The sequence below is a fragment of the Canis lupus genome, chromosome 1 (assembly GCF_011100685.1).
Source record: "Canis lupus familiaris isolate Mischka breed German Shepherd chromosome 1, alternate assembly UU_Cfam_GSD_1.0, whole genome shotgun sequence".
In the NCBI taxonomy this organism is placed as follows: Eukaryota; Metazoa; Chordata; class Mammalia; order Carnivora; family Canidae; genus Canis; species Canis lupus.
In genome coordinates this window covers 102660708-102732796 of record NC_049222.1, presented here as the reverse complement: position 1 = coordinate 102732796, position 72089 = coordinate 102660708, and the positions used below count along the sequence as shown (strand labels likewise).

The window sequence follows — 72089 nt, the reverse complement described above, 5'->3', positions numbered from 1 at the left end:
AAAAAAACTGATACCAAATTCATTTCAGTTGGCAACTATTGAAGATGGAAAGGGCATGCAATTGAGGCTGGGTAGGCAGAAAATACAAAGGTCCTTATAATGTCTATTTCTTTTTTAAAAAAAGATTTTGTTTATTAATTTATGAGAGATAGAGAGTGAGTGGGAGAGAGAGGGAGAGAGAATCTAAAGCAGGCTCCAAGCTGAGCTCAGAGCCAGACATGGGGCTCGATCATTATGACCTGAACTGAAAACAAGAATCTGATGCTTAACAGACTGAGCCACTCAGGTACCCCATGGTGTCTATTTCTTAATCAAGGTTTTGGACCAGAGATATTCATGTTCTAAATATGGCTATTCCTCAAGTTTTCCATGAGCTGTCTACACCTCTTTATATGTATATTTCATGCCCCCACCCTCAAATAACAGTACTTAAGTAATAGATTCTTTTTTTTAAGATTTTATTTATTCATTCATGAGAGACATGAGAGAGAAAGAGAGAGAGAGACAGAGAGGCAGAGACACAGGCAAAGGGAGAAGCAGGCTCCATGCAAGGAGCCTGACACTGGACTCGATCCCGGGACTCCAGGATCATGCCCTGGGCCGAAGGCAGGCGCCAAACCACTGAGCCACCCAGGGATCCCCAAGTCATAGGATTCTTGAAGGGAGAAGCCCAAATTGTGATTTGGAAAAGGGTAGTTTTTGGCCTGTTAAAGTTTCCAATGAACTTCAAACATGATTGTGATGAGTACAAGGAACCCCAGGGCAGAGTGAAAACCATGTTCAATGATAAAATATCAGCCTTACACCTGAAAAAGGTAACACCTGTTCCATATACACATAACCACATCAGCTACTAGTCATTAGGTTCCTCTTGTGTATGAGACATAGTGGTGACAAGGAAGATAATCAAGTTACATTAACATTCCCCAAGGAGCTTAGGATGCAGGAAAAATGACTGTTTAATTTCATGATCATTTACATTACAGAATTATCCCCACTGCCTAAATTAGCCAGTTTGGAAAGACTGGAGGAGCATTCTCACAGTCAGAAGCTCCGGGAATCGAAAATCAGAACCACTCCGTAGGACACCAGGGACAAAGAGCTAGACAAGCACCCAAGGTGGGAATTTTTTTAAAAAAGAAATTTGTTTTATCTATTTTCTAGATAAAGGCTCTATTTTTCCATTTCTTTTTTTATAATTATTTTTTTAAAGATTTATTTTTATTCATTTATGATAGACACACACACACACACACACACACACACACACACACACAGAGGCAGAGACACAGGCAGAGGGAGAAGCAGGCTCCATGCCGGGAGCCCAATGCGGGACTCGATGTGGGACTCTATGCGGGATTCGATCCCGGGACTCCAGGATCGCGCCCTCGGCCAAAGGCAGGCGTGAAACCGCCGAGCCATCCAGGGATCCCCTCTATTTTTCCATTTCTTTGTGTCTTCCTCAATTCCTTTCATAAGTGTTCTATAGTTTTTGGAGTACAGATCCTTTACCTCTTTGGTTAGGATGAACACAGGGGAAGGAGGGAAAAAGAAAATAAGATGAAATCAGAGAGGGAGACAAACCATAAAAGACCATGAACTCTAGGAAAAAAATAGGGTTGCTGGAGGGGAGGTCGGGGAGGGGTAACTGGGTGATGTAATGAGCACTGGGTGTTATTGGCAACTGATGAATCACTAAACTCTACCTCTGAAACTACTATTACGCTGTATGTTAATTAATGTTAAATTTTTCAAAATGCCCTCTCCAGCCAATGGGAAGGGAGCAATTCATTGGCCAATCAAATGGTTCCAAAGCCTTTTAATTCCTAGTTTCAGGTGCTCTTCATTAGGACCAACCCAGAAAGCCTGGAGCAGTGAGTCAGCACACTTTGCTGTGTCTTTTTAAAAAATGTTGATTTCTTGTGTTACTTTGTCTTCATTTTCTCCTTTGTCCTGCTTTTCTTCTTGACCAACCAAAAGGAATTCCTTGTGTCCTTACTCCATGGTCCTGGATTTTGAATATTTGATACCTTAAACGTCATTAAAAGACTATTGATACATTAAAAGACTATTGTAAGGATGATGACGTTAAATGTCCCTCTTTTTAAGCATGCTTTATTCAAGTGCCAAGTGTCCAACGCTTGCTCTCTCTTGATGTAGAGCCAGGTTATAGATGGCAGTCTCCCTGTGGCTTTCCATCATCTTCTCTCTACTCACGTCTGTGTCCAAATTTCTCTTTAGTAAGGACACTAGACCTACTGGATTAATGGCTCACTCTACACCAGTGTGACTTCATTTTAACCAATTGCATCTGCAATGGACTGATTTCCTAATAAATTCACATTCTGAGGTGTGGGAGTTAGGACTTCAACATATGACCTGTGAGGGGTACACAATTCAACCCCTAAAACATCTAACATTATTGCATTGGTGACAGAAAGGTTATCTCTGCTGACTTGCTGGTGGTGGTAGAGAAGTGTGTGTACATGCATGTATTTGGGCAGACACTTAAAACCTGATTTGTACCAAATCTGAATGTAATTGATCCCCTCACTTTCAGGAAGTCTCTGCCCACGTTAAGATTTCAGCCTTTAGGGGCACCTCGGTGGTTCAGTTGGCATGTGCCTTGGGCTCAGGTCATGATTCCGGAGTCCCAGAATTGAGCCCCACATGGTGCTCTCTGCTCATCAGGGAGTCTGCTTCTCTTTCTGCATCTCACCCCCCTCGCGCTCTGTCTCTCTCAAATAAAATCTTTAAAAAAAAAGAGAGAGACAGATTTCAGCCTTTGGCAAGAGGCTGATCTTTGATTTTCCTAACACTGTCTTTCAGTCAAGAAAAGTCCAACTAGTTGCTTGCTTCTTGTGGAAGGGCTCAGAGGCACATGACAGCAAGGTTCTTGCCCAGTGAAAGCCATTTTTTCAGGTCAATGGTTCTCAAACTTGGGTGCATCAGAATCAACCGGAGGCTTTAACAGATAGCTGTGCTTCACTCAGAATTTATTAGCTGTAGGGAGGACATCAGGGATTTGCATTTCTACAAATTGCCTGGTGGTGGTGACCTATCCATTGGATAATATGCTAATTTTTATATATCTATATCAACAATAACTATTTGTGTGCTTTATCTAAGTCTTTTTATTTTATTTATTTATTTATTTTTTTCCTTTTAATACCTAAGATTAAAAATATTTAAAAAATCCCAAACCCGACAACCCAAACAATCCATTTGAATGTTGGTGACCTGCCTGGTCTGGGGTCCTCTTTCCAGTGCTGTTCTGAAGAAGCTGCACCTGCTGGGCAGCTCTTGGGCCCTCAGTCCTGGGGAGGCCTGGTGGCAGTCAGAAGCCATCCTGGTCTGTAGCCCACACTGGCGACAACCAGGATCCAGCATTTCAGAAAGGCCACTAGGACTGTTTTTTAAAAAATATGGTTGCAACTCAGAGGATGCTTTTCCTTTAGGCTGAGCTAAAGGTTATTTCTTTTTTTTTAATAATAAATTTATTTTTTATTGGTGTTCAATTTACCAACATACAGAATAACACCCAGTACTCATCCCGTCAAGTGCCCCCCTCAGTGCCCGTCACCCATTCACCCCCACCCCCCGCCCTCTTCCCCTTCCACCACCCCTAGTTCGTTTCCCAGAGTTAGGAGTCTTTATGTTCTGTCTCCCCTTCTGATATTTCCTACCCATTTCTTCTCCCTTCCCTTCTATTCCCGCTGAAGGTTATTTCTTGTGGAGAAACTTCATCTTATTGCCGAGTCCCTTCAGGAACTTATTGACACCACTGTGTTCTCCACTGGGGAGTGTTTCCAGGTACTCTTGGGCTCGGACCTCAAACAGACCTTTGGCATCCTGCCGGCGTAGCTCCTAGCTCCCGCTCCTGGATGAAGCCCCGAAAGGTCTGGGTCTCCATGAAAACCTCCAGGAAGCAGCGGAAGCTCTTGGAGGAGACGGCTTTGCCGAAGGCCTCTCTCTGCAGGGTCCTCTCCTCGCCCTCGCCTGCTGTCAGGAACAAGGAATAGTGGCCCACGATCTCCACAAAGAAGCGGACAAAGGCCTCGGACACCACCTCATTCAAGGTACTAGACTCAGGGTCACGCTTGCAGTCCAGGGGTCCTTCATCCTGGTCACTAGCCAGGTCATTCCTCTGCTCCAGAATGTGTTCCAGGGCTACCTGAAGCTTCCTGGGGAGAATGGAATCCTCCTCATCCATCTGAGGAAGCGATTATTGACGAGGTCGACCACAAGGACCTCTTACAGTGGAAGCTCCCTGAGCAGCGGCAGTGAGCTGGTGAGCAGCCCGATGAGAAAGGGGGTTGATGAGCAGACGATGTCTTTTTAATTTTATAATAGTTTCAGACTTACAGGAAAATTGTAAGTACAGTACAGAGTTTCTGTGCATTGTGCGCCCTGGTTTCCCCCTCGTTAACCTGTTCCATTAATATAATACATTTCTCACAACTAGCAACCCAATATTGATGGATTATTATTAACTAAACACCATAGTTACTTTGGATCTCATTTATTTTACCTAATTTCTTCTTCTGTGCCAGGATCTCATCTAGGATACATAATGCTTAGCTGTTATGTCTTTATAGGTGCCTTTAAACTATGACACTTCCTTAAAATTTCCTTGTGTTTAATAATCTTGATGATTTTGAGAAGGTCAGGTATGGAGAGTGTCCTTCCCATTGGGTTTGCATGGTGTGTATCTCATGGTTAAATTGGCATTTAAAGAAGGCTACAGAGGTAGTGCCATGCTCATACCATATGCTATTAGCATAGCTTACAGTGATATTAACTTTGAACAACTAGCTTAGGTGTATGTCAGATTTATCCACTATAAAATTACTCTCCTTCTTTTATATTGAATTATTTTTTAAGTCTTTATTTAAATTTGTTAGTTTTAACTAAAATATTTCAGGTGTGCAATACAGTGATTCAACACTTCCATACATCACCCGGTGCTCATCATGACAAGTACACTCATTTGTATGTATGTATGTATGTATTTATTTATTTATTTATTTATTTATTTGACAGAGAGAGCAAGAGAGCGCAAGCAGGGGGAGCAGCAGAGGGAGGGGAAGAAGCAGGCTCCCTGCTGAGCGGGAAGCCTGATGTGGGACTTGATCCCAGGACCATGAGATCATGACCTAAGCCAAGGCAGATGCTTAATCTGGCTGAGCCACCCAGGTGCCCCATGCACTCCTTATTTTTTTAAAAAAGATTTATTTATTTATTTATGATAGACATGTTGGGGGGCAGAGACACAGGAGGAGGGAGAAGCAGGCTCCATGTTGGGAGCCCGATGTGGGACTCTATTCCGGAACTCCAGGATTGCACCCTGGGCCAAAGGCAAGCACCAAACCGCTGAGCCACCTAGGGATCCCCATGCACTCCTTATTTTAAAAGAAAGTCATTAGGTACATCTTGCACTTAAAAAAGTGGGGCTTGCCTTCCATTTCCTGAAAGAAGGATTCATACAAGTTATTTGGAATTCTATATGGGATATTTGTCTTTCCTCCCCATTTCTTCAATTATTGGTATGGACTCGTGAACACTTATGTGTTGGTTACAATCTAGTAACATTATTTACTTTTTTTGCCAAAATTGTTCTGGCTTTAGATATTAAGAGCTCTTTCAGTTGCCTTCTATGTCCTTTGACCTACATTATCCTTTTTTCTTCTTTTTTTGGCATTCCTTATGTTTAGATGCTACAACCACTCCAAGCTCATCTTGTATATTCCTCACCCCAGCATTGATTATGTTCCCAAAGAGCCCTGATTCCTTTTATTAAAGAATGATCCTAGAAACCAAGCTCTGGGTTCTAGGTGTTCTCACTGCTGTGAGGGTGTCTGCCATTGCTTCTGTAGCTGTCACACAACACACCACAGACTGAGCAGCTTAAACAGAAATTTATTTTCTCACAGTCTGGAGAGTAGAAGGTCCAGATTGATGTCCAGCAGGGGTGGTTTCTAGTGGGTGCTCTGTTCTTGGCTTGTGGATGATGGTCTTCTTTCTGTGTCCTCTCATAGTGAGAGGAGGGAGGCTCTCTGGTGTCTCTTCTTATAAGGACACCAATTGTATTGCCTGATCTCCACCCTTATGATCTCATTTAACCATAATTACCTCCATAAAGATTCTATGTCCAAATACAGTCATGGAGGAGTTCGGGCTTCAACATAAGAATTTTGGGAGATACAAAATGTTCAGTCCATAACAGCCCTCTCAGTAGACAGAGCAAGCACATGTGTGTGTATACTAATGCGTGTATATATAGAATTTTCTATAAATATTGATCTGCATTATATAAGCTCAATATAAGTCCACACTGATGTCTCCTGCTTGGATCCAGTATCTTATGGATCATTATAAGATCTCCTTGGCATATCTGTAACTTTCCACAACTCCAGCTGGGAGGAACCCAGCTCCCACCACCTGCCCTCCATTTGCTTATCTGTGCAGTCCCAGCATCCATGTGGCTGTTGCAGGTTGTTGAGCTGTGCCCTTCTGGCAAACAACCTGACCAACTCAAGGGCAGTATTTTTTTTTTTTTTGTAAATGTGTTTTTTATTGGTGTTCAGTTTGCTAACATATAGAATAACACCCAGTGCTCATCCCATCAAGTGAAGGGCGGTATTTATGTACAATTATTTTGTCGGTTTTATCTTGTTTCTTAAGTTATTTAGATCGACTCTCTGCTCCCATCCTTTTCAGTGAGGTTATATCATAGATTTTTAATACTACTAGATATTTGTCACAGTGGCTTTCCCTCCTTGGTCTGCGGATATCCTAATATTTTTGTTTGAACACATGAAGTTTCACTCTATGCTGTTAAGGTCTGTAGGTTTTTACAGATGCAAGGTGCCATGTACCCACAACTATAGTGTTATATAGAATAGTTTCACTGACGTAAAAAAATTCTTTGTGCTGCATTTATTCAACCCTACTCCCCCACCCCTGAATCTGTGGCCACCATTGCTCTGTTTACCACCTCTATATTTTGCCTTTTCCAGAATGTCCTGTAAATCATACATATATAGCCTTCTCAGACTATTTTATTTCACTTGGCAACATGCATCTAAGACTTATCTATGTCCTTGCATAGATTTATAGTTTACTTATTTTTATTGCTGTATAATATTTTGTTGTATGGTGTACCACAGTTTGTTTATCCCTTCATCTTATTGAAGGACATTTTGGTTCCTTCCAGTTTTTAGTGATTATGAATAAAGCTATATAAATATTCATGTATAGTTTCAGTATGGAAAAACTTTTTCAAATCACTTGGGTAAACACCAAGGAACGTGTTTGCTGGACTACATGGGAAGAGTATTAGCCAAGCTATCTTCTAAAGTGTCCATAATATTTTGAATTCCCACCAGAAATAAAAGAGAGATCCTGTTACTTCATATTCTCAGTGTCAATTGGTATGGTCAGTCTTTTTTAATTTTAGCTATTTTAATAATGTGTAACGGCAACTCATTAGTGTTTTAATTTCATTTTCCTAATGACAAATGATGTTAAGCATTTCTTCATATTCTTTTTAAGTTGAAATATAGTTGACACACAATGTTACATTAGTTTTTCATATGTGCAACATATGATTCAATAAGTGTATATGCTATACTGTGCTCACCATAAGTGTAGCTACCACCTGTCACCACACAACCTTATTACAGTACCATTGACTATATTTCCTATGCTATTCCCTTTCATTCCCATGACTTATTCATTCTGTAACTGGAAGCTTGCACCTCCCACTTCGTTTCACCCATTTTAACAACCCCCCACACTCCTCTTTGGCAACTGTCTGTTCTCTGTATTTATTGGTCTGTTTTTCTTCTTTTTCGCTTATTTGTTCATATGTTTTGTTTTTTGGATTCTGCATATGAATGAAATCCTATGATGTTTTTAAGATTTAAATTCAATTAGCCAACATAAAGTACATACTTTCAGATGTAGTGTTCAATGATTTATCAGTTGTGTATGACACCCAATGCTCATCACATTATGTGCCCTCCTTAATGCCTATGGTATTTAGCTTTCCCCGTCAGATTTACTTCACTTAGCATAATACCCTTTAGGTCCATTCATGTCATTACAAATGGTGAGATTTCATTCTTTTTAATGGATGAATTATATTCCATTACACTCCCCCCCACATACATCTTTATCCATTTATCTATCAATTGGCACTTGGATTGCTTCCAAATGTTGACTATCATAAATGATACTGCAATAAACATAAGGGTGCATATATCTTTTCAAATTAGTGTTTTCATTTTCTTCAGGTAAGCACCCAGTAGTGGAATTGCTGGATCATATGCTAGCTCTACGTTTTTATATTTAAAACGTCCAGATATTCAGTTTTTGAGATATAACTTACAATATGGTATTAGATTTAGATATAAAATATACCTTTATATATGTATACATTATGAAATGATTACTACAGTTAGCTTGTTTAATATCTATTGCCTAATATAGTTATGTTTTTCTTGCAACAAGAACTTTTATTATTTCTTTTCTTAGCACCTTTAGAATACACAATCCAGTTTTGTTAACAATCATCACTATGGTGTATGTTACAAGTGAAATAAATCAGAAAGAGAAAGACAAATATTCTATGATATTATTTATGTAGAATCTTTTAAAAACACTTATATATGGCAGTTCTATTTTTAATTTTTTTAAGGAACCTCCATACTTTTTCCCACAGTGGCTATACCAATTTGCATTCCCACCAAGAATACACAAGGGTTCCTTTTTCTCCACATTCTCGCCAACACTTGCTATTTCTTATCTTTTTTATTCTAGCCATTCTGATTGTAAGTAAGTAAGTAAGTAAGGTGATACTGTAGTTTTGATTTGCATTTCCCTGATGATCAGTGACGTTGAGCATCTTTTCATGTGTTTATTGACCAACTGTATGTCGTCTTTGGGAAAATGTCTATCCAATTCCTCTGCCCATTAAAAAAAAAGATTTTATTTATTTATTCATGAGAGATACAGAGAGAGAGGCAGAGACATAGGCAGAGGGAGAAGCAGGCTCCCTGCAGGGAACCTGATGTTGGACTCAATCCCAGGACCCCGGGATCACGCCCTGAGCTGAAGGCAGACGCTCAACCACTGAACCACCCAGGGTCCTTCCTCTGCCCATTTTTAAATTGTATTGTATTTTTGGTGTTGAGCTAAGTTCTTCATGTATTTTGGATTTCAATCCCTTATTAGATTTTCTACTTTTTCCTGATTCAGTTTTGGAGGATTGTATGTTTCTAAACATTTATTCATTTCTTCTACATTGTCCAATTTGTTGGCATATAATTTTTGTAGTATTCTCTTATAATTCTTTGTACTTCTGTGATGTCAATTGTTACTTTTCCTCTTTCATTTCTATTTTATTTATTGGATCCTTTCTTGTTTTTTTTTCCTTGATGAGTCTGGCTAATAGTTTGTGAATTTTCTTTTTTCAAAGAACCAGCTTCGGGTTTCATTGATTTTCTATGCCATATACATATCCTCCTAGTGGGGTGTCTATTTAGATTTTTTACCTGTTTTTTATTGGGTTTAATTTCTTGTTGAATTTTAAGAGCTCTTTGTATATTCTGGATACAAATATTTTATCAGAAACATAGTTTTGCATAACTTCCCCCACTCTGTAGCTTGTTTTTCATGGTCTTAATAAGGCTTTCTCAGAGCAAATGTCTTTCATTTTAATAAAATCCAGCTTATCATTTTACTTTTGTGGACCAGGCTTTTTATATTGAACTGGGAAAATCTTCTTCCCCAAGGTCATATAGATTTTCTTCTCTTTTCTTCCAGAAGTTTTATAGTTTTGAATTCCCCATTTAGGTCTGTAATCTATTTGGACTTGATTTCTGTATGACATGTGAAATCTATGTCTATATTCTTTTTTTTTCCATATAGACTTCTAGTTATCCCAGTACCAATTATTGAAAGAAGAAAAATCCTTTCTGCATTGTGTCTTTGTAAAAAATCACTTGACTGTATTTGTATTATCTACTGAGAGAAATGTAATTCCTTACCACTTGTAAGTCTTTATTTGCTTTGAAATTGAGGATATGTCAGGCGAATATAGGTTAAGATTTTTGTATCTTCTAGATGACTTCTATTTAGTAATAGGTAAAGATCTCACCACCTGTCATCTTGATTTTTGCCTAAACATTGAACTCCCCAGATACTATAACTATATAATCCTTCATTTGGACAGATTTGGCTTATCTAACTTTTTTCAGTTGGTTTATACTTATACTTTATACTGGGTACTTATCTGTGTATCTTTATCAGGAGTGCTTTCCTAGATATGAACATTGGATACTTTTTACTATGTGTCTCCACCAGGTATCATCAGAGTTAGGGTTAGAAGGAATTCTTTGAGGGGTTATTTCTTACTCATGCTCAATTTTATTATCATCCTTCTCATGATCATTTCAATAAAAATATGAGAAAAGTTGAGTTTGGTCTAAAGAACTTCTTCCCCTCATCCCCAACCTTTCCAAAACTAGCAGGAAAGGAAAGCCCAGTCCCTGAGAAGCAGGAACTTTAAAAATCCTCACCGGATTATTCCCAGACTGAAAGGCGTTTAGCAGGGCAGAACCACAGGAGGGACAGTGGAGCCTCTAGGTTCCCGGGGTCACTAACGGAGGAAGTGTGCCCAGGGCAGAGCGCACCACAGACTGTGTTACCCTTGTAGATAGAAAACGTCTTAATTAAGACCTCATGGTTAGATGTGGTAAAATGTGGGTGGATATCCTATCCTAACCTGTACTGTGCCTCTGTCTGGAATACCAGTAATTTTGTCCTAAGCAGAGGACTTATATCGAAGCAGAAATGCCAAGGTGAAGTTGTACCATAAGAACTATGAGTTTGGCCCATTAGCATTGACAGCACCTGCTGTGGGTGGTGCCCTGAGCTGAGGCCAACCAGTGTGATTGTGTGCCTGTTCAAGACAGCACAGAATACCAGTGTTCAGGAAAATTTCTAAATCATTGCCATGCAGGTGTGTGTTTTAATATCTAGCAAGCAATAGTTCATGTCAGAGAAGTTATGACCTGTAAGCAGTATAGTCTTAAAGTCCCATATTTTTTTTTTTTGAGGTAAGGGTGTCTTTTTTTAAGATTTTATTTATTTATGCATGAGAGACATAGAGAGAGAGGCAGAGACACAGGCAGAGGGAGAAGCAGGCTCCACACAGGGAGCCTGACATGGACTTGATCCGGGGTCTCCAGGATCCCACCCTGGGCTGAAGGTGGCACTAAACCACCGAGCCACCAGGGCTGCTTGAAGGGTGTATTTTTTTTAAAGATTTATTTATCTATTTATGATAGGCATAGAAAGAAAGAGAGGCAGAGATTCAGGAGGAGGGAGAAGCAGGCTCCATGCTGGGAGCACGACGCGGGACTCGATCCCGGGACTCCGGGATCGGGCCCTGGGCCAAAGGCAGGCGCCAAACCGCTGAGCTACCCAGGGATCCCCTCGAAGGGTGTATTTTGTTCAGAACTTCATTGAGTTGTTGGCCATGTTATGTCCTGATCTCCCCTAATAGCACTTTTCATGATCTCTGAGTTGCCATTACCACCGTCTGTGTTTGTGCATATCACATTCACATATAATGCAGGTTCTTGGCAGCTTTATTACATCTTTATAGTAGCCTTGTTGGAGCATTTAAATATTGGAATACATTCCATTTTACTATAAATTTTACTTCATTTTAATAATACAGTTAGGATATCATGTTGACTTTTTAATTACATCTGTGGGAAAGTTATATGAGGCACAAATGTTCTTTCAGATTAGTAAAGGAGATATGACACAAGATTTATGACTAAAAAGGTATGTGTGTGGGCATTGAGTCTAATAAGATGGAGAACCACTTACTTAATCTCTAGAGGAACACTGATGGTACAGGCTTGGGCTTGGCTCCAGGTGGCAATCTCATACCCATTCTCAAACCATATCAGAGTTGGGGAGCTATAGCAGGGTCTATGGACTAACAGAGGTTCACACCTAAGACCTTCTGCTTCTCACTCCCATGCATTCCCAAAACCTGGACCAGAGAGGAAAAAGATAAAACAAAAATATTTTTGGAGAGTTGCTGTGGACTCCTGTTTTAATGGCCTCCTCTTTACTCTGCTGGTGAGAGAAGGATTCCACCTTCAGGTTATGAAATTGGCCAAACCCATAATCCCCAACATTGGACAGATGAAATCAACAGCGGTGTTTCAGCCATGTATATTCACAGCCTGAGGAGGTAGGACACCACATGCCACAGAGGGCTACATGATGGATGCACTTGGGAACAGAGTGACCATGAGTGCAGGAGGCATTTTGTGATATTGAGAGTGGGTGTCCCCTGGATCCCTGGAGGACGTGAATAATTCTATGGCTAGTAGGGAACTAAAACCCACTACCCAGCGATAATCAAGAACTCTGCCTGGTCTGTCAATAAGGAGATTATTTAGCTAAAGGACCTTATCTGTGGGAGCTGAGAGGAGACTTAAGGTTAGGACAGGCTCCCTCTCCCTGACTTTACTGCATGTCGAGGCAACACATAATACCGAGTCTTAATTCGGGGTCTGGCACCTCAGCTTCTTGTATAAAATTGCCAGGTGATAGTGGACCATGTTGGAGGTACAAATGCCAGGCAAGTCTTCCCTCCAAGGGTTAAACAGGCAGGTGACCCTATAGCCAGGGCACCAGAGGCTGTGGTCATAGTGGCTTGTGTGAGGTCAGCCTCCTCTGGATCTTTCACTTGGGAATATGTGCCTTCCCATGCACAGCTTTGCAGTACTACATGAATCCATGCTGGCCTTTCTCTTTAGGGTGTCTGGAGGTTTGAGCCTCATGTACTATCTGGGTATCTCCAGGCCTTCATTGCAACAGAAGACAGCCAGGCTGAGTGTCATTCCTGTCACCACACTCCTGTTCCACCACTCCTGTTGGCACATGAGAGCCTGAGAGTTGCTTTCAGGAATAAGCAATCTGTTGGGGCAATGTTGAGCTGTCCTGGAAACACAATCTGTCACGTTAGTCAGCTTCTGGTCTGTCTGCTTCCAATCAATCCCATGTATTTTGTAGCCAAAGCCACATACTTTGTTCTGTGGATATTAATGTATTCCTGCTGCTCTACCCTTGTGAGGTGCTTTGGATCTGAGCACTCCTATCTTTCTCCAATTCAGGAAATGTCTGCCTTATTACATCTGAGTTTCTTCTGACTTGTCTCTCCTTGTGTAAGGCCAGTTGTGAGTGTATGTCACACCTTCAGAGTCGCTTGTATATTTATCCTAGTGTAAGGTATCACTGTTGTTGTTTTGGACACTTAAGATATCAGTGGCAGGAAATAGCCCTTCTGACTTATAGTTGTATTTTTGTCTTTGTCTTCAACATTCAGCCCCTCACTATATATGTGTAGATATGGCTTTGTGTTCATCCTCTGTTTGAGATGTCGGCACTTGTGGCTTGGGGATATTCTTCATCCCCTGGTCTCAGTCATGGTATGCATAAATATCATTTCTGTCCCATTCTTTCCTTCCTTCTTCTGGGAATCCACTGACACATATCAGACCTTTATTTACACTGTGTCTCCTCCATCTTTCTCTCTTCTCCACTCATGTCTCTGTGCTTTAGTCTGGGTATTTACTTCCAATTAATTTTCTTAGTCTCTAATCCCCTTTTTAGCTACTTCTCATCTGCTAACAAACTCATCTGTTGATAAACTCAGTTAACCTATTTTATTTATATTGAACATTGTAAGTTCTGTCCATTTTCAGATGGATATTAAAATAAGCATTTTTCTCCTGTCCCCCCCCCCATTTTTGTTTTGGTCCTGTGATTTTTGTCTGCTGGCATACCTGGAAATCAAGTGCCAGACTTTGGATACAACACATTGCAGAGGTTACTGAGCAAGATACATTCTTCCAGATAAACTGAAATTGCTTCTGGTAATAGTGAGATGAATATGTCCTTAACACTGAAAACTGAAATAATTTAAAGCCAGGCTGTGTTTTTGTGAAGAATAGTCTGTTTTTCATTTCCCCTTCTTCCCAGGTGGTGCATCCAGCATCTCCTCATGCCTGACATGTGCAGGACCCATCATTTGTACCTTGATCCCTTGAACCTGGAAAGAGTTTGACTTGGCTTATTAGCCTGTTATTTTTTTTTAATTTATTTTTTATTGGTGTTCAATTTACCAACATACAGAATAACCCCCAGTGCCCGTCACCCATTCACTCCCACCCCACGCCCTCCTCCCCTTCTACCACCCCTAGTTCATTTCCCAGAGTTAGCAGTCTTTACGTTCTGTCTCCCTTTCTGATATTTCCCACAGGTTTCTTCTCCCTTCCCTTATATTCCCTTTCACTATTATTTATATTCCCCAAATGAATGAGAACATACACTGTTTGTCCTTCTCCGATTGACTTACTTCACTCAGCATAATACCCTCCAGTTCCATCCACGTTGAAGCAAATGGTGGGTATTTATCATTTCTAATAGCTGAGTAATATTCCATTGTATACATAAACCACATCTTCTTTATCCACTTATCTTTTGATGGACACTGAGGCTCCTTCCACAGTTTGGCTATTGTGGCCATTGCTGCTATAAACATCGGGGTGCAGGTGTCTCAGATTTTCACTGCATCTGTATCTTTGGGGTAAATCCCCAACAGTGCAATTGCTGGGTCATAGGGCAGGTCAATTTTTAACTCTTTGAGGAACCTCCACACAGTTTTCCAGAGTGGCTGCACAGTTCACATTCCCACCAACAGTGTAAGAGGGTTCCCTTTTCTCCACATCCTCTCCAACATTTGTTGTTTCCTGCCTTGTTAATTTTCCCCATTCTCACGGGTGTGAGGTGGTATCTCATTGTGGTTTTGATTTGTATTTCCCTGATGGCAAGTGATGCAGAGCATTTTCTCATATGCATGTTGGCCATGTCTATGTCTTCCTCTGTGAGATTTCTGTTCATGTCTTTTGCCCATTTCATGATTGGATTGTTTGTTTCTTTGGTGTTGAGTTTAATAAGTTCTTTATAGATCTTGGAAACTAGCCCTTTATCTGATATGTCATTTGCAAATATCTTCTCCCATTCTGTAGGTTGTCTTTTGGTTTTGTTGACTGTATCCTTTGCTGTGCAAAAGCTTCTTATCTTGATGAAGTCCCAATAGTTCATTTTTGCATTTGTTTCTTTTGCCTTCGTGGATGTATCTTGCAAGAAGTTACTGTGGCCGAGTTCAAAAAGGGTGTTGCCTGTGTTCTTCTCTAGGATTTTGATGGAATCTTGTCTCACATTTAGATCTTTCATCCATTTGGAGTTTATCTTTGTGTATGGTGCAAGAGAGTGGTCTAGTTTCATTCTTCTGCATGTGGATGTCCAATTTTCTCAGCACCATTTATTGAAGAGACTGTCTTTCTTCCAATGGATAGTCTTTCCTGCTTTGTCAAATATTAGTTGACCATAAAGTTGAGGGTCCACTTCTGGATTCTCTTTTTTTTTTTTTTTTTTTTTATTTTTTTTTTATTGGTGTTCAATTTACTAACATACAGAATAACACCCAGTGCCCGTCACCCATTCACTCCCACCCCCCGCCCTCCTCCCCTTCTACCACCCCTAGTTCGTTTCCCAGAGTTAGCAGTCTTTACGTTCTGTCTCCCTTTCTGATATTTCCCACACATTTCTTCTCCCTTCCCTTATTTTCCCTTTCACTATTATTTATATTTCCCAAATGAACGAGAACATATAATGTTTGTCCTTCTCCGACTGACTTACTTCACTCAGCATAATACCCTCCAGTTCCATCCACGTTGAAGCAAATGGTGGGTATTTGTCATTTCTAATAGCTGAGTAATATTCCATTGTATACATAAACCACATCTTCTTTATCCATTCATCTTTCGTTGGACACCGAGGCTCCTTCCACAGTTTGGCTATCGTGGCCATTGCTGCTAGAAACATCGGGGTGCAGGTGTCCCGGCGTTTCATTGCATTTGTATCTTTGGGGTAAATCCCCAACAGTGCAATTGCTGGGTCGTAGGGCAGGTATATTTTTAACTGTTTGAGGAACCTCCACACAGTTTTCCAGAGTGGCTGCACCAGTTCACATTCCCACCAACAGTGTAAGAGGGTTCCCTTTTCTCCGCATCCTCTCCAACATTTGTTGTTTCCTGCCTTGTTAATTTTCCCCATTCTCACTGGTGTGAGGTGGTATCTCATTGTAGTTTTGATTTGTATTTCCCTGATGGCAAGTGATGCAGAGCATTTTCTCATATGCATGTTGGCCATGTCTATGTCTTCCTCTGTGAGATTTCTGTTCATGTCTTTTGCCCATTTCATGATTGGATTGTTTGTTTCTTTGGTGTTGAGTTTAATAAGTTCTTTATAGATCTTGGAAACTAGCCCTTTATCTGATATGTCATTTGCAAATATCTTCTCCCATTCTGTAGGTTGTCTTTGAGTTTTGTTGACTGTATCCTTTGCTGTGCAAAAGCTTCTTATCTTGATGAAGTCCCAATAGTTCATTTTTGCTTTTGTTTCTTTTGCCTTCGTGGATGTATCTTGCAAGAAGTTACTATGGCCGAGTTCAAAAAGGGTGTTGCCTGTGTTCTTCTCTAGGATTTTGATGGAATCTTGTCTCACATTTAGATCTTTCATCCATTTTGAGTTTATCTTTGTGTATGGTGAAAGAGAGTGGTCTAGTTTCATTCTTCTGCATGTGGATGTCCAATTTTCCCAGCACCATTTATTGAAGAGACTGTCTTTCTTCCAATGGATAGTCTTTCCTCCTTTATCGAATATTAGTTGCCCATAAAGTTCAGGGTCCACTTCTGGATTCTCTATTCTGTTCCACTGATCTATGTGTCTGTTTTTGTGCCAGTACCACACTGTCTTGATGACCACAGCTTTGTAGTACAACCTGAAATCTGGCATTGTGATGCCTCCAGATATGGTTTTCTTTTTTAAAATTCCCCTGGCTATTCGGGGTCTTTTCTGATTCCACACAAATCTTAAAATAATTTGTTCTAACTCTCTGAAGAAAGTCCATGGTATTTTGATAGGGATTGCATTAAACGTGTATATTGCCCTGGGTAACATTGACATTTTCACAATATTAATTCTGCCAATCCATGAGCATGGAATATTTTTCCATCTCTTTGTGTCTTCCTCAATTTCTTTCAGAAGTGTTCTATAGTTTTGAGGGTATAGATCCTTTACATCTTTGGTGAGGTTTATTCCTAGGTATCTTATGCTTTTGGGTGCAATTGTAAATGGGATTGACTCCTTAATTTCTCTTTCTTCAGTCTCATTGTTTGTGTATAGAAATGCCACTGACTTCTGGGCATTGATTTTGTATCCTGCCACGCTACCGAATTGCTGTATGAGTTCTAGCAATCTTGGGGTGGAGACTTTTGGGTTTTCTATGTAGAGTATCATGTCATCGGCGAAGAGGGAGAGTTTGACTTCTTCTTTGCCAATTTGAATGCCTTTAATGTCTTTTTGTTGTCTGATTGCTGAGGCTAGGACTTCCAGTACTATGTTGAATAGCAGTGGTGAGAGTGGACATCCCTGTCTTGTTCCTGATCTTAGGGGAAAGGCTCCCAGTGCTTCCCCATTGAGAATGATATTTGCTGTGGGCTTTTCATAGATGGCTTTTAAGATGTCGAGGAATGTTCCCTCTATCCCTACACTCTGAAGAGTTTTGATCAGGAATGGATGCTGTATTTTGTCAAATGCTTTCTCTGCATCCAATGAGAGGATCATATGGTTCTTGGTTTTTCTCTTGCTGATATGATGAATCACATTGATTGTTTTACGGGTGTTGAACCAGCCTTGTGTCCCAGGGATAAATCCTACTTGGTCATGGTGAATAATTTTCTTAATGTACTGTTGGATCCTATTGGCCAGTATCTTGTTGAGAATTTTTGCATCCATGTTCATCAAGGATATTGGTCTGTAATTCTCCTTTTTGGCGGGGTCTTTGTCTGGCTTTGGAATTAAGGTGATGCTGGCTTCATAGAACGAATTTGGAAGTACTCCATCTCTTTCTATCTTTCCAAACAGCTTTAGGAGAATAGGTATGATTTCTTCTTTAAACGTTTGATAAAATTCTCCTGGGAAGCCATCTGGCCCTGGACTCTTGTGTCTTGGGAGGTTTTTGATGACTGCTTCAATTTCCTCCCTGGTTATTGGCCTGTTCAGGTTTTCTATTTCTTCCTGTTCCAGTTTTGGTAGTTTGTGGCTTTCCAGGAATGCGTCCATTTCTTCTAGATTGCCTAATTTATTGGCGTATAGCTGTTCATAATATGTTTTTAAAATCGTTTGTATTTCCTTGGTGTTGGTAGTGATCTCTCCTTTCTCATTCATGATTTTATTAATTTGAGTCTTCTCTCTCTTCTTTTTAATAAGGCTGGCTAATGGTTTATCTATCTTATTAATTCTTTCAAAGAACCAACTCCTGGTTCTGTTGATCTGTTCCACAGTTCTTCTGGTCTCGATTTCGTTGAGTTCTGCTCGAATCTTTATTAGCTCCCTTCTTCTCTTGGGTGTAGGATCTATTTGCTGTTTTTTCTCTAGCTCCTTTATGTGTAAGGTTAGCTTTTGTATTTGAGTTCTTTCCAGTTTTTGAATGGATGCTTGTATTGCGATGTATTTCCCCCTTAGGACTGCTTTTGCTGCATCCCAAAGATTTTGAACGGTTGTATCTTCATTCTCATTAGTTTCCATGAATCTTTTTAATTCTTCCTTAATTTCCTGGTTGACCCTTTTATCTTTTAGCAGGATGGTCCTTAACCTCCATGTGTTTGAGGTCCTTCCAAACTTCTTGTTGTGATTTAGTTCTAATTTCAAGGCATTATGGTCCGAGAATATGCAGGGGACAATCCCAATCTTTTGGTATCGGTTCAGACCCGATTTGTGACCCAATATGTGGTCTATTCTGGAGAAAGTTCCATGTGCGCTTGAGAAGAATGTGTATTCAGTTGAGTTTGGATGTAAAGTTCTGTAGATATCTGTGAGATCCATCTGGTCCAGTGTATCATTTAAAGCTCTCGTTTCTTTGGAGATGTTTTGCTTAGAAGACCTATCGAGTATAGAAAGAGCTAGATTGAAGTCACCAAGTATAAGTGTATTATTATCTAAGTATTTCTTCACTTTGGTTAATAATTGATTTATATATTTGGCAGCTCCCACATTCGGAGCATATATATTGAGGATTGTTAAGTCCTCTTGTTGAATAGATCCTTTAAGTATGATATAGTGTCCCTCTTCATCTCTCACTACAGTCTTTGGGGTAAATTTTAGTTTATCTGATATAAGGATGGCTACCCCTGCTTTCTTTTGAGGACCATCCGAATGGTAAATGGTTCTCCAACCTTTTATTTTCAGGCTGTAGGTGTCCTTCTGTCTAAAATGAGTCTCTTGTAGACAGCAAATAGATGGGTCCTGCTTTTTTATCCAGTCTGAAACCCTGCACCTTTTGATGGGGTCATTAAGCCCGTTCACATTCAGAGTTACTATTGAGAGATATGAGTTTAGTGTCATCATGATATCTATTCAGTCTTTGTTTTTGTGGACTGTTCCACTGAACTTCTTCTTAAAGGGGAATTTTAAGAGGCCCCCTTAAAATTTCTTGCAGAGCTGGTTTGGAGGTCACATATTCTTTTAGTTGCTGCCTGTCTTGGAAGCTCTTTATCTCTCCTTCCATTTTGAATGAGAGCCTTGCTGGATAAAGTATTCTTGGTTGCATGTTCTTCTCATTTAGGACCCTGAATGTATCCTGCCAGCCCTTTCTGGCCTGCCAGGTCTCTGTGGAGAGGTCTGCTGTTACCCTAATACTCCTCCCCATAAAAGTCAGGGATTTCTTGTCTCTTGCTGCTTTAAGGATCTTCTCCTTATCTTTGGAATTTGCAAGCTTCACAATTAAATGTCGAGGTGTTGAACGGTTTTTATTGATTTTAGGGGGGGATCTCTCTATTTCCTGGATCTGAATGCCTGTTTCCCTTCCCAGATTAGGAAAGTTTTCAGCTAGAATTTGTTCAAATACATATTCTGGCCCTCTGTCCCTTTCGGCGCCCTCGGGAACCCCAATTAAACGTAGGTTTTTCTTCCTCAGGCTGTCGTTTATTTCCCTTAATCTATCTTCATGGTCTTTTAATTGTTTGTCTCTTTTTTCCTCAGTTTCCCTCTTTGCTATCAACTTGTCTTCTAGGTCACTCACTCGTTCTTCCACCTCGTTAACCCTCGTCGTTAGGACTTCTAGTTTGGATTGCATCTCATTCAATTGATTTTTAATTTCTGCCTGATTAGCTCTAAATTCTGCAGTCATGAAGTCTCTTGAGTCCTTTATACTTTTTTCTAGAGCCACCAGTAGCTGTATAATAGTGCTTCTGAATTGGCTTTCTGACATTGAATTGTAATCCAGATTTTGTAACTCTGTGGGAGAGAGGACTGTTTCTGATTCTTTCTTTTGAGGTGAGGTTTTCCTTCTAGTCTTTTTGCTCAGTGCAGAGTGGCCAAAAGCAAGTTGTATTGGGAAAAAGAGAAAAAGAGAGGAGAGAAAGAAGGAAAGAAAAGAGAAAGAGAAAAAAAAGGGAAGAAAAAGAAAAAAAAAACGAAAAGAAAAAAAAAAAAAGAAGAAAAAGAGAAAGAAAAAGAAAGGAGAAAAAAAGGGGGTGGGGGAAGGAAACAAATCAAAAAGCAAAACAAAAACAAAAACAAAAACAAAAACAAACAAACAAAAGAACCACCGGGGAGTATCTTCTGATTCTGTGTACTTTAAGTCCCTTGGCTTCTCCTGGAAGTTGTCCGTCTAGCTGGTGTTCTGGGGGAGGGGCCTGTTGTGCTGATTTTCAGGTGTTAGCAGTTGGGGGAGCTGCTGTGCCCCTGCCTGGTGCAGGGCTCAGCGGGGGTTGTTTACCCCGTGAGGCCGCAGGAGGAACAGCCCCAGTGGCGGGGCAGCTCTGGAAACCTGGATTCAGCTCCGGCAGGAACTCCGTCTGCAGGGCCTGGAGGCTCCCGGGCGGGGCCGCTGATCTGCTCAGCTGGGGCAGGAGCGTCCTTGCTGTCCTGGGCCCTCCCGGCCTCTGCCTGTCCCGGGGGGAGGCGGGATCCTGGGCTGTGTCCCGGCGCCCTGTGCTCCGGAGCCTGCGCTGGTGGATTCGCGCTCCCGCCCCGCAGCCCCCTCCGCGGAGCCGCCGCCCAAGTCCCTCCGAGCTGCTCCTGGAACCGCGCAGCCCCCTCCGCACGGAGCCTCTTCCTCTGCCCGAGCCCCTCCGAGCTGCTCCCGGGGCCGCGCAGCCCCCTCCGCGGAGCCGCCGCCCGAGCCCCTTCAGCTGCTCCGGGTCCCGCCGTGCGCGCTGCAGCCCTTAGGGAGCTCGGCGCACTCTCCTGGGCGCGCAGTTGCTGTTACTGTCCCAGGGAACCCGAGGGCATCCTCGCCCTCCTGGGTCCTGCTCCCACTCCCCGCGAGCCCCTTTCCCCCGGGAAGGTCGGTGCAGCTCCTGCTCCTCCGGGACGGGGCTCTCCTGTCCTGGGGACACTCGCCCCGGCCTCAGCCCGGCTCCTCGCGGGGCCCCTCCCCCTCGGAGGCCTTTGTTCCTTTACTTCTTTTTCCCCGTCTTCCTACCTTGATGGAAGCGCGAACTCTTCTCACTGTTGCATTCCAGCTGTTCTCTAATTCTCAGGCCGAATTCATAGATTTTCAGGATGATTGGAAGGTTTTCTAGATAATTTGGTGGAGACAGGTGATTTGGAGACCCTACTCTTCCGCCATCTTGCTCCTCCCCCCACTTCTGGATTCTCTATTCTGTTCCATTGATCTATGTGTCTGTTTTTGTGCCAGTACCACAGTGTCTTGATGACCACAGCTTTGTAGTACAACCTGAAATCTGGCATTGTGATGCCCCCAGCTATGGTTTTCTTTTTTAATATTCCCTTGGCTATTCGGGGTCTTTTCTGATTCCACACAAATCTTAAGATGATTTATTCCAACTTTCTGAAGAAAGTCCGTGGTATTTTGATAGGGATTGCATTAAATGTGTAAATTGCCTTGGGTAACATTGACATTTTCACAATATTAATTCTTCCAATCCATGAGCATGGAATATTTTTCCAGTCTCTTCAATAAATGGTGCTGGGAAAATTGGACAGCCACATGCAGAAGAATGAAATTAGACCATTCTCTTACACCATACATAAAGATAAACTCAAAATGGATGAAAGATCTAAATGTGAGACGAGATTACATCAAAATCCTAGAGAACAAGCAACACCCTTTTTGAACTTGGCCACAGCAACTTCTTGCAGGATACATCCATGAAGGCAAGAGAAACAAAAGCAAAAATGAACTATTGGGACTTCATCCAGATAAGAAGCTTCTGCACAGCAAAAGAAACAGTCAACAAAACTAAAAGACAACCTACAGAATGGGAGAAGATATTTGCAAATGACCTATCAGATAAAGAGCTAGTATCCAAGATCTATAAAGAACTTATTAAACTCAACACCAAAGAAACAAACAATCCAATCATGAAATGGGCCAAAGACAAGAACAGAAATTTCACAAATTTCACATGTCTATGTCATGGCCAACACGCACATGAGAAGATGCTCTGCATCACTTGCCATCAGGGAAATACAAATCAAAACCACAATGAGAGAATGGGGAAAATTAACAAGGCAAGAAACAACAAATGTTGGAGAGGATGTGGAGAAAGGGGAACCCTCTTGCACTGTTGGGGGAATGTGAACTGGTACAGCCACTCTGGAAAACTGTGTGGCAGTTCCTCAAAGAGTTAAAAATAGATATGCCTTAGGACCCAGCAATTGCACTGCTGGGGATTTCCCCAAAGATACTGATGCTGTGAAACGCTGGGACACTTGCACCCCAATGTTTATAGCAGCAATGTCCACAATAGCCAAACTGTGGAAGGAGCCTCGGTGTCCATTGAAAGATGAATGGATAAAGAAGATGTGGTCTATATATACAATGGACTATTACTCAGCCATCAGAAAGGATGAATACCCACCATTTGCTTCGATGTGGATGGAACTGGAGGGTATTATGCTAAGTGAAGTAAGTCAATCGGAGAAGGACAAACATTATATGGTCTCATTCATTTGGGGAATATAAAAAACAGTGAAAGGGAATAAGGGAAAAGGAGAGAAAATGAGTGAAAATATCAGTGAGGGTGACAAAACTGAGAGACACCTAACTCTGGGAAATGAACAAGGGGTAGTGGAAGGGGAAGTGGGCACTGCCCACTGGGTGACTGGGTGACTGGGTGATTAGCAATGAGGGGGCACTGGTGGGATGAGCACTGGGTGTTATGCTATATGTTGGCAAATTGAACTCCAATTAAAAAAATTTTTTTTAAAGAAATATGGGGAGGAAAGGGACACCTGGGTGGCTTGGTGGTTGGGTGCCCGCCTTCGGCTCAGAGCGTGATCCTGGAAGCCCAGGATCGAGTCCCACATCAGGCTCCCTGCGTGGAGCCTGTTTCTCCCTCTGCCTGTGTCTCTGCCTCTCTCTCTGTGTGTGTCTCTCATGAATAAATAAATAAAATCTTTTTAAAAATAAATATTACTCAACCATTAGAAAGGATGAATACCCACCATTTGTTTTGACATGGATGGAACTGGAGGTTATTACGCTGAGTGAAGTAGGTCAATCGGAGAGGACAAACATTATATAGTTTCATTTGTTTGGGGAATATAAAAAATAGTGAAAGGGAATAAAGGGGAAAGGAGAGAAAATGAGTGGGAAATAGTAGTGAGGGTGACAGAACATGAGAGCCACCTAACTCTGGGAAATGAACAAGGGGTAGTGGAAGGGGAATTGGGCAGGGGGATGGGATGACTGGGTGATGGGCACTGAGGAGGGCACTTGATAAGATGAGCACTGGGTGTTATATTATATGTTGGCAAATCAAGCTCCAATAAAAATATACAAAAAAAATTTTTAAATAAAAATGGAAAATAACTAGGGCACCTGGGGGGCTCTGATGGTTAAGCATCTTCTTTCAGCTCAGGTCATGATCTCTGGGTCCTGGGATTGAGCCCCACGTCAGGCTCCTCGCTCAGCAGGGAGTCTGCTTCTCTCTCTCCCTCTGCAACTGCCCCCACATTCGTGCTCTCTTTCGCTCTCTCTAATGAATAAATAAATGTTTAAAAAATGGAAACTAAGTATTGGCAAGGATATGGAGAAATTAGAACCCTCATACTGGTAGGAATGTAAAATGGTTCAGCCATTGTGGAAAATACTTTGGTGGTTCCTCCAAAAAGTAAACAAAATTATTTATGACCCAATTTCAGGGACATCTGGGTGGCTCAGTTGATTAAACATCTGATTCTTGATTTTAGCTCAAGTCATGATCTTAGGGTCCTGGAATTGAGCCTTGTATCAGACTCTGTGCTCAGTGGGAAGTCTGTTTAAGGATTCTCTCTCCCTCTCCCCTTCTGCCCCTTTCCCTGCTTGCACTCCCTCTCTCTAAAAAAAAATAACTCTTTATGACTCAATTCCACTTCTAATTACATACCAAAACATCTATTTCATAGGTGTTTAAACACTAATGTTCATAGCAGCACTATTCACAATAGCCCAAAGGTGTAAACAACCCAAACACATATCAGTAGATGGATAAACAAAACATAGTATAGCCATACAATGGAGTATTACTCAGCCATTAAAAGGAGTAAAATACTGATATTGGACACAATTTGGATGAACCCTGAAAACGTTTTACAAGTAAAAGAAGCCACTCACAAAACACTGCATATTGCATGATTCAATTTATTTGTTTTTTTAAAGATTTTATTTATTTAAGAGAGAGAGGAAGAGAACATGAGCAGGGGGAGCAGAAAAGGGGGAGAGGGAGAAGCAGGCTCCCCACTAAACAGGGAGACTGATGTGGGGCTTGAGCCCAGGACCCCGAGATCATGACTTGAGCCGAAGGCAGACACTTAACCAACTGAGCCACCCAGGCACCCCTGTATGATTCAATTTAAATGAGATGTCCAGAGTAGGCAAATTCATCAAGACCAAAAGTGTGTTAGTAGTTGCCAGGACAACAAGGGAATGAGGAGTGAGTGCTCATAGGTATGCAGGAATTTGTTTTTGACGTTCTAAAATCAGATAATTGTGATGGTTGCACACCCTTGTGAGTATAGGCTAAGACCACTTAGTATATTGTATATTTTGAAGGGGTGAGTTTTATGGTATATGGATTATATCTTGATAAAGCTGTTATTAACAAATGGGTTTGGATTTTTGTGTATGTGGTTTATGGGCAACTAAAGAATGACAGATCAAGAGTTGAATGGAGATGAATTTGAATATGTGGATACTGAAGAAGGTCAACGGAGATTAAGTATTGAAATCCTTATTTGACTGAAGAAAATTCAAGTGTAACATATATACAGGAAAGCACATAAGTATTAACTGTTGGCCAATGAATTATCATGAACTGAACATATTGTGTTATTAGTATCCAGGTATAGAAACACCATATGCATCACCTCCTGTCACCATTCTAACCTCTAATACCATGTCTTGCCCATCTTTGAACTGTATATAAATAAAGTTGTATGATATACTCTCAAATTTGACTTGTTTCCATCAACCAAGTCTTTGAGATTCATCCAAATTGTTGCTTATAGTTGTAGATTCAGTCTCAGGGAATGAGAATAGCCAAAGTTCTCTCTTTCTCTCTCTTTAAAAAAAAAACGATTTTATTTATTTACTTGACAGAGAGAGGGGAGAGAGCACACAAGCAGGTAGAGTGGCAGGCAGGGGGAAAGGGAGAAGCAGGCTCCCTGCTGAACAGAGAACCCAACATGGGGCTCAATCCCAGGACCCCAGGATCATGACCCGAGCTGAAGGCAGATGCTTAACCAACTGAGCCACCCAGGCATCCCCAAAGTTCTCTTATTTAAATTACCATTAATAGGCATTTCCACTTTTCAGGTATTATGAATACTTGCCATGTATGTTTTTTAGTACCTATCTTTCAGCAAACTTATACATCAATTCTGTTGAACTGTACACCTAGCAGTGGAATTATAGGTTATGTAGAATGTCAGAATTTATGAAAGCTGAATACAGGTAAATTGTTTTGCAAAGTGGTTGTACTATTTTAGAAATTAACCTCATAATCAATTCTCAAGGATTCAGGAGGTTATGTTTCCATATGAGTAATAGAAAAGGGGGTGAAAGTAGGTTAAAAAAAAAGTATATGGTCCCCTCAGGAATCAAAGCAGTGATCCCAAGGAGCATAGAGACTCACACTAGCTCTTTTATATTACACATTGGATTGTTCAGGGCATTACAGAGCAACTTCACATCATGATGGAATAGTGTTGTGCCACTGAGGCTCAGGTATTTCAAATCCTGACTATGAGTGAGCACTTCAAAGAAAAGCCAGCTCTCACCATAGAGGTAAACATTGTGTATCAAACATTGTGTGCAAAAGTATAAAAAAATAGTGTAGGTTTCATCCAATAAAACCTGAGAACACACCCTAAGCGCCTGTCTTTGATCTATGACCTATAATTAGCTCCCACAACCTCTAATTTCACAATTCAAACATGTAGCCCAGTGTTTCTCAATCTGCCAACCAGCCCCTGTAAAGGTAAAATGGCCCAATGTCTGGAGATATTTTTGATTATCATACTGAGTGGTATGGGTGTATGTTGCTGGCATCTAGTGAGTAGATGTCAGGGATGCTACTAGACATCCTACAATGCACAGGACAATGCCCCACCCCCAAAATTATACAGCCCATAGTGTCAAGATTGAGACACTCTGATAGAATACTATCCATGTTTTTAAAAATCCCAAAATAAGTGGACTAACACAATGTTTATTTTTTTCCTCATGTAATGGTTCAATGCACATGTTACTGATGATAGAAGGGAAGGGATTTCTTTTCAAGACAATAGTTTTCTACCTTAGCTGTACACTGAAACCCCATGGGAGATATTCTGATAAATTTGTTTGGGGGCTTAACTTGGGCATGAAGAACTTTAAAAAATATCCTTGGATAATTTTAACATGTGGGGCAGCCCGGGTGGCTCAGTGGTTTGGCACCGCCTTGGGCCCAGGGCATGATCCTGGAGACCCGGGATTGAGTCCCATGTCAGCCCCCCTGCATGGAGCCTGTTTCTCCCTCTGCCTCTCTCTCTATGTCTCTCATGAATAAATAAATAAAATCTTTAAAAAAATTTTTAACATGTGGACAATATTAAGAAGTCACTGCTCTACATCCTACTACTCAAATCTTGGTTCCTGGACAAACCACATCAGCATCATCTGGGAACTTATTAGAAATGCAGTCTTATGAGGATGCCTGGGTGGCTCAGTGGTTGAGCATCTACCTTTGGCTCAGGGCATGATCCTGGTGTCCCAGGATCAAGTTCCCCATCTCGCTCCCCACAGGGAGCCTGCTTCTCCCTCTGCCTAGGTCTCTGCCTCTCTCTCTCTCTCTCTCTCTCTCTCTCTCTCTCTCTCTGTGTGTGTGTGTCTCGTGAATAAATAAATAAAATCTTTTTTATTTTTTATTTTTTAAAGAGAGAGAGGCAGAGACACAAGGCAGAAGGAGAAGCAGGCTCCATGCAGGGAGCCCAATGTGGGACTTGATTCCAGGTCTCCAGGATCACGCCCTAGGCTGAAGGTGGCGCTATACCGCTGAGTCACCCAGGCTGCCCTAAAATCTTTTTTTAAAAAAGAAACGCAGGGGGTCCCTGGGTGGCTCAATGGTTTAGCACCTGCCTTTGGCCCAGGGTGCGATCCTGGAGTCCCGGGATCAAGTCCCATGTGGGCTCCTGGAGGGAGAACCTCCTCTTTCTCTCTCTCATAAATAAATAAATCTTTTTTTAAGAAATGCAGTCTTCTGCCCAACTCCAGACCTACTGAAGCAGTGTTTCCATTTTGATGCAGTTCCATTTTAATGACCTGACACTCCATGGTATAAATACAGACTTGGTTTCCTGCTGTCTTGTGACTTCAATGTTCCGCTAGCAGATGGGGAGTACACATGTAGAAACTCCAGTCTCTTAAAGGCTTTCATATAAAAGTGACACTTCTGCTTATATTTTTTTGCCAAGAAAGAGTCACATAATTCATATTCAAATGCCAGGGAGCTTTAACATGAACCCTTTAGCTGGAAGACAATACCTCACTGTTGGTGTGGTGGCAGGGCAGCACACTGTAGTGGGGACACTGAGACATCTCTGCCACACCAATTCTCAGGTTAATACCACTCTTACATATTCTTCCTGGTCTCTGGAAGCCTTAAGCTACACATCATGTCAGAGGATAATCTAAAATCCTAGACTAGAAGGACTTTCCAGATGACGAGAATTTCATATTGTTTCTCATTCTTTCACATGCACCTCCCACTGAGAAATTTCTATACTGATTCACGGTGGGGAAACTAACGAAGCCACACTTGGCCATATATTCCTTGTGGTGAGGACCATAATTCTAACCTGCATTTTATTCTTGGGATTTAGTAAAAGTCTGACTCCCAGCTGGCCCTCAAATATTGGTTGACATAATGCTCCTTAAACATTTTAGGAAACAGCAAGTGCAGCAGTTGACCAGCTCTGAGTTTACCCAGCTTTGCCCTTTCATAGCTTTGTGACCTTGAGGAACTCACTTTAATGTGATGAGTGCAGGAAAGGATGACACAGCAAGAGAAATAGGCACATGGAACTCTGTTCTAGATTGTAATTCTTTGTAGTTGGCCTCACCCAAAAGTGAGGTGGAACAAATTTGGTGTCTCCATGATAGACTCAAGTCCAGGTAGATCCCCAACTTACTGAAGCTTTTGAAGGTGACAGCTGGGATGCCTCAGCTGATTACATAGAATTATATAGGCTGATTCATTGAAGATACTGTGAGTCACTTGGAGTTGAGTTGCTCGTTTGTAGTGAGCACAGAGCAGACATGATGCCAACAAAGAATATTGTAACTTGACCTGTAAGGAAGGAGAAAGGAAAGGTTTTCCATGAAATAGTCAACCCAAACAATAAATAACAAGAACAAACTATCTTCTGGCCACAAGATCTCTGTCTTAGCCCCACCTTTAACTAGAGAAAATAAAGTCCACCAAGTAAGTTCATCTTATATTCCTGATTCTCCACCAAGAGCAATATTGTCCCCTTTGCCCCAGGAACATTAGGCAATGTCCAGAGAAATTTATGGTTGCTACAACTTATGGGAAAGTAACTTCTGGCATCTAATGGGTCAAACCCAGGGATGTTTCCAAATGTTATAGTGAACTGGAAAGCCTCTCCTTCCCAGATAACAAGGAATTATCCATCCCAATATATCAATAGTGTTGAGGGACCTAACTGTAATGTGGGCAGTTTTACAGTGAAAGGTAGGGCAGTATAGCCCAGTTGTTAAGTCAGTCTTGAGAAACATAGCCTAGGTTCAAACCTAGCCTTCACCACCTCCTAACTTGGGCAGCATACATGATCTTTTTGCCCCAGTTTTCCCACCTGTAACATGGTAATAATACACTCTACCTCATGATTTTCATGAGTGTTGAGTTAAAATTTGTAAGATTTTTAGAATAAATTTTAAAAGACAATATTTAGTTGGGGACTCAAGAAAGGATCTGAGTGTGGTCCTTTGAGAGTGATGCGAATTATACATATATACCAACTCATATTTGAGAAGTATAGGAAACACACAGATTCTCATATAATCTTCACAATACATCATAATGTAGTAGTTAACATTGTCCTATATACAGTGAGGCAACTTCAATGAAGAAGGAAATCCCATGGACAAGGTCATGTAGTCCCTAAAGAGTCATGTCAGGACTTGAAGGAGGTCTATTTGGCAGAAAAGATGGGATCCTAACCACAATCCTATATTAAAAATGCCATTAAAAAACCCACTTGGAAATATGGACAGATACCAAAGACAACAGAAAGAAAACAGTTAGATGGACTCACATGGAGCTGTCTGCATTTCCTTCTTGAAAGAGATTTTCGGTGGAAAACCAAAGCTTCCTCAAGTTGGAACCGTACTTTAAGCAGTAGGCCAAAACCCTCAAGTCTGCATTGTCAGCAAAAGAAAAATTGACATCTTGGAAAAAGGCCATTGCCCACTGCACAAAGTCTTCATTTTGCATCTCAGACAGACAGTAACATAATGCCAAGAAATCTATCTCATCCTGAAAATGTTTTCTCTCACCTATTATCTGTAAGGACTGGTGAAATTTCTGCTGTATCTCCTGGGACAGATGGAAGCTAAACACTGCATCTAGCTTTTGTTGTTCCTTTTCATTTAAAAGGCCAAACATGAAACACCCCCAAAGAACTCCAATGTACCTTTTCTTTTTTAAAATAGGTAAGTACTGGGGATCCCTGGGTGGCTCAGTGGTTTAGTGCCTGCCTTCAGCCCACATCGGGCTCTCTGCGTGGAGCCTGCTTCTTCTCCCTCTGCCTGTATCTCTGCCTCTCTCTCTCTCTGTGTGTCTCTCATGAATAAATAAAGTCTTTTAAAAAATAAATAAATAGGTAAATAGCACTGCCTTTTTCAATTTTTCTTCTCAGAATGCATCTTCTTGGGATCACAAACTATGGTCCATAGGTTGAAGCTGGACAACAATCTGTTTTATAAATAAGATTTCACTGTAACACTAGCCTGCTATTTGTTTACATGTTGTTTACAGCTGCTTTCCTGCTACAATGACAGAGATGAGTAGCTGTGGCAGAGACACATAAAAAAAAAAGAGAGAGAGACAAAATTGCATATTGGAACATTTGAGAAGTTGTTGTAGAAAAAAATCCTAAACTTGGAAGTTCAGTGGCCTCTGGAGGCCTGGCACCTCTTGCTCATAGCTATGTGATCTGGGGAAGAAAAGAAATGTCCCCAAGCTCCAGGTTTCTAAATTGTAAATGAAGGTAAGGCTGAGCAACCTTGTATAAGGATATAATGAGGATCACAAGCAGTAAGAGACCATGCATGTGAGAGCATAACTTGCAGTGTGAAGGGATTTAGAATATGAGGATTGGTCAAATTTGCACTTCAATTTGGAAAGGGATGATGATCTCTCCTGTGGTTGGGAATGAGGGTAGCACCAAATCATTGCTACCAACATACAAGCAACATCACGTCTTAAGAGCCTAACTCTCGATCAGGTTCTGAGCATGATGATATTTGTATAGCATCCGTGATGTCCACAACAATGCACTAAGGGTAGGGAATTTGCCTTTTTTACAAACAGGGTTGTGAGAAGCTCACTTATTTCACTGAAGCCACATGAATAAGTGTCATTGAGATTCCAACCATTATCTGCCTTCAAAACCTATCTACCACAACTGCTATGCCCAGGCAGGTCCAATCTGAAGGCCAATTCTGCAAAATGTAATGAAATTACTTTCTCAACATGTTCTATATCCAACAGTACATTCAGTGACCTGGATTAGGAAAGATGATGTTAAAAAAAAAAAAAAAAGGAGAGATCAGGTGCCTGGGTGGCTCAGTTGGTCAAGCGTCAGACTCTTGGTTTGGGCTCAGGTCATGGTCTCATGGGTCATAATTTAATGGGTTGTGAGATGGAGCCCTGCATGGGGCTCCATGCTTGGTGGGGAGTCTGCTTGAAGATTCTCTCCCTCTGGCCCTCCCCGCACACACAGACTTTCATGCTCCCTGTCTCACTTTCAAATAAATAATTTTTTTAAAGGAAAGTTTGGGATACCTGGGTGGCCCGAGTGTCTGTCTTTGGCTCAGGACATGATCCCGGCATCTGGGAACAAGTCCTGCATTGGACCCCCTGTGAGGAGCCTGCTTCTCCCTCTATGTCTCTGCCTCTCTCTCTGTCTCTCATGAATAAATAAAATCTTTTTTAAAAATAATAAATGTATTTGTATTGGTGTTCAATTTGCCAACATACAGAATAACACCCAGTGCTCATCCCGTCAAGTGCCCACCTCAGTGCCCACCACCCAGTCACCACCCCCACCGCCCTCCTCCCCTTCCACCACCCCTAGGTCGTTTCCCGGAGTTAGGAGTCTTTATGTTCTGTCTCCCTTTCTGATATTTCCTACCCATTTCTTCTCCCTTCCCTTCTATTCCCTTTCACTATTATTTATATTCCCCAAATAAATGAGAACATATAATGTTTGTCCTTCTCCGATTAACTTATTTCACTCAGCATAATACCCTCCAGTTCCATCCACGTCGAAGCAAATGGTGGGTATTTGTCATTTCTAAAATAAATAAAATAAAAGGAAAGCTCACATTTCTGGTGAAGTCTGCTCAACCCTTACTCTGGAAAAAAAATTGCAAGGAAGGAAAGCAAAGAGAAACACACAAAAGAGAAATTCAGAAACTCTTAAAATGCTTTCAAGCTGACAAGAAAGAAGAAAGCTTGGAGATTGTTAAAACATAGAAACTATGATAATTTTGTTAACCAACAACAACAAAAAGCAGCACCAAAAATTTTATTTTAATGCCTATGATTCAGGCCAAAAAACACTTGTTTAGATGTATTTTTTTAGATCAAAAACTGAATCCTACTGAATGTATATTTCTAGTACCTTTTGTTCTCTACTGGAAAATGTAGGTCTTATTTCTGTGAGAAGGGAAGGTTAAGGTCTGTACTTTCCACTGTGAGAGCCACTAGCTACGTGTACACATTCAGCAACTCCGATGCTGTTAGTGCAACTAGGGAGCTAAATTTTTTATGTAATTTAAAATAATTCAAATGTTGACAGCCAACAACATGTGGCTGGTGGCTACCATATTGGATAGCATTATCTATGTGCTTCTAGTACAAAGTTGTTCAACTTCAGCACTGCTGCCATTTAGGGATGGATAAATCTTTGTGGTGAAGGCCTGTCTTGAGGATCCAGGATATTTAATATTTAGTAGCATCCCTGGTCTCTAATCACTAGATGTTAGTCCTTATCCCCAGTGAAGACAACAAAAACAAATATTTACAGATGTGGACACGTATTCCCTGAAGGGCAAAATCACTCCTGATTGAGAATCACTGCCAAGATTAACCTAACATACAATTTTTTAAAAATACGTATTTATTTGAGGGAGGAGGAGGGACAGAGGGAGAGAATCTCAAGCAGACTCCATGCTGAGCACAGAGCCTGATGTGGGGCTTGATCCTACAACCCTGAGATCATGACTTGAGCCAAAACCAGAGTTGGCTGCTCAACTGACTGAGTTACCCAGGCACACTTGTGCAAAATAATTATTTGAAGTCACTAAAAAGCTATGAAAACAGAAAGGTCTTGAGAAGCCAAGATTCAGGAGACAGAGGAAAGGCCAAGAAGAGGAACTTCAACACTTGGCTAACTAGAGGGGCATTTTGCTCTGAAGAGGCTAATAACCCGAATAGACATTAAGGTCCAACAGGCTAATAAGAGGGGGAGGGGCAAGATGGTGGAAGAGTAGGGTCCCCAAATCACCTGTCCCCACCAAATTACCTAGAAAACCTTCAAATTTTCCTGAAAATCTATGAATTCGGCCTGAGAATTAAAGAGAGAACTGGAATGCTACAGTGAGAAGAGTTCGCGCTTCTATCAAGGTAGGAAGACGGGGAAAAAAGAAATAAAGAAACAAAAGGCATCCAAGGGGGAGGGGCCCCGCAAGGAGCCGGGCTAAGGACGGGGCGAGTGTCCCCAGAACAGGAGAGCCCCGTCCCAGAGAAGCAGGAGCTGCACCAACCTTCCCCGGCGGAAAGGGGCTCGCAGGGAGTTGGAGCAGGACCCCAGGAGGGCGGGGATGCCCTCGGGCTCCCTGGGACAGTAACAGAGCAACTGCGCACCCAGGAGAGTGCACCATACCCCGCGGCCGAGCTCCCTAAGGGGCTGCAGCGCGCACGGCTGGACCCGGAGCAGCTCGGAGGGGCTCGGGCGGCGGCTCCGCGGAGGGGGCTGCGCGGCCGGGAGCGCGAATCCAACAGCGCAGGCCCCGAGCACAGGGCGCTGGGACACAGCCCAGGATCAGGCCTCCTCCGGGACAGGCAGAGGCCGGGAGGGCCCAGAACCACAAGGACGCTCCTGCTCCGAGCTGAGCAGATCAGCGGCCCCGCCCCGGAGCCTCCAGGCCCTGCAGACCGAGAGCTCCGTAGTTACTGCGGGGGCTGAATCCAGGTTTCCAGAGCTGGCCCCGCCACTGGGGCTGTTCCTCCTGCGGCCTCACGGGGTAAACAACCCCCACTGAGCCCTGCACCAGGCAGGGGGCAGAGCAGCTCCCCCAAGTGCTAACGCCTGAAAATCAGCACAACAGGCCCCTCCCCCAGAAGACCAGCTAGACGGACAAGTTCCAGGGGAAGTCAAGGGACTTAAAGTATACAGGATCAGAAGATACTCCCCCGTGGTTTTTTTTTTTATTATTATTTTTATTTTTTTTTTAAATTTTTTTGTTGTTGTTGTTCTGTTTTGTTTCGGTTTGTTTTGCTTTTTGATTTGTTTCCTTCCCCCACCTTTTTTTTTCCTTTCTTTCTTTTTCTTTCTCTTTTTCATCTTTTTTTTCTTCCTTGTTTCTTTTTTCTCTTTCTCTTTTCTTTCCTTCTTTCTCGCCTCTCTTTTTCTCCTTTTCCCAATACAACTTGTTTTTGGCCACTCTGCATTGAGCAAAATGACTAGAAGGAAAACCTCACCTCAAAAGAAAGAATCAGAAACAGTCCTCTCTCCCACAGAGTTACAAAATCTGGATTACAATTCAATGTCAGAAAGCCAATTCAGAAGCACTATTATACAGCTACTGGTGGCTCTAGAAAAAAGCATAAAGGACTCAAGAGACTTCATGACTGCAGAATTTAGATCCAATCAGGCAGAAATTAAAAATAAATTGAATGAGATGCAATCCAAACTAGAAGTCTTAACGACGAGGATTAATGAGGTGGAAGAACAAGTGAGTGACATAGAAGACAAGTTGATGGCAAAGAGGGAAACTGAGGAAAAAAGAGACAAACAATTAAAAGACCATGAAGATAGATTAAGGGAAATAAACGACAGCCTGAGGAAGAAAAACCTACGTTTAATTGGGGTTCCTGAGGGCGCCAAAAGGGACAGAGGTCCAGAATATGTATTTGAACAAATCATAGCTGAAAACTTTCCTAATCTGGGAAGGGAAACAGGCATTCAGATCCAGGGAATAGAGAGATTCCCCCCCCTAAAATCAATAAAAACCGTTCAACACCTCGACATTTAATAGTTAAGCTTGCAAATTCCAAAGATAAAGAGAAGGTCCTTAAAGCAGCAAGAGACAAGAAATCCCTGACTTTTATGGGGAGGAGTATTAGGGTAACAGCAGACCTCTCCACAGAGACCTGGCAGGCCAGAAAGGGATGGCAGGATATATTCAGGGTCCTAAATGAGAAGAACATGCAACCAAGAATACTTTATCCAGCAAGGCTCTCATTCAAAATGCAAGGACAGATAAAGAGCTTCCAAGACAGGCAGGAACTGAAAGAATATGTGACCTCCAAACCAGCTCTGCAAGAAATTTTATGGGGGACTCTTAAAATTCCCCTTTAAGAAGAAGTTCAGTGGAACAATCCACAAAAACAAGGACTGAATAGATATCATGGTGACACTAAACTCATATATCTCAATAGTAACTCTGAACGTGAACGGGCTTAATGACCCCATCAAAAGGCGCAGGGTTTCAGATTGGATAAAAAAGCAGGACCCATCTATTTACTGTCTACAAGAGACTCATTTTAGACAGAAGGACACCTACAGCCTGAAAATAAAAAGTTGGAGAACCATTTACCATTCGAATGGTCTTCAAAAGAAAGCAAGGGTAGCCATCCTTATATCAGATGAACTAAAATTTACCCCGAAGACTGTAGTGAGAGATGAAGAGGGACACTATATCATAATTAAAGGATCTATCCAAGACGAGGACTTAACAATCATCAATATATATGCCCCGAATGTGGGAGTTGCCAAATATATTGATCAATTAATAACCAAAGTAAAGAAATATTTAGATAATAATACACTTATACTCGGTGACTTCAATCTAGTGCTTTCTACCCTCGATAGGTCTTCTAAGCACAACATCTCCAAAGAAACGAGAGCTTTAAATGATACACTGGACCAGATGGATTTCACAGATATCTACAGAACTTTACATCCAAACTCAACTGAATACACATTCTTCTCAAGTGCACATGGAACTTTCTCCAGAATAGACCACATACTGGGTCACAAATCGGGTCTGAACCGATACCAAAAGATTGGGATCGTCCCCTGCATATTCTCAGACCATAATGCCTTGAAATTAGAACTAAATCACAAGAAGTTTGGAAGGACCTCAAACACGTGGAGGTTAAGGACCAACCTGCTAAAAGATGAAAGGGTCAACCAGGAAATTAAGAATTAAAAAGATTCAGGAAACTAATGAGAATGAAGATACAACCGTTCAAAATCTTTGGGATGCAGCAAAAGCAGTCCTAAGAGGGAAATACATCGCAATACAAGCATCCATTTGAAAACTGGAAAGAACTCAAATACAAAAGCTAACCTTACACATAAAGGAGCTAGAGAAAAAACAGCAGATGGACCCTACGCCCAGCAGAAGAAGAGAGTGAATTAAGATTCGAGCAGAACTCAACGAAATCAAGACCAGAAGAACTGTGGAACAGATCAACAGAACAGGGTTGGTTCTTTGAAAGAATTAATAAGATAGATAAACCATTAGCCAGCCTTATTAAAAAGAAGAGAGAGAAGACTCAAATTAATAAAATCATGAATGAGAAAGGAGAGATCACTACCAACACCAAGGAAATACAAACGATTTTAAAAACATATTATGAAAAAAAAAACATATTATAAACAGCTATACGCCAATAAATTAAGCAATCTAGAAGAAATGGACGCATTCCTGGAAAGCCACAAACTACCAAAACTGGAACAGGAAGAAATAGAAAACCTGAACAGGCCAATAACCAGGGAGGAAATTGAAGCAGTCATCAAAAACCTCCCAAGACACAAGAGTCCAGGGCCAGATGGCTTCCCAGGGGAATTCTATCAAACGTTTAAAGAAGAAATCATACCTATTCTACTAAAGCTGTTTGGAAAGATAGAAAGAGATGGAGTACTTCCAAATTCGTTCTATGAGGCCAGCATCACCTTAATTCCAAAACCAGACAAAGACCCCACCAAAAAGGAGAATTACAGACCAATATCCCTGATGAACATGGATGCAAAAATTCTCAACAAGATACTGGCCAATAGGATCCAACAGTACATTAAGAAAATTATTCACCATGACCAAGTAGGATTTATCCCCGGGACACAAGGCTGGTTCAACACCCGTAAAACAATCAATGTGATTCAACATATGTGATTCAACATATCAGCAAGAGAAAAACCAAGAACCATATGATCCTCTCATTAGATGCAGAGAAAGCATTTGACAAAATACAGCATCAATTTCTGATCAAAACTCTTCAGAGTGTAGGGATAAAGGGAATATTCCTCAACATCTTAAAAGCCATCTACGAAAAGCCCACAGCAAATATCATTCTCAATGGGGAAGCACTGGGAGCCTTTCCCCTAAGATCAGGAACAAGACAGGGATGTCCACTCTCACCACTGCTATTCAACATAGTACTGGAAGTCCTAGCCTCAGCAATCAGACAACAAAAAGACATTAAAGGCATTCAAATTGGCAAAGAAGAAGTCAAACGCTCCCTCTTTGCCGATGACATGATACTCTACATAGAAAACCCAATAGCCTCCACCCCAAGATTGCTAGAACTCATACAGCAATTTGGTACCGTGGCAGGATACAAAATCAATGCCCAGAAATCAGTGGCATTTATATACACTAACAATGAGACTGAAGAAAGAGAAATTAAGGAGTCAATCCCATTTACAATTGCACCCAAAAGCATAAGATACCTAGGAATAAACCTAACTAAAGAGGCAAAGGATCTATACCCTCAAAACTATAGAACACTTCTGAAAGAAATTGAGGAAGACACAAAGAGATGGAAAAATATTCCATGCTCATGGATTGGCAGAATTATTTTTATTTATTTATTTTTTGGATTGGCAGAATTAATATTGTGAAAACATCAATGTTACCCAGGGCAATTTACACATTTAATGCAATCCCTAGTAAATACCATGGACTTTCTTTAGAGACTTAGAACAAATTATTTTAAGATTTGTGTGGAATCAGAAAAGACCCCGAATAGCCAGGGGAATTTTTAAAAGGAAAACCATATCTGGGGGCATCACAATGCCAGATTTCAGGTTGTACTACAAAGCTGTGGTCATCAAGACAGTGTGGTCCTGGCACAAAAACAGACACATAGGGATTCCTGGGTGGCTCAGCGGTTTGGCGCCTGCCTTTGGCCCAGGGCGCGATCCTGGAGACCCGGGATCGAATCCCACATCAGGCTCCCGGTACATGGAGCCTGCTTATCCCTCTGCCTGTGTCTCTGCCTCTCTCTCTCTCTCTGTGACTATCATAAATAAGTAAAACTTAAAAAAAAATTAAAAAGACACATAGATCAATGGAACAGAATAGAGAACCCAGCAGTGGACCCTCAACTTTATGGTCAACTAATATTCGATAAAGGAGGAAAGACTATCCATTGGAAGAAAGACAGTCTCTTCAATAAATGGTGCTGGGAAAATTGGACGTCCACATGCAGAAGAATGAAACTAGACCACTCTCTTTCACCATACACAAAGATAAACTCAAAATGGAGAAAGCTCTAAATGTGAGACAAGATTCCATCAAAATCCTAGAGAACATAGGCAACACCCTTTTTGAACTCGGCCACAGTAACTTCTTGCAAGATACATCCACGAAGGCAAAAGAAACAAAAGCAAAAATGAACTATTGGGACTTCATCAAGATAAGAAGCTTTTGCACAGCAAAGGATACAGTCAACAAAACTCAAAGACAACCTACAGAATGGGAGAAGATATTTGCAAATGACGTATCAGATAAAGGGCTAGTTTCCAAGATCTATAAAGAACTTATTAAACTCAACAGCAAAGAAATAAATAATCCAATCACGAAATGGGCAAAAGACATGAACAGAAATCTCACAGAGGAAGACATAGACATGGCCAACACACACATGAGAAAATGCTCTGCATCACTTGCCATCAGGGAAATACAAATCAAAACCACAATGAGATACCACCTCACACCAGTGAGAATGGGGAAAATTAACAAGGCAGGAAACAACAAATGTTGAAGAGGATGCGGGGAAAGGAGAACCCTCTTGCACTGTTGGTGGGAATGTGAACTGGTACAGCCACTCTGGAAAACTGTGTGGAGGTTCCTCAAAGAGTTAAAAATAGACCTGTCCTATGACCCAGCAATTGCACTGCTGGGGATTTACCCCAAAGATACAGATGCAATGAAACGCCGGGACACCTGCTCCCCGATGTTTATAGCAGCAATGTCCACAATAGCCAAACTGTGGAAGGAGCCTCGGTGTCCATCGAAAGATGAGTGGATAAAGAAGATGTGGTTTATGTGTACAATGGACTATTACTCAGCCATTAGAAATGACAAATACTCACCATTTGCTTCAACGTGGATGGAACTGGAGGGTATTATGCTGACTGAAATGAGTCAATTGGAGGAGGACAAACATTACATGTTCTCATTCAGTTGGGGAATATAAATAATAGTGAAAGGGAATATAAGGGAAGGAAGAAGAAATGGGTAGGAAATATCAGAAAGGGAGACAGAACATAAAGACTCCTAACTCTGGGAAACGAACTAAGGGTGGTGGAAGGGGAGGAGGGTGGGGGGTAGGGGTGAATGGGTGACGGGCACTGAGGGGGGCACTTGATGGGATGAGCACTGGGTGTTATTCTGTATGTTGGCAAATTGAACACCAATAAAAGTAAATTTATTATTAAAAAATAAAATACATGGAATAGAAAAAAATAAAAGAAAATGTCCATGCTACCCAGGGCAATTTACACATTTAATGCAATCCCTATCAAAATACCATGGACTTTCTTCAGAGAGTTGGAACAAACCATCTTAAGATATGTGTTGAATGAAGATAAACTCAAAATGGATGAAAGATCTAAATGTGAGACAAGATTCCATCAAAATCTTAGAGGAGAACAAGGCAACACCCCTTTTTGAACTTGGCCACAGCAACTTCTTGCAAGATACATCCATGAAGGCAAGAGAAACAAAAGCAAAAATGAACTATTGGGACTTCATCAAGATAAGAAGCTTTTGCACAGAAACAGAAACAGTCAACAAAACTAAGACAACCTACAGAATGGGAGAAGATATTTGCAAATGACGTATCAGATAAAGGGCTAGTTTCCAAGATCTATAAAGAACTTATTAAACTCAACAGCAAAGAAACAAACAATCCAATCATGAAATGGGCAAAAGACATGAACAGAAATCTCACAGAGGAAGACATAGACATGGCCAACACACACATGAGAAAATGCTCTGCATCACTTGCCATCAGGGAAATACAAATCAAAACCACAATGAGATACCACCTCACACCAGTGAGAAGGGGGAAAATTAACAAGACAGGAAACAACAAATGTTGGAGAGGATGTGGAGAAAGGGGAACCCTCTTGCACTGTTGGTGGGAATGTGAACTGGTGCAGCCACTCTGGAAAACTGTGTGGAGGTTCCTCAAAGAGTTAAAAAATAGACCTGCCCTACGACCCAGCAATTGCACTGCTGGAGATTTAACCCAAAGATACAGATGCAGTGAAACGCTGGGACACTTGCACCCCAGTGTTTATAGCAGCAATGTCCACAATAGCCAAACTGTGGAAGGAGCCTCGGTGTCCATCGAAAGATGAATGGATAAAGAAGATGTGTTTTATGTATACAATCAAATATTACTCAGCCATTGGAAACGACAAATACCCACCATTTGCTTTGACATGGATGGAACTGGAGGGTATTATGCTGAGTGAAATAAGTCAGATGGAGAAGGACAAACATTATATTCTTCATTCATTTGGGGAATATAAAAAATAGTGAAAGGGAATAAAGGGGAAAGGAGAGAAAATGAGTGAAAATATCAGTGAGGGAGACAGAACATGAGAGACTCCTAACTAAGGGAAATGAACAAGTGGTGATGCAAAGGGAGGTGGGCGGGGGGTTGCGGTGATTGGGTGATGGGCACTGAGGGGGGCACTTGATGGGATGAGCACTGGGTGTTATGCTATATGTTGGCAAATTGAACTCCAATAAAAAAATTTTTTAGGGGATCCCTGGGTGGCGCAGCAGTTTGGCGCCTGCCTTTGGCCCAGGGCGCGATCCTGGAGACCCGGGATGGAATCCCACATTGGGCTCCCGGTGCATGGAGCCTGCTTCTCCCTCTGCGTATGTCTCTGCCTCTCTCTCTCTCTCTCTGTGTGTGACTATCATAAATTTAAAAACTTTTTTTAAATTAATTTTACCTGTTTTCTATTTTTAAAAATGTGTCTACTGGGAAGTTTCCTATTATGTATGTGGCTTGCATTAATTTTTTGGACAGTGCTGATACATGGTAGGTGCTAGTCTTTGTAAACTTTAGCCTTCTGATCCTTCCTACCATGACTTGTTTTATTAATTTATACTCTTTTTAATTTATCTTTCCCCAGGCTTATTTTGCCATTTAAAAAGTTTCTAAAAAGGGACACAGCTTATTTATTCTTCAGCCCTTTTGTATGTATATTTTTTATTGGAGTTCAATTTGCCAACATACACTGTAATGCTCAGTGCAAATACCATCAAGTGTCCCTGTCAGTGCATGTCACTCAGTCACCCCAATCCCCTGTCCACCTCCCCTTCAGATACCCCTTGTATGTTTCCCAGAGTTAGGAGTCTCTCGTGGTTTGTCACCTTCTGGGAAGACTTGGTAACTTTGCCAGCTCCAGCTGCCTTCTTGTCCACTGCTTTGATGACACCCACAGCAACTGTCTGTCTCATGTCACGAACTACAAAACGGACCAGAGGAGGATAGTCAGAGAAGCTCTCAACGCACATAGGTTTGCCAGAAACCATATCAACAATGGCAGCATCCCCTGGTTTCAAGAACTTGGGACCATCTTCAAGCTTTTTTCCAGAATGACGATCTATCTTTTCCTTCAGCTCAGCAAACTTGCAAGCAATGTGAGCTGTGTGACAATCCAGCACAGGTGCATATCCAGCACTGATTTGGCTGGATGGTTTGGGATTATCCCCTGAGCCACGAAGCCAGCTGCTTCCATTGGTGGGTCATTTTTGCTGTCACCAGCCACGTTGCCACGACAAACATCTTTGACAGATACGTTCTTGACATTGAAGCCCACATTGTCCCCAGGAAGAGCCTCACTCAAAGCTTCATGGTGCATTTCAACAGACTTTACTTCAGTTGTAACATTGACTGGAGCAAAGGTGACCACCATGCCAGGCTTAAGAACACCAGTCTCCACTCGACCCACTGGGACATTACCAATACCACCAATTTTGTAGACTTCCTGGAGAGGCAGACGCAAGGGCTTATCAGTTGGATGAGTTGGTGGCAGAATGCAATCCAGAGTTTCAAGCAGTGTGGTTCCACTGGCATTCCCATCTTTATGGGTGACTTTCCATCCCTTGAACCAAGGCATGTTAGCACTTGGCTCCAGCATGTTGTCGCCATTCCAACCAGAAATTGGCACAAATGTTACTTTGTCGGGGTTGTAGCCAATTTTCTTAATGTAGGTGCTGACTTCCTTAATGATTTCCTCATATCTCTTCTGGCTGTAGCGTGGTTCAGTGGAATCCATTTTGTTAACACCAACAATTAGTTGTTTTACACCCAGTGTGTAAGCCAGAAGGGCATGCTCATGGGTCTGCCTATTCTTGGAGATACCTGCTTCAAATTCACCAACACCAGCAGCAACAATCAGGACAGCACAGTCAGCCTGAGATGTGCCTGTAATCATGTTTTTGATAAACTCTCTGTGTCCTGGGGCATCAATGATGGTCACATAATACTTGCTGGTCTCAAATTTCTACAGGGAGATATCAATGGTGATACCACGTTCACATTCAGCTTTCAGTTTATCCAAGACCCAGGCATACTTGAAGGAGTCTTTTCCCATCTTAGCAGCCTCCTTCTCAAATTTTTCGATAGTTCTTTTGTCGATCCCACCACATTTGTAGATCAGATGGTCAGTAGTGGTAGACTTGCCCAAATCTATGTGTCCAATGACGATGATGTTGATGTGAGTCTTTTCCTTTCCCATTTTGGTTTAGGTTTAGTGGTGGTTTTCATGACACCTGTGTTCTGGCAGCAAGCCCGTTGTGAAAAAGCCTTATTCTTTCTTTTGTGGTGAGTTCTTCCTTTTAGTCATTTTTTCAAGTGTGGAGGAATGGCTGTATGAGTGGGCTGAGTCAAAAATATCAACTAACGACCTAAGTAAAATATACCCTAGATGATTCTGAAAAGGTCAGAGACCAGAAAATGAAAGAAAAAGAAAAGAACAAAATAAAACAAAAGGACCACTAAAGTGAAAACAAATTTTAAAACACAGAAGTAAAAATAAAAAGCCAAAAATGAAAAACAAAGAAGCAACAAAAAGAAAAAAAGTAAAGAAAAGAGAATAAAGGGGGTGATGGTGGTGATGAGGAAGTGGTAGTGGAGATAGAATGTAGTTTACCTGAGGGGTCCTAGAGGGTGATCCTCTTGGTTTTGAGTGTATTCTGTACTGTATGTTAGAAGATCCTCAATCCCAAATTTATATAAACCAGCAATACTTATATAAAGCCCCAACATTGACCGCCAAAACATAAACAAGATAAAAGAGGGGGGCAGGGCAGCCCTGGTGGCGCAGCGGTTTAGCGCCGCCTGCAGCGCCGGGCGAGAGCTGGAGACCCTGGATCGATTCCCACGTCAGGCTCTCTACATGGAGCCTGCTTCTCCCTCTGCCTGTGTCTCTGCCTCTCTCTCTCTCTCTCTCTCTCTCTGCATCTCTATGAATAAAAAAAATAAAAAAAAGAGGGGGGCAGAATGGGAAAGAAGAGGGAATATAATCTCACAGAATGAGCCAACACGGTATTCCACTAGGTTCTGGGAGAATTTTGGTCGTATGTTAGAAGGTAATAACTTCCACCATTGTAAAACCAAACAAGGCAGAATGAAAATTAAAAAACAACAGAAAAACAAACAAAACAAAAAAACCAAATACTGACATCTCGTATATCTACCAAAATTAAATTGAAAACATTGAAGGGAATCCAGAAATGAAAAATATATCTAAGACATGTAATTGTAGAAATATGAAAGTCAAAAAGGAAAAAAGAATGAAGAGTTGGCAAAATATTGTAGTTAAGGTGGGAAAAGAGAGGGATGCCTGAGTGAAGTGTCTGCCTTCAGCTCAGGGCGTGATCCCAGGGTCCTGGGATGGAGTCCCATGTCGGGCTCCCTGCATGGAGCCTGCTTCTCCCTCCACCTGTGTCTCTGCCTCTCTCTCTGTGTCTCTCGTGAATAAATAAAATCTTTTTTTAAAAAGTGGGGAAAAAGAAAATATTGGAAATTTTTAGTCTGATATAAAAACGAATCATAATGGAAAAAGGAAAAAAAAAAAAAAAAAAAAGGACCCTCTGGGTCTATATACTATTTTCCCTCAGTCCCAAAGGGACTTGTTCAGTAAACTTGCTCTTCCCCTGTTCTTCTAGCTGGTCTTCTGGGGGAGGGGTCTGCCGTGCTTATTCTCAGGTGTCTGTGCCTGGGTGGAAATGCCCCATCTCTTGCCAGGTGTTGGGCTCAGTGTGAGCTGTTTATCCTGTGAAGCCTTTGTTCCCTGGTGACCCCGCCTCTCCCAGACACAAGGTGAAACAAAGAGGGAAAAAATGACGGTGGCCAGGTTTCCAGCTCTGAAGCCGAGCTCCCCACGAGTAACTAATTGCAGTCTCCCAGTTATCACTGGCCTAGATGCTCCTGGGGGCAGGTGCAGGTGCACTGCGCAGCTTGCAGGGTCAGAGCGGCAGGAGACTTTTCGCTTTCCTGTGCCCTCCGTGCTTCCACCTGTTCCAGGGGGAATGGAGGATTGCCGGTTTTGTCCGCGTGGATGCCCTGGGATCCAGGGCCCTGTGCTGCTGGACCCGCGATCCTGGCGACCGCTTCTCCTGAAGGGAACGGGGCACAGCCACCCCCTTCCGTTGCCAGCCTCTAGGGCAAAGGCAGCTCCGGAGCCGGTCTGCATAACAAGCTGGCTTCTCCCAAATGCCCCGGAGAGCTGTGGCACCCAGCCCTTTACCGATCTTGGACCACGGTTTGCAGTGAGCTTTCCACCCGGCACTCCTCCTCTAATAGTGACTCCAGGAATCTTGAGGCTTCATCGCCCCTCCTGTGATTCTGCCTGATTTCCCCGCTAAGCACTTTTCTGTTAGGGAAAACTCTGGTGTGGGTTTTTAAAGTTCCTGCTTCTCCAGGGCTGGGCTTTCCTCCCCCAGAGGCTCTCACAGCTCCTCTTTAGCCCTGTTAGTCACGGTTCTCCTCCCCCACTTTATTCTTTTTTTCTCACCTTCCTACCTTGTTAGAAGCAAAAAGTTTTCTCTCTGTAGCATTCTAGCTGTTCTCTCTTTAAATCTCAGGTTGAATTTGTAGGTGTTCAGGATGTTTTGAAAATTATCTAGGTAAGTTTGTGGGACCAGATGAGTTGAGGACCCATACTCTTCTGTCCTCTTGAACTCTCCTACACCTTGATTCTTTAACCTAACAGAATGGCCTTGTGTGTATATATACACACACACTTCATTTGAGTGATCTATTTATAGACTTTTAGTTGGTTTCTAATATTTGACGTTATACATATCATTACAACCTACAACCTTGTAAATCTCTTCTCCTATAGGAGTCTGAGTATTTCTTTAGGTTAGCCACCTAGAGATGTACATGCAGCTACAAGGCAACCAATAGAAGGATAAAAATTATAACAAGAGGGAGGCAGGTGGAGTGGGCATGAAGAAGTGAGCTCAACATCCAGCACAGTAAGACAGTAGTAGACACTGTGTAAAATTGCTATGCCAAACATCAGCAAGATAAGCTTCTGGCCTCAACGTGGTTCAGGAAGGAATAAGCTACCAGCTGAGCTCAGCATGTATTTGTCTTCATCAGTAAAGCCTCCAATGGGCATTTCTCTATTGATGGGAAGCTCTGCTGATTCCAGAAAAACTGGCTTACACATCCAGATTGGGTGGTGCAGATGTGAGTCTGTCACTGTGCCAATCAAGTAACTATCTTCCCTGCTCCCTTGCCTTTCCTCTTTCTGAACACATGCCTTCTCAGGATTCGGGCTTCCATCTCCTAGTTCAGGAGAGCTTAAAGTTTAAATTGAGTTTCGTGGTATGGGACTAGATTGTTAAATTGACATTGAGACTCTTATGTGATTTTTTAAAAAGTGGCAAGTATTTAACTAGATGCAGGAAAAGATTTCACATCTGAGAGTAAATTTGGACAGTTAGGCTAAAATGTTCTATCTCATGAGTCGTGCTTGTTCAGTGGAATAAACTGAAAAAGTAGAAGCATAAAATTAAAAGTAGTATACAAACACCAGAGAAGATGCCACAAGTCAGCCTCTGAAGAGCTGTAAAATCACTCCATCAACAAAAGCTGCAAGCACAGCACTCCCCCAAAAGAACAACTAAGTAATTCTCTTTTGCCTCCTCCCAAGTTTTGGGTCATTTCTCTACATTGCTAATCTTACCCTCCCCTCATGGCCCTTTGCCTCTCCCATCTTTCCCCCATACTCCACTCAGGTACTCCTCCTCCCACTATACCTTATGGCTTCTAAGACTCTCTACTCTTCTTTCCCTTCCTCCAAATGAAGACCTCCAACCCCATGAATGAAGATGGGGGTAGGAACGGGAAGGAAAGCTTAAGGGGTATTTCATTTCTGGACTCCTTTGCCATCAATTTAGGAGTTAAGACTTTTCAGCAAGTGTCCACTAACAAAGGAATGGATGAACACAATGTGGATGAAATAGGATTCAGCCTTAAAAAGCAAGGAAATGGATACCTGCTGTATCACAAATTAAACTTGAGGACATTATGCTAAATGAGATAAGCCAGTCAACAAAAGGATAAAATTCTATGATCCCATTTTTAAAAAGAGTTATTCATTTGAGAGACAGAAAGCATGAGTGGTGGGGAGGGACAGAAGGAGAGGGACAAGCAGACTCCCCATTGGACACAGAACCTGACATAGGGCTCGATCCCAGGACCCTGAGATCATGACCTGAGCCCAAAGTCAGATGCTTAACCGACTAAGCCAGCCACGTGCCCTTGTATGATCTTACTTTTATGAGGTATCTAGGGTGGTCAAATTCATAGAGCCAAAAAGTAGAATAGTGGCTCCAGCTGGGGGCATGAGAAATGGGGAGTTAGTGTTTAATGGGGCAGTTTCAGTTTGGAAAGATAAAATTCCATGGAAGGATGGTGATGAGGGTTGCACAGTAGTGTGAAGTTATTTAATACCATAGAACTGTTCACTTTAAAATGGCTTAACGATGAATTGGTTATGTCCATCATACCACAATAAACAATGCAAGAGATAAAGATTAAAAAGTCACTTAATGTCATTTGGAGAAAAGAGGGATGACAATCGACCAGGGCTTCTGTGAGACAGATCAGCTGGAAGAACCAAAGAACTTACTCCCCTTGCTACAATTATATTAAGGGGACATCCATTCCCACCCACTAGGAGGCACTCCAACAGTTTCCCTGTAATCTCAAATTTCTTTCCATCAAAAGTAGAGGTCAGTAGAAAAGAGGGGGAAGGATATGCAGATAAAGAACTGAGTCATGAAGCACCTAGTTTGCTAGAGAGGATCTTGAGATGGTAGGATTGAGGGAGATTATTAACCTAAGAAATATTTACAGCTGTTTACCACACACAGGGCATTTTAAAAGTTACTTTGTGTAAATTTTGCAAAACCTGAGATTGATGCTATCAGACCCATGTTGTAGGGAGAAAGTCAACTTAAAGGGTGTAAAATCGCTAGCTAAGCAGCAGTGGTGCCATCATCCAAAGCCACTGTGGATGTTTCCATTCTATAGCATCTATTTGTCTCACCAGATTCCACTCAGGATCCTTTTCTCAACCACAGCTCCTCCATTACCATCACAAAGGGGATTCTCTCTGCTTCTAACATCAACTATACACTGTCCTTGCCTTACCCCCGCCCCCTCTGGTCCTGGCCACATCTACCCACACTTTTAAGATGGCAAAGTAGCAGGTGTGCAAAAGGAGAGTGGGTGGATCTTCCACATGATCACAGACTTGCAGTTAGTGTGTAATTGGTCACAAATTAATCACTCCTTGCTGGATCATGGGCTTCATAACCAGTAGTAAGCCTGGGGAAGCAGCTCAGCAATCACAGCTCATACAAATCCCTTCTTTCTCATCTCTTCCTTTCCTGAACCCCCATCACCCTTCCTGGGGCAGGGGTAGGTATACCTATTATTGATTCCCCTAGAAAGCCATTTTGGGGGATCCCTGGGTGGCTCAGTAGTTTGTCGCCTGCCTTCGGCCCAGGACGTGATCCTGGGGCTCAGGGATGGAGTCCCGCATCGAGCTCCCTGCATGGAGCCTGCTTCTCCCTCTGCCTGTGTCTCTGTGCTTCTCTCTCTCTCTCATGAATAAAAGCTTTTTTAAAAAAACCCATTCATCTGTTGATGGAAATCTGGGCTCTTTCCGTATTGGCTATTGTGGACATTGCTGCTATAAACATGGGGTACATGTGCCCCTTCAATTCACTATGTTTGTTCCCTTTGGATAAATATTTAGAAGTTAAATTGCTGGGTTATAGGGTAGTTTTAGTTTGAACTTTTTGAGGAATCTCCATACTGTTTTCCAGAGTGGCCACACCAGTTTGCATTCCCACCAACAGTGTAAGAGGGCTCCCCTTTCTCCACATCCTCACCAACATCTGTTATTTACTGACTTGTTCACTTTAGCCAATCTGGCCAATGTGAGGAGGGATCTTATTGTGGTTTTGATTTGTATTTTCCTGATATCAAGTGATACTGAACATTTTTTCATGTGTGTGTTGGCCATTTGTATGTCTTCTTCGGAGAAATGTCTGTTCATGTCTTCTGCCCATTTCTTGGCTGATTTTTTTTGTTTTGGGGGTGTGGAATTTGATAAATTCTTTATAGATTCTGGAACTATCCCTTTATCTGATATGTAATTTGTGAATATCTTCTCCCATTCCATAGGTTGCCTTTTAGGTTTGTGGAATTTCCTTTGCTGTGCAAAAGCTTTTTATCTTGATGAAGTTCCAATAGTTATTTTTGCTTTTGTTTCCCTTGCCTTTAAAGATGTGTCTAGTAAGAGGTTGTTGCAGCCAAGGTCAAAGAGTTTGCTGCCTATGATCTCCTTACAATTTTGATGGATTCCTGCCTCATATTTAGGTCTTTCATCTACTTTGAGCTTGTTTTTGTGTTTGGTGGAATAAAGTGGTCCAGTTTCATTCTTCTACATGTGGCTATCCAATTTTCCCCAACATCATTTGTTGAAGAGACTGTTTTATCAAAGATTAGTTGACCTGCATGGAGCCTGCTTCTCCCTCTGCCTGTCTCTGCCTCTCTATCATGAATGAATAAATAAGATCTTTTTAAAAAAAAGCCATTTTGGCATTATGTGGCTGTGAAATAAAACAACACTCTTAGAACATGCAAGGGTTAAGATCCTTTGCCACAATTGAATTAATTCCATGGCAAATTCAGGAATTCCAGAATAAATTCCTAAAATACTGTGAAAATAGGAATAGAAAAAAAAAGAAAATAGGAATAGACAATTTGTAGATCCAGTACTCACAGAAGAATATCCCTGTGTTATAAAGAAACAAGAAACTGGGATCGTCTTGGATTTGGGGTTAACAAGTAGTTTGTCAGATTATCAGAAATGACAGGATGCCATTTTAATCAGCAGTAGTTTTAGTCATGACATGGTGACTAGATCTAAACTGCTGGTTTTTAAAATCTTCCTCAACAAGAGTTTCTAAATTAGTTCATATACCTCCCCTATTATTTTACCAGTTTTCATCTACAATGAATGACAAAAGTGCAGGAGGAAGAGAATGAAGTATTTCAAGGATCTGGGCTTCATGTATGTTTATGGTAGGGGAACATGGATGGAAAGAAGGATCATGGCAGGCAACTTACTAAAAGACTCCACTGGCTTTCATAAGACATGTTGGCTCTTAGAAGGCTTGGATTCCAAGTTCCATTATTTGACTTACTATTTCTGTGATCTGTTTTAAAGCATTCACTGTCAGTATCTTTCATTTTTCAATTCATCAAGGAAGAATGTCTCTGCCTGCAGGGCTCTGGTGAGGATTGAGACACACCATGAAGATTTTATAAGCTACAAAATGTAAAATAAAATGAATATCCAACTGTTCCTTAAGACTTGTGAAGCTGTTGTTTATTGAATAATAGAGCAAGGGAAAGAAAATTGTAATAAGCTCCTATCTTCATATGCATTCCCATGCAGGATATTAATTTCACATTATATCCTGTGTAGGATCCAGGTTCCTCTATTTTCAGGTGGGTAAAATACAACAGAGCCATGGATCAAAGGTAGACACAAAGCCAAAATGGGGTTTATTTGCATACTTGGAGTGGTTCTGGATCTCCATCTGACTGGTATCCACAGAATAATGATGGAATTAGAATCACATCTATCCCATCTCTTAACCTACCAGAAATGAGGCCTTAGGCTTTATCAAGGTACTTTTAAAAATATCCTTTGCTTTATTGAATCTTCTTAACATCTGAGAATCAAAGATATTACACCAAGAAGGACAAAAGGAAACTTAAGGCAACGCCAATGTAGGGTCTTGGGGGCAAATGTGGAATTAGATTAGGATTATGGAGATTGGGTATTTAATATGCTGCCTACAACAAATGGCAGAAAAACACTGAGGTAATAGTGCATTTGAACAGGAACACCATCTCCTGATGGTTCTAATCCAAGACCATCTCATGGTGAAGCATGGCATCTCCTCATTGGATCACCACCACCACTTGTCCTCAAGGTCATTGAAATCCCATTTATACTTGACTCTTAGAAAGGACCCCCTCTCCTGCAATTCCTCCAGCTCCACCTTCACTAGGTCATACAACTCTTTCTTGAGCCTGCAAGAAAGAGATAGAACACCCTTTAAAATGCATTACTTAGACCTGAAGTTGGTAATATAAGGTCCTGAATGTATAGCTTTTGATCAACTTCCCAAAGTAGGAAAAGTTCCTTGATATTGGAGACGATTTCTGCTAAAATGTGCCTAGTTAAAGGTCTTTCTCTTGGTGTTGGGGGGAACCCAACTGCTTGCGGCACCTGGGTGGCTCAGCGGTTGAATGTCTGCCTTCGGCTCAAGTTCTAATCCCAGGTTCTGAGATTGAGTCCCACATCAGGCTCCCCACAGGGAGCCAGCTTCTCCCTCTGCCTATGTCTCTGCTTCTCTCTCTCTCTCTCTCTCTCTCTCCTGAATGAATAAAATTTAAAAAGACACTACTTAGGTTTCTGACCTTATCTCCAGAATACTGAATAAGGTAGAGTATTCTAATTAAATGCTCTATTTCAATGCCTGGAAGGGGCAATACAGAGCTTGGTAGTCCAACCTCAGGGCCTTTACACATGCTATTCCAACTTCCTTACAACACTCTTCATTTCTTGTCACTGACTATGTTGCCCAGTATGTTCATCACTACCCACATGTGGCCATTTCAGTAATTCAAACTGAGGAAAGTCAAGAATTCTGTTCCTTGGTTGCACCAACCCTATTTCAAGTGCCCAGTTACCACAGGCTGCTACTGACCACTCTACTGGACAGTAGTTACAGACTGTTTCCATCATTGCTAAAGGTTCTGCTGGCCAGCACTGCTTTAGCAAATTAAATGCAGAGTGAACTCAATGTTTGCTTTAAAACATTAGTCCATCCAGCCCCCTTCTCAGTTAGTGCTTCCCAGTATAAAAGTCACTGGGGATTACCCAAGTTTCTGTAGTTTGCACATTGACTTTTTCAAGGCCTTCCACAGTATGCTGACTCCACTGGGCTCCAAGTCATTCTCCAAAAGGTTCAAGTTAATCAGGCTTTTACTGCTTGTGAGAACAGAGGAGAGATGCTGGCAGCAAGCAGGCGTCAGATTGCATTTCTCCAACCTAGGAGTGGGTGGGAAGGAAATGTGAAAGATGGTCCTCTAAGACTGAGAAATTAGAAATGAGACCAGATCTAGGAAAAAGTCTGTGGTTAAAGCAAACTGGCTTACAGTGGAGAGTTTACCACATACAGGACACTTTTCCAAATGCTTACACATAACTCATTAAATCCATATACCAGTCCTGTAAAAGGTAGCCAATATCAAACTCCATTTGCCAGATGAGGAAACAGAATGTTAGGCTGCCCAACTGTGAAAGAAACAATGCTCTTAAAAAGTGGATGTGAATTTACTTATAAGGTCCTTGAAAGAACTAAAATAAGATTACAGCCCCTTCCTTACATTTTCATTTTGTTTCTAAATTCCACAAAACAAAATCTGTATTCCTAGTAGCTAGCCAACCATATGTTCAAAGATGAAAATGACAAAGTGTTATATCAGTTTAAGGTAGTGGAAATTTCCACCTAAGTGTACAAAGAAACGGGACAAGTGTCTATACATGAAAATTTTGATACGTAAAGAATAAAGGGAAAGAATAGGTTTCCTTAGGGTGGAAGAAGTTGGGTAGGATCCAGAGAATGCTTCAACGTAAAGGTACTATTTGGTGGACAGGGAGTGAATGACATAAGAAAAATGGGTTCTGGGACTCCTGGGTGGCTCAGTGGTTAAGCATCTGCCTTCCACTCAGCGTCTGATCCTAGAGTCTGGGATCAAGTCCCACATCGAGCTCCCTGCATGGAACCTGCGTCTCCCTCTGCTTATGTCTCTGCCCACGTCTGTCTGTCTGCCTGTCTCTGTCTGTCTCACGAATAAATAAAATCTTTAAAAAAAAAAAAAAAAGAAAAAATGGGTTCCATCACACAAGTGTGTCCTGTCTCTGGTCTAGCGCCACCTGCAGGGCTTTTACCACTATGTTATATATTGTTGACCTTGACCATGTACCTTTAATAGTATTCCCTTGGTCATCTAGGCCAATGTCTCTCCATGAGCTGTGATCTTCTCCCTATAGGGAAGACTAAGCAATGCCTGCAGAGTTGGGAGGTGCCATTGGCATCTGGGGGTGGAGGCCAGGGATGCTGCTCAGCATCATACAGTACACAGGAGAGCCCACTGCCAAGCATTACCCAGCCCAAGGTGTCAGTAATGCTGACCTTGAAAAACTCTGGTGTGATAATAAAGATGAGACCCTGTGAACCCAAATAAGACACTCAGGTGCCTGTCTGAAGGCTACAGCATTGGGGAATGAAACTGGATGAAAATGAACTGAATGTTAGGCAGGGATTCATCATTAAAAACAATACAATAATAAAAACAATGCAATAACTGTTGCAAACATTTTATTCATTTCTACATCCAGGGAGAGGCACCTAGAGAGTGAGGTCTTAAACCAGACCAGGATTCTTTTTAAGGCACAAACAGAACCCTGAATTACTTGCATAAATCTGACTGTTTCTTCTTTACCCACAGGATAAAGAATACTGCACCTGAAGATACTTCTTAAAGGGCAAGGATGTGGTTTAAAAAAAACAAAAACAAAACAAAACAAAACAAAACAAAAAAAACTACAACAACAAAAAACTCTGACTTATTTCACTTATGGGCATAATGTCCTCAAGGTCCATCTGTTTAATGCAAATGGCAGGAGTTCCACAAAGAAATACTGTATGATCTCTAAGCATTTTGTGAGTAGAATCACCACCCGTGTGAAAAATAGCTATCACGTAAGCCACACTTAACCAAAACTCCTATTATTTTAGTCTAAACCATCTTAGCTGAACAAACACATCACCTTATGGTTAAAATCAGGCTTCTCCTTAGAAAAGACTCTGGGGCAGGAAACATGCTGCACCTGCCCCCTCCCTAAGATCCCTTTGATTGAAACAAAGAATACTTACAATATACCAAGGAGGGAGTAACTGGAATGAACTACTGTCTCTGAAGTTGAGCCTTATCATTAAGCAGAATATATTTTTAACAAGAGAACTTTGTTGTTCCCCACCTTCTTGAATTCCCAGGTGACTGCATATTATTCCCTCCCAGTGCAAGAGTAGAGAGGGGGGGGCTTCCCGAAAAGAGAACAGCTTCAACTCACCCAAGTGTGTTCAATTCACAATACGGATCCTGTAGAACCTCACACAGGTGTTTCACTCCATTATCCTGAACATCATTGTTCCTGATATCCAAAATCTTCATGTTATGATTATGCCTGAGGGCATTAGCAAGCTCCTGACATCCATCTGCTGTGAAAGAACAATCTGACAAACTACAAAATAAACATAAGGGGGAAAAGAATAACTCTTGAATCCTTAGACTTTGCTCTATGTACCTGAGCTGAGCCCATGCCACAGTCTTCTAAGGAAGAGAGAGATGCCAAAGCCAGACTTCTAATTCTGAGCCCTGGGAAGAGGAGGGTGCTGGTCAGGAGGTCTGAGGACTCCATCTACTTCATAGAAAAGAAGTAGACAGAACAGCAACGCAGCTTCCACCCCATGTCATCTACAGAGAGCTTGCACCTTGCCTCTGGACTTCACCTTGTACATCTTTTCCCTTTGCTGATTTTTTGCTTTTTCTACTTTCACTGTAATAAATCGCAGCCACAAATTGGACTGCATGCCAAGTTCTTGAAGTCCTCTATGAGTCAGTCATCAAACCCACAGGGTGGTCTTGGGAACACCCAAAACATGTTGTGGTTGGTCCTTAGCAGTTATTCCAGTACCCCCACCCCCTACCATAGGCACCACCACCCATCCCCATCTACCTCCTCCAATAGAATCTGAAGTTCCTCTATGTGAGCAATCATGTCTACACCCAGGGCTCCAGCTCTACATGGAACTCAGGCATTTGCAAGTCAATTCACATGCTCTCTTTGCAACATCTGGAGGACAGAAAGGCAGTTGAACTCACTCCAGGTTCTGTAGGCTGCAGTCCGGATGACTCAGGGCCTTACACAGAAACTTCACTCCCTCATCTCTCAGCTTATTCCTCCTCAGGTTCAGATGTGTCAAACTCTTGTTCTTAAGGAGAGCCTCTGACAAGTACCTGCAACTGGGCGCACCAAGCTGGCAGAACCAGAGCCTATGAGGCAAGAGCCACAGAGACAGATGCTCAGGAAAGTATTCCAAATGGAGGCCCCTGGGGACACAAGCATCAGGCTCTGCCTCTGAATTCAACCATGGTGTCCCCCTTAGCCTCAGTCCAGAACATGCTGAGTATCTGTGTTACTTATCCTTTCCCAGATTTACGCAATGAGCACATCAAGAACATGCTGGTCATTAGTGGTTTAAAATATAAGAAGCTTTTTGCACAGCAAAGGATACAGTCAACAAAACTAAAAGACAACCTACAGAATGGGAGAAGATATTTGCAAATGACGTATCAGATAAAGGGCTAGTTTCCAAGATCTATAAAGAACTTATTAAACTCAACAGCAAAGAAACAAACAATCCAATCATGAAATGGGCCAAAGACATGAACAGAAATCTCACAGAGGAAGACATAGACATGGCCAACACGCACATGAGAAAATGCTCTGCATCACTTGCCATCAGGGAAATACAAATCAAAACCACAATGAGATACCACCTCACACCAGTGAGAATGGGGAAAATTAACAAGACAGGAAACCACAAATGTTGGAGAGGATGCAGAGAAAAGGGAACCCTCCTGCACTGTTGGTGGGAATATGAAATGGTGCAGCCTCTCTGGAAAACTGTGTGGAGGTTCCTCAAAGAGTTAAAAATAGACCTGCCCTATGACCCAGCAATTGCACTGCTGGGGATTTACCCCAAAGATACAGATGCAATGAAACGCCGGGACACCTGCACCCCGAAGTTTATAGCAGCAATGTCCACAATAGCCAAACTGTGGAAGGAGCTTCGGTGTCCACCGAAAGATGAATGGATAAAGAAGATGTGGTTTATGTATACAATGGAATATTACTCAGCCATTAGAAATGACAAATACCCACCATTTTCTTCGACGTGGATGAAAGGGTATTATGCTGAGTGAAATAAGTCAATCGGAGAAGGACAAACATTATATGTTCTCATTCATTTGGGGAATATAAATAATAGTGAAAGGGAATAGAAGGGAAGGGAGAAGAAATGGGTAGGAAATATCAGAAAGGGAGACAGAACATGAAGACTCCTAACTCTGGGAAATGAACTAGGGTTGGTGGAAGGGGAGGAGGGCGGGGGATGGGGGTGAATGGGTGACAGGTACTGAGGGGGGCACTTGACGGGATGAGCACTGGGTGTTATTCTGTATGTTGGCAAATTGAACACCAATTAAAAATAAATCTTTTATTTATAAATAAATAAATACATACATAAATAAATACATAAATAAAGGGGTAATGATTGGGGTGCCTTGTGGCTCCGTTGGGTAGGCTTCTGACTCTTAATTTCAGCTCAGGTCATGTTTTCAGGGTCTTAGGATTGAGCCCTGTGTTGGGCTCTGCTCCTAGCAGGGAGTCTGTTGAGGATTCTCTCTCTCTCCTTCCTTTGCCCCCCGCCCCCGGCTTACGCTCTCTCAAATCTTAAAAAAAAAAAAAAAAAAACAAAACAGGATGATGGTCAAAATATCTCAAGTTTCAGTAACGCAAGAAGAGCAAGTTCCGAAGATCTATCATACAGCATTGCACTTATAGTTAAACAGTACAGTATTGTGTGCTTATAGTTCTCTAAGATTTAGAATTTTCTATGTATTTAAATTTTCTATCTTAAGTGATAGCACAAAGAAGTTTAATATTAAAAAAGGGGAAGGAGGAAACTTTGGAAGGGGACAGATACATGTATGGCCTTAATGGTGGTGATGGTCTCATGGGTGTGTACTTCTCCCCTAACTTACCAACTTGTACTCGAAATACATAGGACTTCTCACGTGTCAAAAAAGTTTGATGCGAGAATTTTTTTAAGTAAAAATAAAAAATAAATAGAAGGGAAAACATTTTAAATGACCTGGAGGCAGCTAGGAATGAACCTAAGGCTCTGGAACCAGTCAGACATGGGTTCAAATGCTGCTCAGCCATTACTAACTATTGTCAGGCATGTTGCATTATTCCCTCCAGCCTTCATTTCTTGCTAAGCTGGAGATTATGATGGCCCATCACAGCACTATTGATGATCCCATGAGCCGTGACAGGCAGTGCTTGGGACAGTACTTGGCAAGTGTGCAATACAAGTTGTAGGAGATATGGAATATAAAGAGATTCTATCAGCATTAGATATATATAATAAATATGTATACCATATATATTATAGATCTAAAATATATAGGTGATAGGTTATATTTACATGATGTTATTGTATAACATCATGATTAAAGAGATTATATATAAGATATTTTATGTTATATATTAATGTATCTATATTAAATATCTAATTATATATTATATTGCTATAAGCATAATTATATATATTCTTAATATAACCTATAACTGTCATATTAGTTCATATTACATATGTATTAATTAGCTATTAATATTACGGGGTTTTTATTTTTTTATTTTTTTTATTTTTTATTTTTATTTTTTAATTTTTATTTATGATAGGCACACAGTGAGAGAGAGAGGCAGAGACACAGGCAGAGGGAGAAGCAGGTTCCATGCACCGGGAGCCCGACGTCGGATTCGATCCCGGGTCTCCAGGATCGCGCCCTGGGCCAAAGGCAGGCGCTAAACCGCTGCGCCACCCAGGGATCCCATATTACGGTTTTTGGAGGCTCAGGGCTGAGTGAGTGCTAACCCTTGGGTCCCTAGCTCAGATTCTATGGTCTTTCACCATTTGCCCCCTTGGATGTACCTTTTATACTCACCTGAACAATATCCAATTCCAGGAAAATCCATCTCTTCATCTATTCCACACCTGCCCCAGAGAAGCACAGTGTAGCTAAAGTAGAAAACATCTACGAAATCACACTTGGCACCTACCACTACCAATAGACTCATCCTCACCTGGCAACCCCCTGGAGACCTACAGCCCTACATACACCTCCTTGGGTAACATCTCTATGTGGTTAATAGGCATCTCATGCTCCCATGTCCCAAACCAACCCCTTACACTCAAACCTCATCCTCCCCTGTCCTCCCCCATGTCAGAAAATGGCACCACCTTTCACCCAGCTGCCAAGCCAATCACCTGGAGGTGTTTCAGTTCTTTCCTTCCTAAACTGCCACTAATTCATCAGGAAGTCCCATTGCTCCTACCTTCAAGTATACTCCAAATCCTACCATCTCACTCTGGCCAATTTGCTCTCATCCTCTTGCCTGATTTACAGGCACTTGCTTCTGCTCCTATTTTTTGCTTTCATTATAGTCCACCTTTCAACAGCAGTCTGGGTGATCTTTCAGAGTATGTCCCCATACAAACTCCAGTCCTCAGATGACATTTCTCCTCCAAACAAAATGGATTCCTTCCCACCAGAGCATATTCCAGGCATCGTCCTGTCTCCTCTCTAGCTTTATCATTGCCCATCACTCACGTTACCCCAGCCTTACTAGTGGTCTTGCTGTTCCTATGACACCCCAAACTCACTCCACCCTCAGATCCTCTGCCCTCCTCTTCCTTCCCTCTGCATGTGGCTTCTTTAATGTCTGGTGGCTTCAGTGTCACCTACTTGGATAGACTGATGAGAGAAGACTACCAGGAAACCAACCCACTACTTCTTGTCTACTTATTCCACTTTGTTTTTCCTCCTAGCTGAACTACTAGTTTTTGATTTTGGGGATCTCACTGATACATCTGCATCCTCCACACAGGCAAGAAGCTTGTCTGTCTTGTCTACCACCCCAACCTTGGTGCCCAGCTCTGTGTCTGGGGATAGGAGCTCAGAGGTTGTTTGACTAGATCATAATGTCCCAGTATCCTTGTTAAAACTGAGGTCCTTGGCACAACTTCCAGATTGATTCAACAAATCCCAAGGTGCTACTCAAAACCTGTGTTTAGAATGATGCTTAGCACATGGAGTAATCACTCAATGCATGTTAGAACTTAATGATATAAATGGGTCCTGAATGAAGGACTTATTGTTTTCCTCCATGCCCACCCCCAAGGAGAGTCACTTCTAGAAATGGAGCCAAGAGAAACTTACACCAGTCTCTCTAAAGCACACTCAGGATGAGTCAGGGCAGCACAGAGGAGTCTCACACCATCATCTTGGAGTGGATTAAATCCCAGGCATAGTCGAGTTGTCCTCTGGGTGCTAGAGACGTGCAGTGCCAGATCCTGATAGATGGCTGCTGACAGGTTGCATTTCTCCAGGCTGTGGAAGTTACAAGTGCAGGGTAAGCCTCAGCATTCCCACTTTCTCTTTAACTCCCAGTTCCTTTAGCCACACATCTGGGACCGAAACATCATGAAAAGATTAAACTGGATAAGGAACAAAAGCTTTAAGAAGAAAGGGTGAAGTTTCTCAATATCAGCCCTACTGACCTTCAGGTTAGATCATTCTTTCTGGTGCTGGTGTGTGTGTGTGTGTGTGTGTGTGTGTGTGTGTGTGTGTGTGTAGGGGGAGTAGGGAGTCCTCCAGTGCATTGAAGGATATTGATCATACCTGGCTTCCACTTACTACATGCCAGTAGCATCCTCCTCTCCCAATTGTGAGAGCCAAGTAAGTGTCCAGACATTGCCATATATCCCCTAGGGGACAAGATCACCCCCAGTTTAAAACCACTGATTTTTCCCTGCTCAGCGAGGAATCTGACTCTCCCTCTGCCCCTCTCTCACAGTTGTGCTCTCTCTCCTCCTCCTCCTCTCTCAAATAAATAAAATATTTTTTTAAAAAATGGGGCACTTCAGTGGCTTAGTTAAGCTTCTGCTTCAGCTCAGGTCATGATCTCAGGGTCCTGGGATCAAGTCCTGCATTGGGCTTCCTGCTCAGTGGGGAGTCTGCTTCTCCATCTGCCCCTCCTTGTTGCCCCCCAACCCCGCTCATGTTCCCTCTTTCTCAAATAAATAATCCTTAATAATAAATTAATTAAAAATAAAACCACTAAGTTTAGGGAAGGCTGGCAAGCAAAACTCCCACAATTAAGGTGAGGGCAAAGCTGTCTTAAGAGAGAGCCCTAAGGAGTAGGGTGAAAAAGAATGAAGATAAAGAGTGTGTCATTGGGGGTAGGTAACTACAATAGGGGGATCCCCAAGTTCCCCCCAGAAATGCTCCCACTGCCACCCCACCCTGCCACTTAACCTTGCAAAGACACCATTTTGACAAGGCAAGAGGACTTACGACAGCTCCTTCAGGGAAGATGTTGACATCCCAGAGGGCCCCTGCAGACCCTTCATACCTGAGAGATCATTGTCCCCCAGGCTGAGAAAGCTCACACTGGAGTTCCTGCTGAGCTCCACAAAGAGATGACGACACACCAGAGGGGTAAGGCCACATGATTCCAACCTAACAAAGGGGCCCCAACACAGGCAGTTACTCCAGGGAAGAGGGGTCTTCATTTGGAGGCCTTTCTCCACAAAAGCTTATTTCTCCTTGTTCCTCATCCTTACCCCAGGCAGGATGGCCCCCACGTCTGTGCCACTCAGAGTGTGGTCCATGGTCTAGCACCACCTTGGAGCCTATTGGAAATGCTAGCTATCAGGCCCCCCAGCAGCACTGCTGGGTCTTAGGGCATGGATCCCAGGACCCTGCATTTTAACATGCGCCCTCAGATGGGTCTGGTAGACATTAAGTTTTGCAAAGCACTGCCCTGTACCCACATACTTGTTCCCTTTGTTCCTTTTTCTCTACATCCCTTTTGCTGCCATGCTGAGTCCCATCCTCCCAAGGCATCACGAAGCTAGGGGTGATGTGGAGGACAGATCTGGAAAACCAGAGATTTACCACAGATACTGGAGGTTGCAGGCTGAATGCCTCAAGGTTTTAAAGATCATCGTGGACACAGGAACTCCCAAGTTGTTCGAGCTCAAGTTCAGATGGGTCAGCCTGTTGTTACCATGTAAGACAAGGACAAGCTCCTTCAGAATCTTCACAGGAGTTATTGATTTGCACCTGAGGAAGGGAGGAAGTGATGGCTGGCCTCGTGAAGGGGAATGCTTCCTCTTCTTGACTTTCTACCACACACACACACGTACACACATGCACACACATGCACCGCCTCCCTCAAGGATATACATATATAAGGAATCCAAATATTGAAGCATAGTTGGAAGTATTCAATCAGGAATTAATCCTCTCCCCCACCAAGTTTGCCATAAGAGACCCTGGAGCTGCCCACTATTCTAGGCAGGGGATGACCCCCCCACACCCCCCCCCACACACACACACCCCAACCCAGGATGGTCTGGTGAGAATATATCTCTCCTCTTGTTTTTTCTTAAATCTGTTTCTCCTCATCTTTAGAACTAAGTGATAAGACCAAAATGGAGGGGCAAGAGGAAAAGATGAAAAAGTCATATCCTAATAAAGGATGTTTAAGGTTGCCTCCTGTGTGTTTGATCCCATTCACAGAATACACTGAAGTTTGAGGACAGTCACTACTGGCAAATCTCTCTTAACTCACTGAATCAGTGCATACATCTGGTTTTCAGAGTTCAAGGTAGTACTGAATTTCAGAGGAACAGTAGGAAGTTGGTGTGGACCCCAGAGCATCCAACCCAACACCTTCTCGAACTCCAAGAGTCACTCACTCTGTCCTCACTCAGGTAGCAGCTCTTCCCTGGCTGCTTATTCAAGCGCCACCTCTATTCTTCTCTACCTTTGAGTCAGATTTGGGACCCTGTGATCTCTATTTACATCATGTGAGAGGTTTCAGTCTAAAACGATGCTTCAGCTCCAGTGAGTAGATATTTACTCAAATATTTTTGAGATAAGAGAGGCCCTTCTGCTAGCTCTATCAAAAAATGCAAAGCCTCCTCTTCCACACCCTGAGTGCCTTAACGATTTCCTCCTGCTTTGGGAAATTTCACTGTCTCGTACACTACTCTGGTCATTTAAGCTTGTTTTTCCAACACTGTAAGCTCTGTGAAGGCAAGAATTATCCATTCCATTCACTGCTATAAGCTCAGAATGAATAAGAGATGCTCAATAAGTATCCATTGAATGAACAAATGCTTCACCACAAACTACCCACCTTTCCTTAAGACCCAACCCTTCATAGGGCTCCACATAAACTCTGGCTCTCCTCAAATGTTTTGTCCCAATCACATGCTACAAGTTTTCTGCTTCTTCATATTCAGCTCAAAATAGCAGTCTTATGGAAAAACTAGTTTGTCTACTTGTACCTCTCATGCAAGATCACTCATGACAGACTGCCAAGTCTTTGCCTAAACTCACACAAACACATTTATTTATTTTATTCTCCCAAGCACCTGAGCTTACTTTCTGGAAAACAGATACTCACTGCAGCAATCAAGAGGAAAATGCCAGATTATTTTCCAATGGAACTTTTCAAACTGTGTCACACTTACGTCAGTTTTCGGAGCTTACACCTTGGATTTCTCAGCTCATAACAGAGTTTCTTCATTGAAGAAGTATTAAGTTTGCTGTTACTAAGATCCAGCTCACTCACATGCCCATTGCAAAACACGGAGCAAATATCTTGCCACTGATAAATCTTGGAATGTGGCCTTGTTGTTTATGAGAGAAAGAAAGAAGGGTTACTAAAGTAACACCTAGAGGTGGTCTACAGGAGGCAAAAACTGTCCCAAAGGAAGTGTAGGAATTCACTGGCATTCCAGGCAGGAAAATCATGGCCCCCAAAGTATAGTTCTTACAGTTCTGGATCTTTTATTCCAACAATCCTCAACCATCCTTTTCAGAGGAAACAAACTGCATAAGCGAGGCCACGGGCAAGGTGGCCATTGGTATAATCCATAAGTTCAGACAAGACCTAAGATAAATTCAGAGCTGTGTTACCTATAATATGATTTAATCTCCATGCTCCAATTTTCTATCTCTAAATGTACATAATAAAACTTACCCTCAGACAGAACATGAGAGACTCCTTACTCTGGGAAATGAACGAGGGGTAGTGGAAAGGGAGGTGGGCGGGGGGGGCACTGAGGGGAGCACTGATGGGATGAGCACTGGGTGTTATGCTATACGTTGGCAAATTGAAATCCAATAAAAAAATAAATAAATTTTAGAAAAAGGAAATGGGGTTTTAGGATATGTGGGGACTTTTACTTTTCATCTTATTTGTTTCTGTACCTTTGTTAGTGCTGTGAATTTGTATTACCTTATCATTTTAAATCTGATTTTTAAGAGTTACTTAAAAGTAATATGACCGTTAAAAATAAATAAAACTTACCTTCATAGAGTTTTGCAATTAAAATGGTTTATGCAAATATTTAGAACTTAGGGTTATTAGAAATTTGGAATTTCTTTAATGTAGTAGGCTCTCAATATTTACAAGAGTAAAAGAGCATCCAAATCATGAATTAGATTTTTTATCTCCAGTGAAGAAAGTAAAACAAAGAACACATTAAAATCATCTGAAGAATATAAAATTCTACATGATGAGCCCAGAATTCTAGCATTGGGTAGAGCAATATTTCCAACCATGGTGTGCATGTGTGTGTGTGTGTGTGTGTGTGTGTGTACACATGCCACCTATTCATATGTTTAACATCCCAGTTAATTCTGAGATACAACAGAATTAAAAACCACCAAGGGAAAGAAATACTATAGGGAAACAGACTGTCCTTAACATTGGAAAGTCTGTTATCAACTTTAGGGAAAACATGACATCTTCAGCTTTAGGATAATTGTGTGTAAGGTGAGGAACAGTGTTGATGGAGTATTAATCCTTACAATAAATGGTATTATCCTTTGGAAAACATTTGGTAGTAAGGACACTTACATAACCCAAAGTGAATACTACCTAAATAAAGCCCCTATTTAGGTTTTAGGGAATCTAAGACTGGACAAATAAATGACAGCCAATATATATTAAATATTAAGGACTCCGGACCCCAAAACCAAACATCTTATGAATATTCCAATCTGGGCAAACACAGATTAATCTTCTCAAAATTTCTATTTGTACAACCAAAATTGAACTGGTATTTCTTGAAGGTCTGAGGATCAAGCAAAGGATTTGGGAACACATAGTAACCTCTGTCTCATGAGAGGAGTTTAGAAAACACTCTTAGGGCCTAAAATATCTAGAACACTCAGATCTACTTATCTCCTAGACTGGAAGTCAACAATATCAGCAATGGGAAAAGGTCATAGGGTAAGAACTAGAAGTAGTTTAAGTATCTTTGGGATTCCTCTTCCAAGAGGCAAAAGTACAAACTCTTCATAATAAGCTTCAGGATTTAGTTGACACAATTGGACCTATCCCCACCCCAACTCATGCTCAAAGGAGAGGCACCAGCATTTTGAGATCTGGAGCTCTGGAAGAGAGCTGAGCATTGATGCAGGCTAAGCTGCTTAGTGGCTATACTGACATAAGAAAATTCAGTTTTTTATTCAGTTTTCTCATCTATGAGTGGCAATAACACCCTACCCTCCATTCAGTAATGGACATAGCTTTGGTAGAGATCTTAGCACAATGCCTGGCACATACACCTTCACTTTGCAGGACCTGAAATGGAAGCTCCACCGCAAAATTGATCAACTGAAGTACCTGGGGAATCCCTACAGGACACCTAAAGGGAAATAGTCTTCTAGGTTGGAATGACCTAGAGTGCTTGGTCAATCATAACCAATGATAACATAACATATCCCCAGTTCTTCATGGAAGAACTCAGAGCCTGGAAAGATGGGAGGGAAATGGTTTGCATTACTCACTCCAGAGTTTCCACACTGAAAGTCAATTCCGTTTGAAGGATGGAACTGGTGACAGAAAGCCTTAGCTTACTTAAACTTCGACAGTGCTTTAGGCAAAATGAAGAAACTTGGAGTTGTTGATTCCCAAAAATATTGATGTCAGCTTCAAGGAGATGACTCAAAATTTGCCTTACAAAGTTTTCCTCCTGAGTCTCATATAAGCATGAAAAAAAGTGTAGGAACTCAAAACGGTTAAGGACAATGTCATAACTTTTTAATTCCTCTGCCCATTCTAATAATTCATCCATTATCCTTTGACCCACTTTACAACACAAAGTATCTTCCAGTTCTCTTATTAGGCTTCTTTTTAAAAGGCCAAAGAAAAAAAGAGCCATCTGATTCCAATAGAAGTTTCTGTCAACCAAAGCATTATTCAGTAGCACCCTCATCTCTTCATGCTTTGCAGGGCCACCAATGGATCCTTTTGTCCCCCAAAGTACATAGAACATGGCCCCCAAAAACACCTGGAAACTCTGGTGAGTGAAAGTAACACACTCCTCACAGTCATTTACCTTACGAAGAATATTCAACCTGAGGAGAGAACCAATGAGATGGGCTTCCAGGCACTTGTGTTTGAGGTCCTCTTTTGTAAATGTGAAGTTCCTAAACCACATCCCCTCTGCAGCCAGAGAGCATAGGGCACTCCACTGCCCTGGCCAGTTCTGCTCTGACAAACTCACCTCTGCTGTGGCAAACAAGCTGGAGAAAAAATGAACATACAGACTGGTGGTGGTCTGGGTGCTTATCTGGAAATGAGGATTTCTTACCATCTGCCGTTTCAGGCAGGAACACACAGTCCAGCATACCAGGGGGGCAGAGCAGAAATAAAACAGGGTCTCATTTTTTCTTACCCAATACAAGACTTTCTTAGCTTTTTTTTGGTCACCAAAGTACCTGATGAAATATTCTTCCCGGTCTCCCTCTGTGAACCCTAAGATTTGTACAAACCATGGATTCAGTAACAACTTTTTAAGATCCTTGGTTCTATACTCTTTGGTTGTGATCAGTAAGGTAGCCATGGGAACCAATTCTTTCTTCAGCAAGTAGAACAGGATTCTGTTGACTGGGAGTTGCTGATACCAGTCTGTACATGGTGGGCTGTTGTCCAAGTTGGAAGGCATGTCCATTTCCTCAAAGCCATCGATGACAAACAGGAGCCTCTCGGGGTGACTCATGAGCTCTTCAATGGGGACCTGGGAGTCAGGCCAGTCCCAGGAAAGCAGGCCAGCAAATGTGGTATCCTTCATGTCTTTAACTTTATGGCAGCTGATAAAGAAAACATAGGAGAACCTCTGCTGAAAGAGAAAGCCCTCTGCCCAATGCAGCATGGCCTTCATTGCCAGAGTGGTCTTCCCAACCCCTGCTATTCCCTCCAAGATGATTGTCTGTGGCTGGGCTCCAGTCCTGTTAGGATACAGGAGGCTCTTCAGTTCATCATGTTCCTTCTCAGTTACATTGCGGAGATATATATGGTCTTCAGGCCATGGCATGTTGTCCCACATCATCAATATTTTAGCCTTCATCCTCTCTCTGTATCTTCTTCTGTGAACTAAAACAGAGAAGTGAGGCAAAAACCAAACAATGGTCAAAATGAATTTCAGCCTTAGGAATAGTAAGTTTTTAATATTAAACCTTGAGCAAGACAAACAAGTTCTACCTCTGAGAGTCTAGCTTTTGGGAGGAGTATGGTGGTAGAAAGTAGCAAAGATAGCAGAATAGTTTGAATATATACACAAATAAACACAGAATATGAGACTGAGAATGCCCTTTGAAGGGCAGAAGGGATCTGTAGAGCCTTCTGCAGGACAGTTAACACCAGGATTACAAGAAGCCGCCAGTCCAAGATGTAGAAAGAGAGGCTTTCAGGCAGAGTGAAGGGCTAATGTAAAGGCCCTGAGACAAAAGTAAGAACATTCTAGAGCACAGTGAAAGAGGTACCCGACAGCGGCACTCAACTGTGAGGAGGGGCTGGTCACAAGTAGCTTTGTTCTAAAGGTCAAGAGATAATAAGCCCTAATCTACATTTTTAAAAGGAGGGTATTATGCTGAGTGAAGTAAGTCAGTCGGAGAAGGACAAACATTATATGTTCTCATTCATTTGGGGAATATAAATAATAGTGAAAGGGAATATAAGGGAAGGGAGAAGAAATGTGTGGGAAATATCAGAAAGGGAGACAGAACGTAAAGACTGCTAACTCTGGGAAACGAACTAGGGGTGGTAGAAGGGGAGGAGGGCGGGGGGTGGGAGTGAATGGGTGACGGGCACTGGGGGTTATTCTGTATGTTAGTAAATTGAACACCAATAAAAAATAAATTAAAAAAAAAATAAAAGGTCACTGTTGCTTGGAGAGGGAGTTATGGTACAAGAAAGGAGCAAAGAACCCACTTATGAAGCAGCTTCTGTTTAAGTCAAAGTGGGTAGGTTTGGTCAAACATATCCGTTGATAACATAACAGCAACAACAATAGGTCCCTGGTTCTTTGTGGAAACACTTGAATAGAGCTTGTGAAGAACTAGAGGATAGTATTTAAAAGAAGATGAATCGACTTAAGGTACATATTGAGAGTAGAACCGATAGGATTACTAATAATTTCTAGTAACAAGGGTGTGGGAATTGCTAACGAAAATAAAGTTGTACATGCATTCTGGTCTTGTGGCTTAAATATCTTGGTGGAGAGGATTCCTTTTACTACACACACACACACACACACACACACACACACACACACACACACACTTACTTCTAGTGGAAAGAGCAGGAGAGTAGGAATACCAAAGCCCCACCCTCGCATTTTCTTTAGGGCTGTGATGCTTTGTGGATACTTCAACTAATTTGAACCCCAGTTCCCTGGTGTAGAAGTTCTAAATAAGCAGGAAAGAATGGAAAAACATTTTTTCTTTTACCTACCAGAGGAGAAATGTCATCTTCTGGAGGTGGGGTCCTTTCTGCTCAGATTATCAAAGGTCCCTGAAGGCTGGCATGCCTCAAATATTCAACCTTGCAGAGCTTTACCCCATCTCCAGACAAGAACTGTTGTTCTGGACTGACCTCAAGACTGGACCATTCAACCTTTAAGAAATGGATCTCATGGATTCAAAGAGGGACTCCTCTAGGACCTTCTTCCTCAGTACAAGGAAATCCATCTCCCCCTGCCCTTTGTTCCCTTCCATGCAGCAAGAATTGGAAAACATGTGAATCTAAACACAGGTGGCAGGGACACCTGGGTGGCTCAGTGGTTGAGCATTTGCCTTTGGCTCAGGGTGTGATCCCCGGATCTGGGAACAAGTCCCACATCAGGCTCCATGCAGGGGGCCTGCTTCTCCCTCTGCCGGTGTCTCTGCCTCTCTTTCTGTGTCTTTCATGAATAAATAAATAAAATCTTAAAAAAAAAAAAAAAAAACCTCAGGTGGCAGCTACAGCAGAGCTACCCTTCCTGTCTCTGCCTCGCCGCCATCTAGCCAAGAGAAGTCTTGCTATCCAGATGAAATAAAGCAGAACATAAACACACACATGTAAATTCAAAAGAGAAAAACTGCATGACAGAGAATACTTGCCATCTATAGGACAGACTACGAGGTCATTCATTTTCTAGGAGTAATGTGCCCTTACAAGTCAATAAAGAAGACAGCAAGCCGAACTCCAATAAAAAAAATATGAAAATTTTTTTTAAAAATTAAAAAGAAAAGGAAGAGAGCAAGCACAAACCCCCAAAAAAGTAGAAGGGGAGAATAAACGGTTATTTTGCAAGAAATAAACAGGCTAAAAGCAATTACAGTTTTCAACTCACTCATAGAACAAATGCAAACCAAATATTAAATCAGAGCAGAATTTTTATCAAGTTGGCAAATATTTGAAAGAATCTGTGTTGGGGCACCTGGGTGGCTCAGTGGTTGAGCATCTGCCTTTGGCTCAGGGCGAGATCCTGGCGTCTGGCATCAAGTCCCACATCAGGCTCCCTGTGAGGAGTCTGCTTCTCCCTCTATGTCTCTGCGCCTCTCTCTCTCTCTCTCTCTCTCTCTCTCTCTCTCTCTCTCTTATATATATATATATATATATATATATATATATATATATATATATATATATCTCATGAATAAATAAAATCTTAAAAAAAAAAAGAATCTGTGTTGATAGCAGGACAGCAAAACAAACATTCATAGTATCATTGGAGAAGTCGCTTTATACAGCCTTTTAGAAGATCAATTTACCTTCAAAGCTTAGATTCTGCATGTGCTTTGATTCAGGAGTTCTAGCTTAGGCACATCTTCTACAGAAATACTTGCAGATGTACATAATGGGTCATGGATGTTTATAGAAGTACTGTTTAATATGCACACACCCAGAAGCCTAAATTTCTACCAACAGTGTAAGCTATATATAGGCCATACAATATATGATATGCCCATACAATGGTATATAAAGTAGCTATTAAAGAGTGAGGCTAATATGTTTATACTGCTTGTTGTTTGATACAAACTGATATATAATCTAATTCATGAAGAAAAGCTGGAAGAACACCAAATTTTTAAGCTGGCTACCTTTATGGAATTAATTGATAATATAGGAGACACTAAAATATTAAGCACACTGTACCATTTATATCTGCTTGTGTAATCACTTTATTCTAACCAAGAAACAGAGAACTTTGGGAACCAAAAACTGCTCCAGAAGTTGAAGAAAAATTTTAAAAGATACTATATTTGAAAAGGATATTAATAAGAAGAAATACTGTTAAGAGTTTTGATACTAAAATTATTATTGGTGAAATAGACTTCACAAAAGGTATGATAGAAAGTTGAAGGGAGGGACGCCGGGGTGGCTCAGCAGTTGAGCATCTGCCTTTAGCTCAGGGCGTGATCCCAGGGTCCTGAGGCTCCCCATCAGGAGCCTGCTTCTCCCTCTGCCTGTGTCTCTGCCTCTCTCTTTCATGAATAAATGGATAAATCTTAAAAAAAAAAAAAAAGTGGGGGGATCCCTGGGTGGCTCAGAGGTTTAGCATGCCTTGGGCCCAGGGCGTGATCCTGGAGTCCTGGGATCAAGTCCCGCATCAGGCTCCCTGCACGGAGCCTGCTTCTCCCTCTGCCTGTGTCTCTGCCTCTCTCTGTGTCTCTCATGAATAAATAAATAAAATCTTTAAAAAAGAAAGGAAAGGAAAGAAAAAAGAAAGCAAAGAAAAGAAAGCAAAGAAAAGGGGAGGGAGGGGAGAAAAGAAAAAAGAAAGAAAAGACGGGAGCCTAGGTGGCTCAGTTGGTTAAGCATCTGCCTTCAGCTCAGGACATGATCCCAAGGTCCTGGGATTGAGCCCTGCATTGGGCTCCCTGCTTAGCTAGGAGCCTGCTTCTTCTCCCTCTGCCACTCCCCCAGCTCGTGCTCTCTCACTCTTGTTCAAATAAATAAATAAATAAATAAATAAATAAATAAATAAATAAATAAATAAATAAATATTAAAGAAAAAGAAAGTTGAAGTAATCTTTAAAACAGTTTTAACAAAAACAGAGATGGTAGCATGGGATTAAAAAGTTACAACTGGGGGGAAGGCAGAATGGGTAAAGAGGAGATACAGGGTTCCAGTTATGGAACGAATGAGTCACAGGAATAAAAGGCACAGCATAGGAAATATAGTCAATGATATTATAATACTGATGTAATGGGACAGATGGCAGCTACACTTATGGTAAGCACAGCATAATGTATAAACCTTTGAATCGCTAAGTTGTACACCTGAAACCAATGTAACATGTCAACTATACCCAAGATAATTTAAAAAATAAATTTTGTAAAAAAAAAAAAAAAGTTATGATCTAATGTTAGTCCCAGGAAACACAATGCCTGATTAGAGTTGCAGAAAAAGAACAGAGATGGAATAATTAATGCCAAAAAAAAAATAATGCTGAATATTTGAGAGCAGAAAAGCATGTTTTTATAGTTAAATGTCCTGCTTAGTATCCATCCCAATTAAGAGGGTAAGGACCCCCAAGCCTAGTCACCCCATAACATTTCAGAACACAAGGGTGGAGGACCCCATAGGCTTTCATAGTGTAAGAGATAGGAATTTCTTACATTGTATATGACCTAAGTTATCAAGGTTTAGCCACACTGGGCACTAGATGACCAGAAAAATAGAGGGAGGGGCACCTGGGTGGCTCAGTGGTTGAGCATCTGCCTTTGGCTCAGGTCGTGATCCCAGGGTCCTGGGATTGAGTCCCGCATCAGGCTCCCCACAGGGAGCCTGCTTCTCCCTCTGCCTAGGTCTCTGCCTCTGTCTTTCATGAATGAATAAAATCTTAAAAAAAAAAAAAAAGAAAAGAAAGAAAAAAGAAAAAAAAAAAAAAAAAGAAACAGAAGGAGAAGGAGAAGCACTCTCAAACCAGACAATTATACCCATGCTGTTCATCACGGGCACACTAGAGAAATTATCAGGCAAGCTCTCAAAGAGATTCCCCCATACTGACTTTTCTAAGTTATTATAAAGGGGGACCCCTGAAACAGTGGTAAGGAAGACAGATGGAGGTAGGACCTAAGCAAAAGGGGGACGGCAACATTCAAGAGTAGAAAGTGGAATTTGAGATTAAATCAAGCCCAGGAGAGTCTCTAGTCCCAGATAGGGAAGGATGTGCAGCTTCAGGAAACTGTCTAGAAATAGTGACAAGGGAGCTGATAGGTTCCTTGTTACATCCCATTGCATTACACTTCCCAACGAATTTGGAGATAATGATAGCACAGAAAGTTTAAAAAGGAGTTAGCTCAAACAGGCAATGGATTTCCCCAAAAACGATATGTGTAGGGGGCTGAACAGCGATACCCCACCACCACCACCAAAAATGCGATATGTCCACATCCTAATCCCCAGGACCTTGTATAACAAATGTAAGGACTCTGAGGAGAGGAACTTCTCCTGGATTGCCCTACATGTAGCCAAATGTATTCTTACAAGGGACAGAGTTCTGACACAAAACAGGAGGTAGCCATGTAACCACAGAGGCAGAAATTGGTGGGATACAGCCACAAGCCCAGGATTGTCATCAGAAGCCAGATAAACGAGGATGCTGCTCCCCACAAACCCTAGGAGAAAGCACGGCCCTGCTGATACCTTAATTTTGGACTAATCCAGAAACATTGAGGGAGTAAACTTCTGTTATTTAAGCCACCCAGTT

The 72089-nt window shown here is 41.8% G+C and overlaps 1 protein-coding gene across 4 annotated transcripts; it reads right to left on the bottom strand.

Moving 5' to 3' along the window:
• Positions 1-50747: 50747 nt before the first annotated feature.
• Positions 50748-66467, bottom strand: LOC119870888 (NACHT, LRR and PYD domains-containing protein 13-like). Of its 4 annotated transcripts, none has more exons than XM_038525624.1 (9): positions 64896-66467; positions 62567-62725; positions 60981-61082; positions 60378-60542; positions 59241-59411; positions 55056-55226; positions 54244-54414; positions 51985-52155; positions 50748-51131 (listed from the first exon to the last, which is right to left on the bottom strand). In XM_038525624.1, exons 1-9 carry the CDS (start codon positions 66455-66457, stop codon positions 51008-51010), a joined length of 2796 nt encoding a protein of 931 aa, XP_038381552.1. In that variant the 5' UTR covers positions 66458-66467; the 3' UTR covers positions 50748-51007. The 4 variants fall into 4 exon arrangements, with proteins under 4 accessions (XP_038381552.1, XP_038381554.1, XP_038381555.1 ...); XM_038525627.1 differs by having other exon boundaries at positions 50750-51131; positions 60981-61148; positions 65786-65915; XM_038525626.1 differs by lacking the exon at positions 55056-55226 and having other exon boundaries at positions 60981-61148.
• Between the last annotated feature and the right edge of the window lie 5622 nt (positions 66468-72089).

Excerpts from the sequence above, each read along its gene's own strand:
- LOC119870888 (XM_038525624.1), bottom strand. The coding sequence starts at position 66,457 with ATGAAGGCTAAAATATTGATGATGTGGGACAACATGCCATGGCCTGAA. Across the intron at positions 62,726-64,895 it reads TTCAGTGTGGAAACTCTGGA|GCCACATTCCAAGATTTATC; the intron begins GTGAGTAATGCA and ends ATAAACAACAAG. Across the intron at positions 55,227-59,240 it reads TGTGCTTTAGAGAGACTGGT|GCTCTGGTTCTGCCAGCTTG; the intron begins GTAAGTTTCTCT and ends CTTGCCTCATAG.